Below are 69,213 nucleotides of genomic sequence, written 5' to 3'. Positions count from 1 at the left end.
AATGACACTTCCCTAGCCATACCCACCCATATCTCAGTGACTAACACATGCTCATACAAACTGATATTTGGCTTCTTTTTTGTCTCTCTCTCTCACACAAACACACAGACACACACACCTTTATACCTATATGTATGTATAGTTTCTATGTAAACTTATGTATGTATGTATTAGTATATGTTGTCATAGTTTGAGTACATACACTACCACACACACACACACACACACACACACACACACACACACACACTTCTACCTAAATGTATGTAGTTTGTATGCATATCTATAGTATATGTATAGTATATGTAAGTCATGCCAGTGATGTCAGTCATATCAGACATGCCAGTCCAGTCATGTCAGTCATATCAGTCATGTCAGTGATGCCAGTCATGTAAGTCATGTCATGCCAATCATTTCAGTCCAGTCATATCAGTCATTTCAGTCCAGTCATATCAGTCATTTCAGTCAAATCATCAAATCATTACAGTCATGCCAGTTATGTCAGTCATATCAGTCATGTTAATTTTGTTCGCCATGGCAGTGATGTCATTCCAGTCATGCCAGTCATGTCAGTCATGTAATGCCAGGCTTTGCAGACTACATTCATACTTTGAATACATGGGCAGTCATGTTAGGCATGCTAGGTGTGTAAAGAGTGAATTAACAAAGCATAGTCTCTGGCTCCCTCAATCTCTCTCTGTCGGTGATATACAGGCCCAATCATGTATAGACACATGCAGGCCTTCCTATATTGTTCACATAGATGCAGCCCTAGCCAGATGTGCTGTTTCTGTGTCTCCCTTTCTGACACATGCAGATGTCATTACACACTATCTGTAGAGCACACACTGGCCAAACCCAAACAGCTTCTTTTCACTTTTAGGTCTAAAGGACCTTTTGGGCTTCCTTTTGCTTATTGTGTGTGTGAACCCGCCTATCGCCGCTTGCGGCTATATTTATTTGATATAATTGTAATGAAAGTTATAATAAAACATCCATATTACACATTGGGAGAAGGAATCTATTTCTCTATTATAATAATTCCAGTGGTCCTTTCTGTAGAAATCGGGAGCATTCAAGGAGAGTTTGCGAAGCCTTGTGCGAACGTTTTCAAAAGTAAGATAAAGTTCCTTGGACGCCTGCACTGTCAGGGCTGGGTCCAGGACCATCCCTCCTGTCGCCACTGGAGGGAACCCACGAGCTAATACTCGTGGTAGTGTCAGGGGTGGGTCCAGGACCATTCCTCCTGTCGCCACTGGAGGGAACCCACAAGTTAATACTCGTGGTAGACGCAATCAGCGGTGAGGACCTGCAGCTGTGCCTTCCTCTATTTAACGGGCACGGTTGCAGTGCCTCACTGCTGAGGTGTTTGTTCCCTCTCGCTCTTGCAGCCAGCCTGTATCCTGGTTACCGAGCATTCGTTTGTCTTTCTCTCTCTACTGTTTTTTCGAGGTCTCTTCTCCTGCGCCCTTACAGGCCTTTCTCAAGTTTTCCCCCAAGCTGTTTTTTCTCTATTTTTTAGCTTTTGTTCTTCTGTTTGCTGCCAGCTCCAGTCCTGGCTTTTGTTTTATTTGGTTCGTTTGTGCTTCCTTTTGATCACGACACGTTGAGTGGTTTTCCTCCGTGTGCTTTTGTTTTCAGCCAGCTCCCTTCCCTGGCTTATATTTATTTTGTTCGTTTGTGCTCCCTTTTTGATCACAACACGTTGAGTGGTTTTTCTCTGTGTGCTTATGTTTTCATTCTAGTCCATTTCTCTGGCTTGTATTTTCTTTGTTCATTTGCACTCCCTTTTTGACAGTTTTTGTCTCCTCCGTTTTTGTTGTTTTCACTTACCTGGTCTTACGTCGAGGTCGTTCCGTATTCTTTTCTGTTTTCGTTTTCTGAGATATACTCAGCTTTCCTTTTCCGCGTTTCCCGCTTAGTAGCGGAGGCCTCAGTTTGTCATTCTTTCTTTTGGGTTTTGCCCCTGGGTTCATCTCGTACAAAAACCCCACGAGTCCCCTGTTCCCTGGGGGTTCGCGTGACATGCACCAACTCTGGTGATGCTTTGAGCATGTATGATATCTGTGGACAAATGGGTGAAAATGAACTTACCAAGCATACATAAGCAATCAATCAATCAAATTTTATTTATATAGCGCTTTTTACAACAGTTGTTGTCACAAAGCAGCTTTACAAGTGCCGAGTCCTAGCCCCCAGTGAGCAAGCCAAGGGCGACAGTGGCAAGGAAAAACTCACTAGTTTTTTGCATGAGGAAGAAACCTTGAGAGGAACCAAGATTCAAGGGGGGAACGCATCCTACTCTGCCCGACACTGGTCACCATTATACAATGTTCATATGGCTTATAATTTTAGCAGATGTTTTATATTATGTAGTAATAATAATAATCTTTATTTGTATAGCACCTTTCATACATACATGCAACTCAAAGTGCTTTACAAAATAAATAAAAAGAAACATTAAAAGGAAGCAGATAAGACAAAAAGAAAATTTTAAAAGAAATTAAAGATAAAAAGGAAACAAACAAAATAATGACAAATTATAAAATAATAATAATGTAATTAAATATTAAACATAAAATGTAACTAAATGAAATGGCATGAAGCAAAGTGATATGAAAGATTATGAAAAGAACAGCAAAAAAGCCCTACCCTCTGACGTGTTATCAGTTTTTTCTCGAGATCTTTCCTAAAGTCTTTTCAAGAGACTGTCAAACTCAAGCGTGTAGGTTAGCCTTCTGCGTCTTCCCTGTTTAGATTATTGCATGTAACAAAAAGGAAAATATTTTGAAAATATGACATGACTAAGTCATGTTCTTATTTATTTATGCACGGACCTTTTGTAAATGATCAATATACTAAAGAAATAATTTCACTGACTGGTGAAAAGTTTGTTGTAGGGGTTCGGGAGCGGACTTGGGGGGCCGTGGGGGGACCCCTGACTCGATAGCGCCCCCTGGTGACCCCAACACAAAGTTGGTCCTAGGGCTTCGGAACTTGGCTTGGGGGCCTATGGGGGTTCCCCAAGACACCCCATAGAAGGACAGCGCCCCCGACCCAAGTGTCCACTAGAGATGCTGAAATTGGACTAACGAGATGTATATTTAATATTTCGAAAGATTAGGACTTAGAATGCTAAGCTTGACATGACAAATCGTATTCTTGGAATTAAAGACCCTGGGACATACGTAGAGCTACTCCTTGTTCCCGCCTACTTTGGTGGGTGGGGCTGGAGTATGTAATTCCAGGGCCCTCAAGCAAGCCCCTTATGAAATGTCGTGACCCTAGCACATGGGAAAAGCTACTGTCTGTTCCTGCCCACTTTGGGGAGCAGAGCTGGAATGTGTCATTCCAGGGCCCTCCGACAACTCTCCTAGAACATAGCATGACCCTAGCACATAGAGAAAGCTACATGCTGTTTCATGTGTAATTGGATGTCTGGAGATGATTATCAAGTTTGAAGACAGTTGGAACATGGAAACATCAATTGAATGTCACTGGCCTTCCTGGCTATTTCTTTGGATGTGGATTTAAAAATCGGTCTCATTAGAGATTTGGATTTTTCTTTGGATGTGGATTTAAAAATTGGTCTCATTAGAGATTTGGATTTAATATTTGGAAAGATTAAGACTGGATGCTAACCAAGGAATAGACTTGGATACAACACTTTTAGTGATTTATATTTAATTTTTGGCAAACACTAAAATTCCGCTCTGCAAGTATTAACCTCTTCTGTCATGAATGTAACCACTGTGTAAAACATGGTACATGCTAATGAATAAAGAAACATCACACATTAAGCCTAGCAGAAATGCTACGGGAAATGAGAGCAGCACCCTCCCAAGAGGGGTGAATGCCGTCTCGCTTCAAAAGGCCAGGCCTGCCCTCAAAACTATATCTATATAATCTTATCTATATATCTATATAATCTATATATCTAATATTATCTATATAACCCACTTTGTTATCTGAGCACCATTTAGACATCCAGCGGTGTAGTGCCCATAACCTGCTGTAGGTTTCAGCGCCACGCCGAACTGGAATGGGACCAGAGCATATTATGGCGTCTGACATCGTCCCCGCTAACTCACACACCTCTTTAACATTATCCTTGGTGATCTCAGACTGTCTCAATCCCACATCATTGGTGCTGACGTGAATAACTATCTTAGAATATTTACGTTTAGCCAGCACCTTTAAATTAGCCCTGATGTCAGGCGCTCTAGCCCCCGGGATACACTTGACTATGGCCGCTGGTGTCTCTAAACTGGTCGCTCTATTCATGTGTCGAAGCTGTGAATCTTCTATCACCAGAGCTCTTTTAACAGGTTGCTCAGTCGGTGTATTACTGAGTGAGGCAAACCTGTTTGACATGGGAACCTGAGAGGAACGGTGCTCAGCCCTACGGTTATGCCGCCGAGACGTCACCCATTCGCCCCGCTGCGAGGGCTCTAATGCCGGAGCAGGGGGCTCGATACCTATGGCTGTGCTACCCAGGCCTGCTACGCTATCTATGCTAGCTGCTATGCTAGCTGCGCTAGCTGCTACAAACTCTCTAGGACTTTCTAAAGCCCAGATGCGCTCCTCTAAAAACTAAATCTTCTCCGTCATACTAATAATTAATCTACACTTCACATAAATAAAATTATCACTACTGACGGAAGAAGAGTAGCTATACATGCCACACTCATCATAAGCAACAAGCGACTCAGACATGATGAAATACGAAGATACTTGGCTTCGGTTAAGATGTCGAAGATGTTTCCAGTCGAAAAAGTCTTTCGATGGCTTGTGGAGGTTGTTGTAGTCGGAGTTAAAAATATATCCACAAAGTATTTGTAGATATATCAAATGTAAGCAAATTGATAGGGAAAAAGAAGGCAAAAACACTCCAGTAAGCAGCGTCGGCAGTAAGCAGCGTCACCTTTAGTCTGAGGTCTGATATAATGTCCCGTACCTCAGAGACGGTTTTAGTATAGATAGGTTCAGAAAAGCGTTTATAATACTTTATATTATTTAACTGCCTTTCTGCTTCCTTTATATAGGTAGATCTATCCATAATAAGTCACACTGCCCTTGTCAGCTGGTTTAATGACAAAGTTTTTGTTTCGACACAGCTGCATTAGTGCACGCTGCTCCTGTCTGTTCAAATTATGGGCCTTTGGTTGTTTCCAGGGGAACTTCCTCATGGCATAGTTGTCCGCTCTGATGATTTTTCTCACTGCATTAGGGACCTGGGATAACTTAGGGGTCCAGGTTGCTTTGTGTGTGAAGGGGAGAGCCACTGAGTCGGGCTGCGTCCTGAAATAGGTGGCCAACAACAATCTCCTGTGATACTGTTGCAGATCTAAGGTGAGTTGTTTTTTTCATATCCATTAAGCTGGGGCTTCTGGTGCATCGGAGGTTTGTGCAGGCTGCACGAGGCTTTCAAATATCCGATGCTTGCTGGCTTCTGTTGTTGTCAAATTCATTGCGTAGAATTTGTTGGCGGTGGCCGTATTATGGCACATGTTATGGCGCCACCATTTCCTTTTCCTTGGGGTCTAGGTCGTTTCTTGCCTGTGAAGGGAAATAAAATCAGACCACTGGGGGGGGGGGGGGGGGGGGACATAAATGTTAGTGACAAGTCAACTGTTCAAAAAATACTTACGTGGGTGGCAATAGAGCTCCTTAAATCAGTGAATTTCGGCTTTCCTGGGAGCTCCATTTGCTGCCACGCCTGTTGCAAGTATTCGTTGAGGTTTTTGCAGGTGTTTGGTGTCGAATTCGAAAATAAGAATTTTGAAATTTTGCCGCCAGGCAGCCCTTTTCTTAGTTTTATGTAAGACGTAAGCCATCCGTACTCCTCCCCAGTGAGGAGGAGCTGGGCCACTCCAAATGTCTCATTCGTTTTATGAGACTCAACCTGTTTAGAAAGACAAAAGGACAAAACACACAAGAGATTACACATTTTGCCATGTTGTATGTACTCTCTGCATTGTGCTTAGCTTTTAGCACCTCCTCCACCTGGAGGTTTTGATAAACTCCTGTTCGGTGGCCGTAAATGGACGATAAGTAAGCTGTAATGTATCCATAAAAGGAGCGTTGGAGCTTTATGGAGCTTTTGGTCTCCAGGGTCTCTGAGGTAACAAATAAAAACACAAGAATGAGACACATTGATGTAAAGTGCAGCAGAAAAAATTAAAGTGAGGTATGATGCAGGACTCACTCAATATTAAAGGTATCTGCTGCCTCGCTTTTTCTTGACACTTTAGCAGTGTCTCTTTGCTGATGGCACGCCCATCTTTACACTCCTTCACTCGGATCTCGTGGATCACTACCGACCGCTGCTGTTTTTTAATTATGCCCTTTATTTCCCTAGTTATGTTAACCAGGGAAACACGCTTAAGGCGGCAGGTGGGGGGTGGTGTATCCTTTATGTAGCCCATAAATTGGGCTACATTTTTGACGTAGTGTTCGTGTGCTAGGCACAACTTTTTCTTTCATCAAGCTTCTGACCCATCTGCAAAACATGAAAACATACATATGAATCACAGAACATCTAAACATTAAAACTAAATTTTAGAGTAAAGAATAGTCCCATACTCCCTAATCCTTGGAGCATTGTCCAGGAAGGTGAACTCGTGTAAGTGGCTTTGGCCCACAGCTATGTAAGCAATGAACCGCTTTATGCGGTATATTTTACTTTTCACGTTATTCTGGAGCCTATAGGAAGGGTCAGGCCCCTCCTGGTGATACTGGTAGCTCTCCAGAATTTCATCTGAAAGCATAAGATATGGAGAATTACTTATTTTCAATCAAAGGAAATATACTTAAAAAAAGCACAGCCAAAGCAAACCTGACTGCACTTACTGAGCTGAGGCACATGGTCGGGAAAGTTTTCTGTGTCAGCAGGCTGCACCTGCTCTGCCTGCATCTCCACCTCTGCGTCTGCATCTGCCTCCTGCTCTGCTGGTTTCTCCTAAGATTCAAATTGTAAGAAAAATACATTATACCTGTTGGACCAGAGCAGTCACATTCATTTTAACTGCTCTATGACAACTTACACATGGTTTGTTTTGGGCTGTCACCCTAACCCTTGTTTTTGTTTGTTTGACTGGCACTGCTTTCTTTTCTATGCTTCTGCGCATAACTTTCAGCTGGTGCCGTAGCAGCTGGAGCTCCTTCGTTGTAGCTGACAGCTCTTCAGTCAGTTTCTTTGTGTCCTTTTCTTGACACACAATGGACGCATTCTGCAACCTCTTCCTCATCCTCCATGGGGCATGGGGCGTCTTCCGCTGCAGCTCCGAGTGTCCTTTCCTCCTCCTCCTCCTCCTCCTCCTCCTCTTCCTCCTCCTCCTCCTCTTCCCTTGTATCTAAATCTGACCTAAGGGAAACTGAAGGGTTAGATGCCCTAAGTTCTGCCAGGCTTTGTAAAACCGACTTTCTCTTGAGCTCCTGCAGGTAAAGAGCCTTGAGGGTGCTTGACAGCTCAGTATGTGAGCTCAAGTGCCTGTCGAGTCGTGATGTGGTCTGCCCACATCCTGGAACGCAGCATTTGCCTTTCCTATTGTCGACTCTGCCTGAGACCAGTCTGAGCAGTAGGGAGCGCTCCGTGAGATTTATCACGTGATGAGTCACTCTCAGGTGCTGGCTCAGATTGCTGAAAACTTTAAAGCAAAGCGGACAGGCATTCATGGTGAAATATCTGAAAAAGAGAGGAAACATGAGTCAATAGACATACTCAAACAGAATAGACATAGACATACATACAATAGACATACAGAAACCACAAGCATGCCATCTGTTAACACCGCTAAGTTTCCAAGCAGCTTGTGGGCCCCCAAATGGGGAGGGCATACTCCAGCATGCTACTGGAGCTAGGTCATAGAAACCCCGAATAGGGCCTCCAGAGCCTGTGCCCCAACCACCCGTTGCCAGGTGATTGACACCAAGGGCCAAGGATGTCATGTGCATTACGCAACTCCCCGGTGGCCTTGGGTTGAGGACCAAGGCAGCGGATAGCTTCCATACGATTCTAAACGAATTTTCAGGAAGTTACCAAGCTTCTACTGCTTTGGCACTCCTGGGGTTGCGCACCAATGGCGGACTGCCACCTCACCTTTCACAAGATGATGTAGACAGCCAGGCTTCTACCACTGACACTCCCCCCGCCTGACTTAATAGTACTCTGAGGCTGCCAGGTCATTCAGAATAACGCATTTTCCATTAACGGTTTTTTAATTTACTTTTTAAGGCAATTGGATAGAGGAGATCAAGCAGATTACAATGCAAAAAACTACTCGTTTCTACGTGCTTCCGTTCCCGAGATGTAGGCGTTTAAAGGCCATTTTCCAAATATTCAATCCCATGAATCATCTGCGCATTAATCAATTCAATGATCCTGATTGGGTGTGGGACACAAGGTCAAACAGATTGCAAGTGGGATGCTTTGTACTTACCATTCCAATTGCAATCTATTTGGCTTAATTTGACACATTGGTTGCAAAAACTGCCATATGCCAACCTGTTGTGCTATTGACTTTCTAGTGTGACAGCACCACCTGATGGCCAGAAATAAAGGTAGTGTCTATTTCCATGTGTCAAATAAATTGGAATTGGGATGCCATTCAAATAGAAGTGGGATTTTTTGTACTTACCAATCCCACTTCCAATTTATTTGAATAGGATCCCACTTCCAATTTATTTTCATGTGTCAAATAAATTGGAATTGGGATGCCATTCACATAGATTGACTTCTAAGTATTTTATTTAAAATAAGTGACTGAAACACTTCAAAAACCATTTATTCATGTTCCCCATGTCTGGTTTATGCAAGCTAACTCCTAGAAGATTTATCAAAAGTAGAAACGTCTGAACTTGGCAACAAATAGCAGCGACAACTCTCAAGGTTTCTTCCTCATGCAAAAAACTAGGGAGTTTTTCCTTGCCACTGTCGCCTTTGGCTTGCTCACTGGGGGCTAGAACTCGGCACTTGTAAAGCTGCTTTGTGACAACAACTGTTGTAAAAAGCGCTATATAAATAAAATTTGATTTGATTTGACATGATAATGCTAACTTCCGCTAGCATCTATATGGGATTTCCCATATAACGTTAGCATCAAGCTAACTCATAGGCGATGCACATATTACAATAAAGCTTTGAATCTTTGAATCCTTTGCAAATTGTGTTGTATAACTTCTTAGCTAACAGCACAGTCAATAACAACATATAATGAGTAGTTTTAGCCTGCTGTTTAGATAAAAAAAATATATCAGTGTTTTGAAATGTCAGAACTTGGCAGCGAATAGCTACGCCATGGTAATGCTAACTTCCGCTAGCATCTATATGGGATTTCCCATATAACGTTAGCATCAAGCTAACTCATAGTTAGTTTCTCATGTAACATTACGCAGTTATCTAATTCCAAAGGGATCTCCCATATAACATTAGCATCAAGCTAATTGTTACAGAAGTGGTGAAGTGCAGAACCAGCAGATTAAATAACTCTTTTTCCCACTGCCATCAGACTCTCAAACTCTTTTTTTGCACTGTCATTTGCACTACACTATGGGCTACAGCAATATATTTATATTTATTACTAATGTATCCCATGTTGATGGAGGGAACAGTGGGGATGAGGAGGTGTTGGGTAGAAAGGAATAAGGAAGGACAAGTGGTCCCCAAATGTATGAACATTTGTGTTTAAACTTTAGGCCTACGACTACAGCGCAATAGCTTATTGGCTGCCAAACGCCAACGCTTCGAGCTATGGAGGAGGAGCGACTCAGACTTGTTGTTATATTTATATTTGTTGTTATATTTATTTTGATCGTTTGTGCTCCCTTTTTGATCACAACACGTTGAGTGGTTTTTCTCTGTGTGCTTATGTTTTCATTCTAGTCCATTTCTCTGGCTTGTATTTTCTTTGTTCATTTGCGCTCCCTTTTTGACAGTTTTTGTCTCCTCCGTTTTTGTTGTTTTCACTTACCTGGTCTTACGTCGAGGTCGTTCCGTATTCTTTTCTGTTTTCGTTTTCTGAGATATACTCAGCTTTCCTTTTCCGCGTTTCCCGCTTAGTAGCGGAGGCCTCAGTTTGTCATTCTTTCTTTTGGGTTTTGCCCCTGGGTTCATCTCGTACAAAAACCCCACGAGTCCCCTGTTCCCTGGGGGTTCGCGTGACATGCACCAACTCTGGTGATGCTTTGAGCATGTATGATATCTGTGGACAAATGGGTGAAAATGAACTTACCAAGCATACATAAGCAATCAATCAATCAAATTTTATTTATATAGCGCTTTTTACAACAGTTGTTGTCACAAAGCAGCTTTACAAGTGCCGAGTCCTAGCCCCCAGTGAGCAAGCCAAGGGCGACAGTGGCAAGGAAAAACTCACTAGTTTTTTGCATGAGGAAGAAACCTTGAGAGGAACCAAGATTCAAGGGGGGAACGCATCCTACTCTGCCCGACACTGGTCACCATTATACAATGTTCATATGGCTTATAATTTTAGCAGATGTTTTATATTATGTAGTAATAATAATAATCTTTATTTGTATAGCACCTTTCATACATACATGCAACTCAAAGTGCTTTACAAAATAAATAAAAAGAAACATTAAAAGGAAGCAGATAAGACAAAAAGAAAATTTTAAAAGAAATTAAAGATAAAAAGGAAACAAACAAAATAATGACAAATTATAAAATAATAATAATGTAATTAAATATTAAACATAAAATGTAACTAAATGAAATGGCATGAAGCAAAGTGATATGAAAGATTATGAAAAGAACAGCAAAAAAGCCCTACCCTCTGACGTGTTATCAGTTTTTTCTCGAGATCTTTCCTAAAGTCTTTTCAAGAGACTGTCAAACTCAAGCGTGTAGGTTAGCCTTCTGCGTCTTCCCTGTTTAGATTATTGCATGTAACAAAAAGGAAAATATTTTGAAAATATGACATGACTAAGTCATGTTCTTATTTATTTATGCACGGACCTTTTGTAAATGATCAATATACTAAAGAAATAATTTCACTGACTGGTGAAAAGTTTGTTGTAGGGGTTCGGGAGCGGACTTGGGGGGCCGTGGGGGGACCCCTGACTCGATAGCGCCCCCTGGTGACCCCAACACAAAGTTGGTCCTAGGGCTTCGGAACTTGGCTTGGGGGCCTATGGGGGTTCCCCAAGACACCCCATAGAAGGACAGCGCCCCCGACCCAAGTGTCCACTAGAGATGCTGAAATTGGACTAACGAGATGTATATTTAATATTTCGAAAGATTAGGACTTAGAATGCTAAGCTTGACATGACAAATCGTATTCTTGGAATTAAAGACCCTGGGACATACGTAGAGCTACTCCTTGTTCCCGCCTACTTTGGTGGGTGGGGCTGGAGTATGTAATTCCAGGGCCCTCAAGCAAGCCCCTTATGAAATGTCGTGACCCTAGCACATGGGAAAAGCTACTGTCTGTTCCTGCCCACTTTGGGGAGCAGAGCTGGAATGTGTCATTCCAGGGCCCTCCGACAACTCTCCTAGAACATAGCATGACCCTAGCACATAGAGAAAGCTACATGCTGTTTCATGTGTAATTGGATGTCTGGAGATGATTATCAAGTTTGAAGACAGTTGGAACATGGAAACATCAATTGAATGTCACTGGCCTTCCTGGCTATTTCTTTGGATGTGGATTTAAAAATCGGTCTCATTAGAGATTTGGATTTTTCTTTGGATGTGGATTTAAAAATTGGTCTCATTAGAGATTTGGATTTAATATTTGGAAAGATTAAGACTGGATGCTAACCAAGGAATAGACTTGGATACAACACTTTTAGTGATTTATATTTAATTTTTGGCAAACACTAAAATTCCGCTCTGCAAGTATTAACCTCTTCTGTCATGAATGTAACCACTGTGTAAAACATGGTACATGCTAATGAATAAAGAAACATCACACATTAAGCCTAGCAGAAATGCTACGGGAAATGAGAGCAGCACCCTCCCAAGAGGGGTGAATGCCGTCTCGCTTCAAAAGGCCAGGCCTGCCCTCAAAACTATATCTATATAATCTTATCTATATATCTATATAATCTATATATCTAATATTATCTATATAACCCACTTTGTTATCTGAGCACCATTTAGACATCCAGCGGTGTAGTGCCCATAACCTGCTGTAGGTTTCAGCGCCACGCCGAACTGGAATGGGACCAGAGCATATTATGGCGTCTGACATCGTCCCCGCTAACTCACACACCTCTTTAACATTATCCTTGGTGATCTCAGACTGTCTCAATCCCACATCATTGGTGCTGACGTGAATAACTATCTTAGAATATTTACGTTTAGCCAGCACCTTTAAATTAGCCCTGATGTCAGGCGCTCTAGCCCCCGGGATACACTTGACTATGGCCGCTGGTGTCTCTAAACTGGTCGCTCTATTCATGTGTCGAAGCTGTGAATCTTCTATCACCAGAGCTCTTTTAACAGGTTGCTCAGTCGGTGTATTACTGAGTGAGGCAAACCTGTTTGACATGGGAACCTGAGAGGAACGGTGCTCAGCCCTACGGTTATGCCGCCGAGACGTCACCCATTCGCCCCGCTGCGAGGGCTCTAATGCCGGAGCAGGGGGCTCGATACCTATGGCTGTGCTACCCAGGCCTGCTACGCTATCTATGCTAGCTGCTATGCTAGCTGCTATGCTAGCTGCGCTAGCTGCTACAAACTCTCTAGGACTTTCTAAAGCCCAGATGCGCTCCTCTAAAAACTAAATCTTCTCCGTCATACTAATAATTAATCTACACTTCACATAAATAAAATTATCACTACTGACGGAAGAAGAGTAGCTATACATGCCACACTCATCATAAGCAACAAGCGACTCAGACATGATGAAATACGAAGATACTTGGCTTCGGTTAAGATGTCGAAGATGTTTCCAGTCGAAAAAGTCTTTCGATGGCTTGTGGAGGTTGTTGTAGTCGGAGTTAAAAATATATCCACAAAGTATTTGTAGATATATCAAATGTAAGCAAATTGATAGGGAAAAAGAAGGCAAAAACACTCCAGTAAGCAGCGTCGGCAGTAAGCAGCGTCACCTTTAGTCTGAGGTCTGATATAATGTCCCGTACCTCAGAGACGGTTTTAGTATAGATAGGTTCAGAAAAGCGTTTATAATACTTTATATTATTTAACTGCCTTTCTGCTTCCTTTATATAGGTAGATCTATCCATAATAAGTCACACTGCCCTTGTCAGCTGGTTTAATGACAAAGTTTTTGTTTCGACACAGCTGCATTAGTGCACGCTGCTCCTGTCTGTTCAAATTATGGGCCTTTGGTTGTTTCCAGGGGAACTTCCTCATGGCATAGTTGTCCGCTCTGATGATTTTTCTCACTGCATTAGGGACCTGGGATAACTTAGGGGTCCAGGTTGCTTTGTGTGTGAAGGGGAGAGCCACTGAGTCGGGCTGCGTCCTGAAATAGGTGGCCAACAACAATCTCCTGTGATACTGTTGCAGATCTAAGGTGAGTTGTTTTTTTCATATCCATTAAGCTGGGGCTTCTGGTGCATCGGAGGTTTGTGCAGGCTGCACGAGGCTTTCAAATATCCGATGCTTGCTGGCTTCTGTTGTTGTCAAATTCATTGCGTAGAATTTGTTGGCGGTGGCCGTATTATGGCACATGTTATGGCGCCACCATTTCCTTTTCCTTGGGGTCTAGGTCGTTTCTTGCCTGTGAAGGGAAATAAAATCAGACCACTGGGGGGGGGGGGGGGGGGGGACATAAATGTTAGTGACAAGTCAACTGTTCAAAAAATACTTACGTGGGTGGCAATAGAGCTCCTTAAATCAGTGAATTTCGGCTTTCCTGGGAGCTCCATTTGCTGCCACGCCTGTTGCAAGTATTCGTTGAGGTTTTTGCAGGTGTTTGGTGTCGAATTCGAAAATAAGAATTTTGAAATTTTGCCGCCAGGCAGCCCTTTTCTTAGTTTTATGTAAGACGTAAGCCATCCGTACTCCTCCCCAGTGAGGAGGAGCTGGGCCACTCCAAATGTCTCTTTCGTTTTATGAGACTCAACCTGTTTAGAAAGACAAAAGGACAAAACACACAAGAGATTACACATTTTGCCATGTTGTATGTACTCTCTGCATTGTGCTTAGCTTTTAGCACCTCCTCCACCTGGAGGTTTTGATAAACTCCTGTTCGGTGGCCGTAAATGGACGATAAGTAAGCTGTAATGTATCCATAAAAGGAGCGTTGGAGCTTTATGGAGCTTTTGGTCTCCAGGGTCTCTGAGGTAACAAATAAAAACACAAGAATGAGACACATTGATGTAAAGTGCAGCAGAAAAAATTAAAGTGAGGTATGATGCAGGACTCACTCAATATTAAAGGTATCTGCTGCCTCGCTTTTTCTTGACACTTTAGCAGTGTCTCTTTGCTGATGGCACGCCCATCTTTACACTCCTTCACTCGGATCTCGTGGATCACTACCGACCGCTGCTGTTTTTTAATTATGCCCTTTATTTCCCTAGTTATGTTAACCAGGGAAACACGCTTAAGGCGGCAGGTGGGGGGTGGTGTATCCTTTATGTAGCCCATAAATTGGGCTACATTTTTGACGTAGTGTTCGTGTGCTAGGCACAACTTTTTCTTTCATCAAGCTTCTGACCCATCTGCAAAACATGAAAACATACATATGAATCACAGAACATCTAAACATTAAAACTAAATTTTAGAGTAAAGAATAGTCCCATACTCCCTAATCCTTGGAGCATTGTCCAGGAAGGTGAACTCGTGTAAGTGGCTTTGGCCCACAGCTATGTAAGCAATGAACCGCTTTATGCGGTATATTTTACTTTTCACGTTATTCTGGAGCCTATAGGAAGGGTCAGGCCCCTCCTGGTGATACTGGTAGCTCTCCAGAATTTCATCTGAAAGCATAAGATATGGAGAATTACTTATTTTCAATCAAAGGAAATATACTTAAAAAAAGCACAGCCAAAGCAAACCTGACTGCACTTACTGAGCTGAGGCACATGGTCGGGAAAGTTTTCTGTGTCAGCAGGCTGCACCTGCTCTGCCTGCATCTCCACCTCTGCGTCTGCATCTGCCTCCTGCTCTGCTGGTTTCTCCTAAGATTCAAATTGTAAGAAAAATACATTATACCTGTTGGACCAGAGCAGTCACATTCATTTTAACTGCTCTATGACAACTTACACATGGTTTGTTTTGGGCTGTCACCCTAACCCTTGTTTTTGTTTGTTTGACTGGCACTGCTTTCTTTTCTATGCTTCTGCGCATAACTTTCAGCTGGTGCCGTAGCAGCTGGAGCTCCTTCGTTGTAGCTGACAGCTCTTCAGTCAGTTTCTTTGTGTCCTTTTCTTGACACACAATGGACGCATTCTGCAACCTCTTCCTCATCCTCCATGGGGCATGGGGCGTCTTCCGCTGCAGCTCCGAGTGTCCTTTCCTCCTCCTCCTCCTCCTCCTCCTCCTCTTCCCTTGTATCTAAATCTGACCTAAGGGAAACTGAAGGGTTAGATGCCCTAAGTTCTGCCAGGCTTTGTAAAACCGACTTTCTCTTGAGCTCCTGCAGGTAAAGAGCCTTGAGGGTGCTTGACAGCTCAGTATGTGAGCTCAAGTGCCTGTCGAGTCGTGATGTGGTCTGCCCACATCCTGGAACGCAGCATTTGCCTTTCCTAATGTCGACTCTGCCTGAGACCAGTCTGAGCAGTAGGGAGCGCTCCGTGAGATTTATCACGTGATGAGTCACTCTCAGGTGCTGGCTCAGATTGCTGAAAACTTTAAAGCAAAGCGGACAGGCATTCATGGTGAAATATCTGAAAAAGAGAGGAAACATGAGTCAATAGACATACTCAAACAGAATAGACATAGACATACATACAATAGACATACAGAAACCACAAGCATGCCATCTGTTAACACCGCTAAGTTTCCAAGCAGCTTGTGGGCCCCCAAATGGGGAGGGCATACTCCAGCATGCTACTGGAGCTAGGTCATAGAAACCCCGAATAGGGCCTCCAGAGCCTGTGCCCCAACCACCCGTTGCCAGGTGATTGACACCAAGGGCCAAGGATGTCATGTGCATTACGCAACTCCCCGGTGGCCTTGGGTTGAGGACCAAGGCAGCGGATAGCTTCCATACGATTCTAAACGAATTTTCAGGAAGTTACCAAGCTTCTACTGCTTTGGCACTCCTGGGGTTGCGCACCAATGGCGGACTGCCACCTCACCTTTCACAAGATGATGTAGACAGCCAGGCTTCTACCACTGACACTCCCCCCGCCTGACTTAATAGTACTCTGAGGCTGCCAGGTCATTCAGAATAACGCATTTTCCATTAACGGTTTTTTAATTTACTTTTTAAGGCAATTGGATAGAGGAGATCAAGCAGATTACAATGCAAAAAACTACTCGTTTCTACGTGCTTCCGTTCCCGAGATGTAGGCGTTTAAAGGCCATTTTCCAAATATTCAATCCCATGAATCATCTGCGCATTAATCAATTCAATGATCCTGATTGGGTGTGGGACACAAGGTCAAACAGATTGCAAGTGGGATGCTTTGTACTTACCATTCCAATTGCAATCTATTTGGCTTAATTTGACACATTGGTTGCAAAAACTGCCATATGCCAACCTGTTGTGCTATTGACTTTCTAGTGTGACAGCACCACCTGATGGCCAGAAATAAAGGTAGTGTCTATTTCCATGTGTCAAATAAATTGGAATTGGGATGCCATTCAAATAGAAGTGGGATTTTTTGTACTTACCAATCCCACTTCCAATTTATTTGAATAGGATCCCACTTCCAATTTATTTTCATGTGTCAAATAAATTGGAATTGGGATGCCATTCACATAGATTGACTTCTAAGTATTTTATTTAAAATAAGTGACTGAAACACTTCAAAAACCATTTATTCATGTTCCCCATGTCTGGTTTATGCAAGCTAACTCCTAGAAGATTTATCAAAAGTAGAAACGTCTGAACTTGGCAACAAATAGCAGCGACAACTCTCAAGGTTTCTTCCTCATGCAAAAAACTAGGGAGTTTTTCCTTGCCACTGTCGCCTTTGGCTTGCTCACTGGGGGCTAGAACTCGGCACTTGTAAAGCTGCTTTGTGACAACAACTGTTGTAAAAAGCGCTATATAAATAAAATTTGATTTGATTTGACATGATAATGCTAACTTCCGCTAGCATCTATATGGGATTTCCCATATAACGTTAGCATCAAGCTAACTCATAGGCGATGCACATATTACAATAAAGCTTTGAATCTTTGAATCCTTTGCAAATTGTGTTGTATAACTTCTTAGCTAACAGCACAGTCAATAACAACATATAATGAGTAGTTTTAGCCTGTTGTTTAGATAAAAAAAATATATCAGTGTTTTGAAATGTCAGAACTTGGCAGCGAATAGCTACGCCATGGTAATGCTAACTTCCGCTAGCATCTATATGGGATTTCCCATATAACGTTAGCATCAAGCTAACTCATAGTTAGTTTCTCATGTAACATTACGCAGTTATCTAATTCCAAAGGGATCTCCCATATAACATTAGCATCAAGCTAATTGTTACAGAAGTGGTGAAGTGCAGAACCAGCAGATTAAATAACTCTTTTTCCCACTGCCATCAGACTCTCAAACTCTTTTTTTGCACTGTCATTTGCACTACACTATGGGCTACAGCAATATATTTATATTTATTACTAATGTATCCCATGTTGATGGAGGGAACAGTGGGGATGAGGAGGTGTTGGGTAGAAAGGAATAAGGAAGGACAAGTGGTCCCCAAATGTATGAACATTTGTGTTTAAACTTTAGGCCTACGACTACAGCGCAATAGCTTATTGGCTGCCAAACGCCAACGCTTCGAGCTATGGAGGAGGAGCGACTCAGACTTGTTGTTATATTTATATTTGTTGTTATATTTATTTTGATCGTTTGTGCTCCCTTTTTGATCACAACACGTTGAGTGGTTTTTCTCTGTGTGCTTATGTTTTCATTCTAGTCCATTTCTCTGGCTTGTATTTTCTTTGTTCATTTGCGCTCCCTTTTTGACAGTTTTTGTCTCCTCCGTTTTTGTTGTTTTCACTTACCTGGTCTTACGTCGAGGTCGTTCCGTATTCTTTTCTGTTTTCGTTTTCTGAGATATACTCAGCTTTCCTTTTCCGCGTTTCCCGCTTAGTAGCGGAGGCCTCAGTTTGTCATTCTTTCTTTTGGGTTTTGCCCCTGGGTTCATCTCGTACAAAAACCCCACGAGTCCCCTGTTCCCTGGGGGTTCGCGTGACATGCACCAACTCTGGTGATGCTTTGAGCATGTATGATATCTGTGGACAAATGGGTGAAAATGAACTTACCAAGCATACATAAGCAATCAATCAATCAAATTTTATTTATATAGCGCTTTTTACAACAGTTGTTGTCACAAAGCAGCTTTACAAGTGCCGAGTCCTAGCCCCCAGTGAGCAAGCCAAGGGCGACAGTGGCAAGGAAAAACTCACTAGTTTTTTGCATGAGGAAGAAACCTTGAGAGGAACCAAGATTCAAGGGGGGAACGCATCCTACTCTGCCCGACACTGGTCACCATTATACAATGTTCATATGGCTTATAATTTTAGCAGATGTTTTATATTATGTAGTAATAATAATAATCTTTATTTGTATAGCACCTTTCATACATACATGCAACTCAAAGTGCTTTACAAAATAAATAAAAAGAAACATTAAAAGGAAGCAGATAAGACAAAAAGAAAATTTTAAAAGAAATTAAAGATAAAAAGGAAACAAACAAAATAATGACAAATTATAAAAATGTAAATAGTTACATTTTATTTTAAACATAAAATGTAACTAAATGAAATGGCATGAAGCAAAGTGATATGAAAGATTATGAAAAGAACAGCAAAAAAGCCCTACCCTCTGACGTGTTATCAGTTTTTTCTCGAGATCTTTCCTAAAGTCTTTTCAAGAGACTGTCAAACTCAAGCGTGTAGGTTAGCCTTCTGCGTCTTCCCTGTTTAGATTATTGCATGTAACAAAAAGGAAAATATTTTGAAAATATGACATGACTAAGTCATGTTCTTATTTATTTATGCACGGACCTTTTGTAAATGATCAATATACTAAAGAAATAATTTCACTGACTGGTGAAAAGTTTGTTGTAGGGGTTCGGGAGCGGACTTGGGGGGCCGTGGGGGGACCCCTGACTCGATAGCGCCCCCTGGTGACCCCAACACAAAGTTGGTCCTAGGGCTTCGGAACTTGGCTTGGGGGCCTATGGGGGTTCCCCAAGACACCCCATAGAAGGACAGCGCCCCCGACCCAAGTGTCCACTAGAGATGCTGAAATTGGACTAACGAGATGTATATTTAATATTTCGAAAGATTAGGACTTAGAATGCTAAGCTTGACATGACAAATCGTATTCTTGGAATTAAAGACCCTGGGACATACGTAGAGCTACTCCTTGTTCCCGCCTACTTTGGTGGGTGGGGCTGGAGTATGTAATTCCAGGGCCCTCAAGCAAGCCCCTTATGAAATGTCGTGACCCTAGCACATGGGAAAAGCTACTGTCTGTTCCTGCCCACTTTGGGGAGCAGAGCTGGAATGTGTCATTCCAGGGCCCTCCGACAACTCTCCTAGAACATAGCATGACCCTAGCACATAGAGAAAGCTACATGCTGTTTCATGTGTAATTGGATGTCTGGAGATGATTATCAAGTTTGAAGACAGTTGGAACATGGAAACATCAATTGAATGTCACTGGCCTTCCTGGCTATTTCTTTGGATGTGGATTTAAAAATCGGTCTCATTAGAGATTTGGATTTTTCTTTGGATGTGGATTTAAAAATTGGTCTCATTAGAGATTTGGATTTAATATTTGGAAAGATTAAGACTGGATGCTAACCAAGGAATAGACTTGGATACAACACTTTTAGTGATTTATATTTAATTTTTGGCAAACACTAAAATTCCGCTCTGCAAGTATTAACCTCTTCTGTCATGAATGTAACCACTGTGTAAAACATGGTACATGCTAATGAATAAAGAAACATCACACATTAAGCCTAGCAGAAATGCTACGGGAAATGAGAGCAGCACCCTCCCAAGAGGGGTGAATGCCGTCTCGCTTCAAAAGGCCAGGCCTGCCCTCAAAACTATATCTATATAATCTTATCTATATATCTATATAATCTATATATCTAATATTATCTATATAACCCACTTTGTTATCTGAGCACCATTTAGACATCCAGCGGTGTAGTGCCCATAACCTGCTGTAGGTTTCAGCGCCACGCCGAACTGGAATGGGACCAGAGCATATTATGGCGTCTGACATCGTCCCCGCTAACTCACACTCCTCTTTAACATTATCCTTGGTGATCTCAGACTGTCTCAATCCCACATCATTGGTGCTGACGTGAATAACTATCTTAGAATATTTACGTTTAGCCAGCACCTTTAAATTAGCCCTGATGTCAGGCGCTCTAGCCCCCGGGATACACTTGACTATGGCCGCTGGTGTCTCTAAACTGGTCGCTCTATTCATGTGTCGAAGCTGTGAATCTCCTATCACCAGAGCTCTTTTAACAGGTTGCTCAGTCGGTGTATTACTGAGTGAGGCAAACCTGTTTGACATGGGAACCTGAGAGGAACGGTGCTCAGCCCTACGGTTATGCCGCCGAGACGTCACCCATTCGCCCCGCTGCGAGGGCTCTAATGCCGGAGCAGGGGGCTCGATACCTATGGCTGTGCTACCCAGGCCTGCTACGCTATCTATGCTAGCTGCTATGCTAGCTGCTATGCTAGCTGCGCTAGCTGCTACAAACTCTCTAGGACTTTCTAAAGCCCAGATGCGCTCCTCTAAAAACTAAATCTTCTCCGTCATACTAATAATTAATCTACACTTCACATAAATAAAATTATCACTACTGACGGAAGAAGAGTAGCTATACATGCCACACTCATCATAAGCAACAAGCGACTCAGACATGATGAAATACGAAGATACTTGGCTTCGGTTAAGATGTCGAAGATGTTTCCAGTCGAAAAAGTCTTTCGATGGCTTGTGGAGGTTGTTGTAGTCGGAGTTAAAAATATATCCACAAAGTATTTGTAGATATATCAAATGTAAGCAAATTGATAGGGAAAAAGAAGGCAAAAACACTCCAGTAAGCAGCGTCGGCAGTAAGCAGCGTCACCTTTAGTCTGAGGTCTGATATAATGTCCCGTACCTCAGAGACGGTTTTAGTATAGATAGGTTCAGAAAAGCGTTTATAATACTTTATATTATTTAACTGCCTTTCTGCTTCCTTTATATAGGTAGATCTATCCATAATAAGTCACACTGCCCTTGTCAGCTGGTTTAATGACAAAGTTTTTGTTTCGACACAGCTGCATTAGTGCACGCTGCTCCTGTCTGTTCAAATTATGGGCCTTTGGTTGTTTCCAGGGGAACTTCCTCATGGCATAGTTGTCCGCTCTGATGATTTTTCTCACTGCATTAGGGACCTGGGATAACTTAGGGGTCCAGGTTGCTTTGTGTGTGAAGGGGAGAGCCACTGAGTCGGGCTGCGTCCTGAAATAGGTGGCCAACAACAATCTCCTGTGATACTGTTGCAGATCTAAGGTGAGTTGTTTTTTTCATATCCATTAAGCTGGGGCTTCTGGTGCATCGGAGGTTTGTGCAGGCTGCACGAGGCTTTCAAATATCCGATGCTTGCTGGCTTCTGTTGTTGTCAAATTCATTGCGTAGAATTTGTTGGCGGTGGCCGTATTATGGCACATGTTATGGCGCCACCATTTCCTTTTCCTTGGGGTCTAGGTCGTTTCTTGCCTGTGAAGGGAAATAAAATCAGACCACTGGGGGGGGGGGGGGGGGGGGACATAAATGTTAGTGACAAGTCAACTGTTCAAAAAATACTTACGTGGGTGGCAATAGAGCTCCTTAAATCAGTGAATTTCGGCTTTCCTGGGAGCTCCATTTGCTGCCACGCCTGTTGCAAGTATTCGTTGAGGTTTTTGCAGGTGTTTGGTGTCGAATTCGAAAATAAGAATTTTGAAATTTTGCCGCCAGGCAGCCCTTTTCTTAGTTTTATGTAAGACGTAAGCCATCCGTACTCCTCCCCAGTGAGGAGGAGCTGGGCCACTCCAAATGTCTCATTCGTTTTATGAGACTCAACCTGTTTAGAAAGACAAAAGGACAAAACACACAAGAGATTACACATTTTGCCATGTTGTATGTACTCTCTGCATTGTGCTTAGCTTTTAGCACCTCCTCCACCTGGAGGTTTTGATAAACTCCTGTTCGGTGGCCGTAAATGGACGATAAGTAAGCTGTAATGTATCCATAAAAGGAGCGTTGGAGCTTTATGGAGCTTTTGGTCTCCAGGGTCTCTGAGGTAACAAATAAAAACACAAGAATGAGACACATTGATGTAAAGTGCAGCAGAAAAAATTAAAGTGAGGTATGATGCAGGACTCACTCAATATTAAAGGTATCTGCTGCCTCGCTTTTTCTTGACACTTTAGCAGTGTCTCTTTGCTGATGGCACGCCCATCTTTACACTCCTTCACTCGGATCTCGTGGATCACTACCGACCGCTGCTGTTTTTTAATTATGCCCTTTATTTCCCTAGTTATGTTAACCAGGGAAACACGCTTAAGGCGGCAGGTGGGGGGTGGTGTATCCTTTATGTAGCCCATAAATTGGGCTACATTTTTGACGTAGTGTTCGTGTGCTAGGCACAACTTTTTCTTTCATCAAGCTTCTGACCCATCTGCAAAACATGAAAACATACATATGAATCACAGAACATCTAAACATTAAAACTAAATTTTAGAGTAAAGAATAGTCCCATACTCCCTAATCCTTGGAGCATTGTCCAGGAAGGTGAACTCGTGTAAGTGGCTTTGGCCCACAGCTATGTAAGCAATGAACCGCTTTATGCGGTATATTTTACTTTTCACGTTATTCTGGAGCCTATAGGAAGGGTCAGGCCCCTCCTGGTGATACTGGTGATTTCAGAATTTCATCTGAAAGCATAAGATATGGAGAATTACTTATTTTCAATCAAAGGAAATATACTTAAAAAAAGCACAGCCAAAGCAAACCTGACTGCACTTACTGAGCTGAGGCACATGGTCGGGAAAGTTTTCTGTGTCAGCAGGCTGCACCTGCTCTGCCTGCATCTCCACCTCTGCGTCTGCATCTGCCTCCTGCTCTGCTGGTTTCTCCTAAGATTCAAATTGTAAGAAAAATACATTATACCTGTTGGACCAGAGCAGTCACATTCATTTTAACTGCTCTATGACAACTTACACATGGTTTGTTTTGGGCTGTCACCCTAACCCTTGTTTTTGTTTGTTTGACTGGCACTGCTTTCTTTTCTATGCTTCTGCGCATAACTTTCAGCTGGTGCCGTAGCAGCTGGAGCTCCTTCGTTGTAGCTGACAGCTCTTCAGTCAGTTTCTTTGTGTCCTTTTCTTGACACACAATGGACGCATTCTGCAACCTCTTCCTCATCCTCCATGGGGCATGGGGCGTCTTCCGCTGCAGCTCCGAGTGTCCTTTCCTCCTCCTCCTCCTCCTCCTCCTCCTCTTCCCTTGTATCTAAATCTGACCTAAGGGAAACTGAAGGGTTAGATGCCCTAAGTTCTGCCAGGCTTTGTAAAACCGACTTTCTCTTGAGCTCCTGCAGGTAAAGAGCCTTGAGGGTGCTTGACAGCTCAGTATGTGAGCTCAAGTGCCTGTCGAGTCGTGATGTGGTCTGCCCACATCCTGGAACGCAGCATTTGCCTTTCCTAATGTCGACTCTGCCTGAGACCAGTCTGAGCAGTAGGGAGCGCTCCGTGAGATTTATCACGTGATGAGTCACTCTCAGGTGCTGGCTCAGATTGCTGAAAACTTTAAAGCAAAGCGGACAGGCATTCATGGTGAAATATCTGAAAAAGAGAGGAAACATGAGTCAATAGACATACTCAAACAGAATAGACATAGACATACATACAATAGACATACAGAAACCACAAGCATGCCATCTGTTAACACCGCTAAGTTTCCAAGCAGCTTGTGGGCCCCCAAATGGGGAGGGCATACTCCAGCATGCTACTGGAGCTAGGTCATAGAAACCCCGAATAGGGCCTCCAGAGCCTGTGCCCCAACCACCCGTTGCCAGGTGATTGACACCAAGGGCCAAGGATGTCATGTGCATTACGCAACTCCCCGGTGGCCTTGGGTTGAGGACCAAGGCAGCGGATAGCTTCCATACGATTCTAAACGAATTTTCAGGAAGTTACCAAGCTTCTACTGCTTTGGCACTCCTGGGGTTGCGCACCAATGGCGGACTGCCACCTCACCTTTCACAAGATGATGTAGACAGCCAGGCTTCTACCACTGACACTCCCCCCGCCTGACTTAATAGTACTCTGAGGCTGCCAGGTCATTCAGAATAACGCATTTTCCATTAACGGTTTTTTAATTTACTTTTTAAGGCAATTGGATAGAGGAGATCAAGCAGATTACAATGCAAAAAACTACTCGTTTCTACGTGCTTCCGTTCCCGAGATGTAGGCGTTTAAAGGCCATTTTCCAAATATTCAATCCCATGAATCATCTGCGCATTAATCAATTCAATGATCCTGATTGGGTGTGGGACACAAGGTCAAACAGATTGCAAGTGGGATGCTTTGTACTTACCATTCCAATTGCAATCTATTTGGCTTAATTTGACACATTGGTTGCAAAAACTGCCATATGCCAACCTGTTGTGCTATTGACTTTCTAGTGTGACAGCACCACCTGATGGCCAGAAATAAAGGTAGTGTCTATTTCCATGTGTCAAATAAATTGGAATTGGGATGCCATTCAAATAGAAGTGGGATTTTTTGTACTTACCAATCCCACTTCCAATTTATTTGAATAGGATCCCACTTCCAATTTATTTTCATGTGTCAAATAAATTGGAATTGGGATGCCATTCACATAGATTGACTTCTAAGTATTTTATTTAAAATAAGTGACTGAAACACTTCAAAAACCATTTATTCATGTTCCCCATGTCTGGTTTATGCAAGCTAACTCCTAGAAGATTTATCAAAAGTAGAAACGTCTGAACTTGGCAACAAATAGCAGCGACAACTCTCAAGGTTTCTTCCTCATGCAAAAAACTAGGGAGTTTTTCCTTGCCACTGTCGCCTTTGGCTTGCTCACTGGGGGCTAGAACTCGGCACTTGTAAAGCTGCTTTGTGACAACAACTGTTGTAAAAAGCGCTATATAAATAAAATTTGATTTGATTTGACATGATAATGCTAACTTCCGCTAGCATCTATATGGGATTTCCCATATAACGTTAGCATCAAGCTAACTCATAGGCGATGCACATATTACAATAAAGCTTTGAATCTTTGAATCCTTTGCAAATTGTGTTGTATAACTTCTTAGCTAACAGCACAGTCAATAACAACATATAATGAGTAGTTTTAGCCTGTTGTTTAGATAAAAAAAATATATCAGTGTTTTGAAATGTCAGAACTTGGCAGCGAATAGCTACGCCATGGTAATGCTAACTTCCGCTAGCATCTATATGGGATTTCCCATATAACGTTAGCATCAAGCTAACTCATAGTTAGTTTCTCATGTAACATTACGCAGTTATCTAATTCCAAAGGGATCTCCCATATAACATTAGCATCAAGCTAATTGTTACAGAAGTGGTGAAGTGCAGAACCAGCAGATTAAATAACTCTTTTTCCCACTGCCATCAGACTCTCAAACTCTTTTTTTGCACTGTCATTTGCACTACACTATGGGCTACAGCAATATATTTATATTTATTACTAATGTATCCCATGTTGATGGAGGGAACAGTGGGGATGAGGAGGTGTTGGGTAGAAAGGAATAAGGAAGGACAAGTGGTCCCCAAATGTATGAACATTTGTGTTTAAACTTTAGGCCTACGACTACAGCGCAATAGCTTATTGGCTGCCAAACGCCAACGCTTCGAGCTATGGAGGAGGAGCGACTCAGACTTGTTGTTATATTTATATTTGTTGTTATATTTATTTTGATCGTTTGTGCTCCCTTTTTGATCACAACACGTTGAGTGGTTTTTCTCTGTGTGCTTATGTTTTCATTCTAGTCCATTTCTCTGGCTTGTATTTTCTTTGTTCATTTGCGCTCCCTTTTTGACAGTTTTTGTCTCCTCCGTTTTTGTTGTTTTCACTTACCTGGTCTTACGTCGAGGTCGTTCCGTATTCTTTTCTGTTTTCGTTTTCTGAGATATACTCAGCTTTCCTTTTCCGCGTTTCCCGCTTAGTAGCGGAGGCCTCAGTTTGTCATTCTTTCTTTTGGGTTTTGCCCCTGGGTTCATCTCGTACAAAAACCCCACGAGTCCCCTGTTCCCTGGGGGTTCGCGTGACATGCACCAACTCTGGTGATGCTTTGAGCATGTATGATATCTGTGGACAAATGGGTGAAAATGAACTTACCAAGCATACATAAGCAATCAATCAATCAAATTTTATTTATATAGCGCTTTTTACAACAGTTGTTGTCACAAAGCAGCTTTACAAGTGCCGAGTCCTAGCCCCCAGTGAGCAAGCCAAGGGCGACAGTGGCAAGGAAAAACTCACTAGTTTTTTGCATGAGGAAGAAACCTTGAGAGGAACCAAGATTCAAGGGGGGAACGCATCCTACTCTGCCCGACACTGGTCACCATTATACAATGTTCATATGGCTTATAATTTTAGCAGATGTTTTATATTATGTAGTAATAATAATAATCTTTATTTGTATAGCACCTTTCATACATACATGCAACTCAAAGTGCTTTACAAAATAAATAAAAAGAAACATTAAAAGGAAGCAGATAAGACAAAAAGAAAATTTTAAAAGAAATTAAAGATAAAAAGGAAACAAACAAAATAATGACAAATTATAAAAATGTAAATAGTTACATTTTATTTTAAACATAAAATGTAACTAAATGAAATGGCATGAAGCAAAGTGATATGAAAGATTATGAAAAGAACAGCAAAAAAGCCCTACCCTCTGACGTGTTATCAGTTTTTTCTCGAGATCTTTCCTAAAGTCTTTTCAAGAGACTGTCAAACTCAAGCGTGTAGGTTAGCCTTCTGCGTCTTCCCTGTTTAGATTATTGCATGTAACAAAAAGGAAAATATTTTGAAAATATGACATGACTAAGTCATGTTCTTATTTATTTATGCACGGACCTTTTGTAAATGATCAATATACTAAAGAAATAATTTCACTGACTGGTGAAAAGTTTGTTGTAGGGGTTCGGGAGCGGACTTGGGGGGCCGTGGGGGGACCCCTGACTCGATAGCGCCCCCTGGTGACCCCAACACAAAGTTGGTCCTAGGGCTTCGGAACTTGGCTTGGGGGCCTATGGGGGTTCCCCAAGACACCCCATAGAAGGACAGCGCCCCCGACCCAAGTGTCCACTAGAGATGCTGAAATTGGACTAACGAGATGTATATTTAATATTTCGAAAGATTAGGACTTAGAATGCTAAGCTTGACATGACAAATCGTATTCTTGGAATTAAAGACCCTGGGACATACGTAGAGCTACTCCTTGTTCCCGCCTACTTTGGTGGGTGGGGCTGGAGTATGTAATTCCAGGGCCCTCAAGCAAGCCCCTTATGAAATGTCGTGACCCTAGCACATGGGAAAAGCTACTGTCTGTTCCTGCCCACTTTGGGGAGCAGAGCTGGAATGTGTCATTCCAGGGCCCTCCGACAACTCTCCTAGAACATAGCATGACCCTAGCACATAGAGAAAGCTACATGCTGTTTCATGTGTAATTGGATGTCTGGAGATGATTATCAAGTTTGAAGACAGTTGGAACATGGAAACATCAATTGAATGTCACTGGCCTTCCTGGCTATTTCTTTGGATGTGGATTTAAAAATCGGTCTCATTAGAGATTTGGATTTTTCTTTGGATGTGGATTTAAAAATTGGTCTCATTAGAGATTTGGATTTAATATTTGGAAAGATTAAGACTGGATGCTAACCAAGGAATAGACTTGGATACAACACTTTTAGTGATTTATATTTAATTTTTGGCAAACACTAAAATTCCGCTCTGCAAGTATTAACCTCTTCTGTCATGAATGTAACCACTGTGTAAAACATGGTACATGCTAATGAATAAAGAAACATCACACATTAAGCCTAGCAGAAATGCTACGGGAAATGAGAGCAGCACCCTCCCAAGAGGGGTGAATGCCGTCTCGCTTCAAAAGGCCAGGCCTGCCCTCAAAACTATATCTATATAATCTTATCTATATATCTATATAATCTATATATCTAATATTATCTATATAACCCACTTTGTTATCTGAGCACCATTTAGACATCCAGCGGTGTAGTGCCCATAACCTGCTGTAGGTTTCAGCGCCACGCCGAACTGGAATGGGACCAGAGCATATTATGGCGTCTGACATCGTCCCCGCTAACTCACACACCTCTTTAACATTATCCTTGGTGATCTCAGACTGTCTCAATCCCACATCATTGGTGCTGACGTGAATAACTATCTTAGAATATTTACGTTTAGCCAGCACCTTTAAATTAGCCCTGATGTCAGGCGCTCTAGCCCCCGGGATACACTTGACTATGGCCGCTGGTGTCTCTAAACTGGTCGCTCTATTCATGTGTCGAAGCTGTGAATCTCCTATCACCAGAGCTCTTTTAACAGGTTGCTCAGTCGGTGTATTACTGAGTGAGGCAAACCTGTTTGACATGGGAACCTGAGAGGAACGGTGCTCAGCCCTACGGTTATGCCGCCGAGACGTCACCCATTCGCCCCGCTGCGAGGGCTCTAATGCCGGAGCAGGGGGCTCGATACCTATGGCTGTGCTACCCAGGCCTGCTACGCTATCTATGCTAGCTGCTATGCTAGCTGCTATGCTAGCTGCGCTAGCTGCTACAAACTCTCTAGGACTTTCTAAAGCCCAGATGCGCTCCTCTAAAAACTAAATCTTCTCCGTCATACTAATAATTAATCTACACTTCACATAAATAAAATTATCACTACTGACGGAAGAAGAGTAGCTATACATGCCACACTCATCATAAGCAACAAGCGACTCAGACATGATGAAATACGAAGATACTTGGCTTCGGTTAAGATGTCGAAGATGTTTCCAGTCGAAAAAGTCTTTCGATGGCTTGTGGAGGTTGTTGTAGTCGGAGTTAAAAATATATCCACAAAGTATTTGTAGATATATCAAATGTAAGCAAATTGATAGGGAAAAAGAAGGCAAAAACACTCCAGTAAGCAGCGTCGGCAGTAAGCAGCGTCACCTTTAGTCTGAGGTCTGATATAATGTCCCGTACCTCAGAGACGGTTTTAGTATAGATAGGTTCAGAAAAGCGTTTATAATACTTTATATTATTTAACTGCCTTTCTGCTTCCTTTATATAGGTAGATCTATCCATAATAAGTCACACTGCCCTTGTCAGCTGGTTTAATGACAAAGTTTTTGTTTCGACACAGCTGCATTAGTGCACGCTGCTCCTGTCTGTTCAAATTATGGGCCTTTGGTTGTTTCCAGGGGAACTTCCTCATGGCATAGTTGTCCGCTCTGATGATTTTTCTCACTGCATTAGGGACCTGGGATAACTTAGGGGTCCAGGTTGCTTTGTGTGTGAAGGGGAGAGCCACTGAGTCGGGCTGCGTCCTGAAATAGGTGGCCAACAACAATCTCCTGTGATACTGTTGCAGATCTAAGGTGAGTTGTTTTTTTCATATCCATTAAGCTGGGGCTTCTGGTGCATCGGAGGTTTGTGCAGGCTGCACGAGGCTTTCAAATATCCGATGCTTGCTGGCTTCTGTTGTTGTCAAATTCATTGCGTAGAATTTGTTGGCGGTGGCCGTATTATGGCACATGTTATGGCGCCACCATTTCCTTTTCCTTGGGGTCTAGGTCGTTTCTTGCCTGTGAAGGGAAATAAAATCAGACCACTGGGGGGGGGGGGGGGGGGGGCATAAATGTTAGTGACAAGTCAACTGTTCAAAAAATACTTACGTGGGTGGCAATAGAGCTCCTTAAATCAGTGAATTTCGGCTTTCCTGGGAGCTCCATTTGCTGCCACGCCTGTTGCAAGTATTCGTTGAGGTTTTTGCAGGTGTTTGGTGTCGAATTCGAAAATAAGAATTTTGAAATTTTGCCGCCAGGCAGCCCTTTTCTTAGTTTTATGTAAGACGTAAGCCATCCGTACTCCTCCCCAGTGAGGAGGAGCTGGGCCACTCCAAATGTCTCATTCGTTTTATGAGACTCAACCTGTTTAGAAAGACAAAAGGACAAAACACACAAGAGATTACACATTTTGCCATGTTGTATGTACTCTCTGCATTGTGCTTAGCTTTTAGCACCTCCTCCACCTGGAGGTTTTGATAAACTCCTGTTCGGTGGCCGTAAATGGACGATAAGTAAGCTGTAATGTATCCATAAAAGGAGCGTTGGAGCTTTATGGAGCTTTTGGTCTCCAGGGTCTCTGAGGTAACAAATAAAAACACAAGAATGAGACACATTGATGTAAAGTGCAGCAGAAAAAATTAAAGTGAGGTATGATGCAGGACTCACTCAATATTAAAGGTATCTGCTGCCTCGCTTTTTCTTGACACTTTAGCAGTGTCTCTTTGCTGATGGCACGCCCATCTTTACACTCCTTCACTCGGATCTCGTGGATCACTACCGACCGCTGCTGTTTTTTAATTATGCCCTTTATTTCCCTAGTTATGTTAACCAGGGAAACACGCTTAAGGCGGCAGGTGGGGGGTGGTGTATCCTTTATGTAGCCCATAAATTGGGCTACATTTTTGACGTAGTGTTCGTGTGCTAGGCACAACTTTTTCTTTCATCAAGCTTCTGACCCATCTGCAAAACATGAAAACATACATATGAATCACAGAACATCTAAACATTAAAACTAAATTTTAGAGTAAAGAATAGTCCCATACTCCCTAATCCTTGGAGCATTGTCCAGGAAGGTGAACTCGTGTAAGTGGCTTTGGCCCACAGCTATGTAAGCAATGAACCGCTTTATGCGGTATATTTTACTTTTCACGTTATTCTGGAGCCTATAGGAAGGGTCAGGCCCCTCCTGGTGATACTGGTAGCTCTCCAGAATTTCATCTGAAAGCATAAGATATGGAGAATTACTTATTTTCAATCAAAGGAAATATACTTAAAAAAAGCACAGCCAAAGCAAACCTGACTGCACTTACTGAGCTGAGGCACATGGTCGGGAAAGTTTTCTGTGTCAGCAGGCTGCACCTGCTCTGCCTGCATCTCCACCTCTGCGTCTGCATCTGCCTCCTGCTCTGCTGGTTTCTCCTAAGATTCAAATTGTAAGAAAAATACATTATACCTGTTGGACCAGAGCAGTCACATTCATTTTAACTGCTCTATGACAACTTACACATGGTTTGTTTTGGGCTGTCACCCTAACCCTTGTTTTTGTTTGTTTGACTGGCACTGCTTTCTTTTCTATGCTTCTGCGCATAACTTTCAGCTGGTGCCGTAGCAGCTGGAGCTCCTTCGTTGTAGCTGACAGCTCTTCAGTCAGTTTCTTTGTGTCCTTTTCTTGACACACAATGGACGCATTCTGCAACCTCTTCCTCATCCTCCATGGGGCATGGGGCGTCTTCCGCTGCAGCTCCGAGTGTCCTTTCCTCCTCCTCCTCCTCCTCCTCCTCCTCTTCCCTTGTATCTAAATCTGACCTAAGGGAAACTGAAGGGTTAGATGCCCTAAGTTCTGCCAGGCTTTGTAAAACCGACTTTCTCTTGAGCTCCTGCAGGTAAAGAGCCTTGAGGGTGCTTGACAGCTCAGTATGTGAGCTCAAGTGCCTGTCGAGTCGTGATGTGGTCTGCCCACATCCTGGAACGCAGCATTTGCCTTTCCTAATGTCGACTCTGCCTGAGACCAGTCTGAGCAGTAGGGAGCGCTCCGTGAGATTTATCACGTGATGAGTCACTCTCAGGTGCTGGCTCAGATTGCTGAAAACTTTAAAGCAAAGCGGACAGGCATTCATGGTGAAATATCTGAAAAAGAGAGGAAACATGAGTCAATAGACATACTCAAACAGAATAGACATAGACATACATACAATAGACATACAGAAACCACAAGCATGCCATCTGTTAACACCGCTAAGTTTCCAAGCAGCTTGTGGGCCCCCAAATGGGGAGGGCATACTCCAGCATGCTACTGGAGCTAGGTCATAGAAACCCCGAATAGGGCCTCCAGAGCCTGTGCCCCAACCACCCGTTGCCAGGTGATTGACACCAAGGGCCAAGGATGTCATGTGCATTACGCAACTCCCCGGTGGCCTTGGGTTGAGGACCAAGGCAGCGGATAGCTTCCATACGATTCTAAACGAATTTTCAGGAAGTTACCAAGCTTCTACTGCTTTGGCACTCCTGGGGTTGCGCACCAATGGCGGACTGCCACCTCACCTTTCACAAGATGATGTAGACAGCCAGGCTTCTACCACTGACACTCCCCCCGCCTGACTTAATAGTACTCTGAGGCTGCCAGGTCATTCAGAATAACGCATTTTCCATTAACGGTTTTTTAATTTACTTTTTAAGGCAATTGGATAGAGGAGATCAAGCAGATTACAATGCAAAAAACTACTCGTTTCTACGTGCTTCCGTTCCCGAGATGTAGGCGTTTAAAGGCCATTTTCCAAATATTCAATCCCATGAATCATCTGCGCATTAATCAATTCAATGATCCTGATTGGGTGTGGGACACAAGGTCAAACAGATTGCAAGTGGGATGCTTTGTACTTACCATTCCAATTGCAATCTATTTGGCTTAATTTGACACATTGGTTGCAAAAACTGCCATATGCCAACCTGTTGTGCTATTGACTTTCTAGTGTGACAGCACCACCTGATGGCCAGAAATAAAGGTAGTGTCTATTTCCATGTGTCAAATAAATTGGAATTGGGATGCCATTCAAATAGAAGTGGGATTTTTTGTACTTACCAATCCCACTTCCAATTTATTTGAATAGGATCCCACTTCCAATTTATTTTCATGTGTCAAATAAATTGGAATTGGGATGCCATTCACATAGATTGACTTCTAAGTATTTTATTTAAAATAAGTGACTGAAACACTTCAAAAACCATTTATTCATGTTCCCCATGTCTGGTTTATGCAAGCTAACTCCTAGAAGATTTATCAAAAGTAGAAACGTCTGAACTTGGCAACAAATAGCAGCGACAACTCTCAAGGTTTCTTCCTCATGCAAAAAACTAGGGAGTTTTTCCTTGCCACTGTCGCCTTTGGCTTGCTCACTGGGGGCTAGAACTCGGCACTTGTAAAGCTGCTTTGTGACAACAACTGTTGTAAAAAGCGCTATATAAATAAAATTTGATTTGATTTGACATGATAATGCTAACTTCCGCTAGCATCTATATGGGATTTCCCATATAACGTTAGCAACAAGCTAACTCATAGGCGATGCACATATTACAATAAAGCTTTGAATCTTTGAATCCTTTGCAAATTGTGTTGTATAACTTCTTAGCTAACAGCACAGTCAATAACAACATATAATGAGTAGTTTTAGCCTGTTGTTTAGATAAAAAAAATATATCAGTGTTTTGAAATGTCAGAACTTGGCAGCGAATAGCTACGCCATGGTAATGCTAACTTCCGCTAGCATCTATATGGGATTTCCCATATAACGTTAGCATCAAGCTAACTCATAGTTAGTTTCTCATGTAACATTACGCAGTTATCTAATTCCAAAGGGATCTCCCATATAACATTAGCATCAAGCTAATTGTTACAGAAGTGGTGAAGTGCAGAACCAGCAGATTAAATAACTCTTTTTCCCACTGCCATCAGACTCTCAAACTCTTTTTTTGCACTGTCATTTGCACTACACTATGGGCTACAGCAATATATTTATATTTATTACTAATGTATCCCATGTTGATGGAGGGAACAGTGGGGATGAGGAGGTGTTGGGTAGAAAGGAATAAGGAAGGACAAGTGGTCCCCAAATGTATGAACATTTGTGTTTAAACTTTAGGCCTACGACTACAGCGCAATAGCTTATTGGCTGCCAAACGCCAACGCTTCGAGCTATGGAGGAGGAGCGACTCAGACTTGTTGTTATATTTATATTTGTTGTTATATTTATTTTGATCGTTTGTGCTCCCTTTTTGATCACAACACGTTGAGTGGTTTTTCTCTGTGTGCTTATGTTTTCATTCTAGTCCATTTCTCTGGCTTGTATTTTCTTTGTTCATTTGCGCTCCCTTTTTGACAGTTTTTGTCTCCTCCGTTTTTGTTGTTTTCACTTACCTGGTCTTACGTCGAGGTCGTTCCGTATTCTTTTCTGTTTTCGTTTTCTGAGATATACTCAGCTTTCCTTTTCCGCGTTTCCCGCTTAGTAGCGGAGGCCTCAGTTTGTCATTCTTTCTTTTGGGTTTTGCCCCTGGGTTCATCTCGTACAAAAACCCCACGAGTCCCCTGTTCCCTGGGGGTTCGCGTGACATGCACCAACTCTGGTGATGCTTTGAGCATGTATGATATCTGTGGACAAATGGGTGAAAATGAACTTACCAAGCATACATAAGCAATCAATCAATCAAATTTTATTTATATAGCGCTTTTTACAACAGTTGTTGTCACAAAGCAGCTTTACAAGTGCCGAGTCCTAGCCCCCAGTGAGCAAGCCAAGGGCGACAGTGGCAAGGAAAAACTCACTAGTTTTTTGCATGAGGAAGAAACCTTGAGAGGAACCAAGATTCAAGGGGGGAACGCATCCTACTCTGCCCGACACTGGTCACCATTATACAATGTTCATATGGCTTATAATTTTAGCAGATGTTTTATATTATGTAGTAATAATAATAATCTTTATTTGTATAGCACCTTTCATACATACATGCAACTCAAAGTGCTTTACAAAATAAATAAAAAGAAACATTAAAAGGAAGTAGATAAGACAAAAAGAAAATTTTAAAAGAAATTAAAGATAAAAAGGAAACAAACAAAATAATGACAAATTATAAAATAATAATAATGTAATTAAATATTAAACATAAAATGTAACTAAATGAAATGGCATGAAGCAAAGTGATATGAAAGATTATGAAAAGAACAGCAAAAAAGCCCTACCCTCTGACGTGTTATCAGTTTTTTCTCGAGATCTTTCCTAAAGTCTTTTCAAGAGACTGTCAAACTCAAGCGTGTAGGTTAGCCTTCTGCGTCTTCCCTGTTTAGATTATTGCATGTAACAAAAAGGAAAATATTTTGAAAATATGACATGACTAAGTCATGTTCTTATTTATTTATGCACGGACCTTTTGTAAATGATCAATATACTAAAGAAATAATTTCACTGACTGGTGAAAAGTTTGTTGTAGGGGTTCGGGAGCGGACTTGGGGGGCCGTGGGGGGACCCCTGACTCGATAGCGCCCCCTGGTGACCCCAACACAAAGTTGGTCCTAGGGCTTCGGAACTTGGCTTGGGGGCCTATGGGGGTTCCCCAAGACACCCCATAGAAGGACAGCGCCCCCGACCCAAGTGTCCACTAGAGATGCTGAAATTGGACTAACGAGATGTATATTTAATATTTCGAAAGATTAGGACTTAGAATGCTAAGCTTGACATGACAAATCGTATTCTTGGAATTAAAGACCCTGGGACATACGTAGAGCTACTCCTTGTTCCCGCCTACTTTGGTGGGTGGGGCTGGAGTATGTAATTCCAGGGCCCTCAAGCAAGCCCCTTATGAAATGTCGTGACCCTAGCACATGGGAAAAGCTACTGTCTGTTCCTGCCCACTTTGGGGAGCAGAGCTGGAATGTGTCATTCCAGGGCCCTCCGACAACTCTCCTAGAACATAGCATGACCCTAGCACATAGAGAAAGCTACATGCTGTTTCATGTGTAATTGGATGTCTGGAGATGATTATCAAGTTTGAAGACAGTTGGAACATGGAAACATCAATTGAATGTCACTGGCCTTCCTGGCTATTTCTTTGGATGTGGATTTAAAAATCGGTCTCATTAGAGATTTGGATTTTTCTTTGGATGTGGATTTAAAAATTGGTCTCATTAGAGATTTGGATTTAATATTTGGAAAGATTAAGACTGGATGCTAACCAAGGAATAGACTTGGATACAACACTTTTAGTGATTTATATTTAATTTTTGGCAAACACTAAAATTCCGCTCTGCAAGTATTAACCTCTTCTGTCATGAATGTAACCACTGTGTAAAACATGGTACATGCTAATGAATAAAGAAACATCACACATTAAGCCTAGCAGAAATGCTACGGGAAATGAGAGCAGCACCCTCCCAAGAGGGGTGAATGCCGTCTCGCTTCAAAAGGCCAGGCCTGCCCTCAAAACTATATCTATATAATCTTATCTATATATCTATATAATCTATATATCTAATATTATCTATATAACCCACTTTGTTATCTGAGCACCATTTAGACATCCAGCGGTGTAGTGCCCATAACCTGCTGTAGGTTTCAGCGCCACGCCGAACTGGAATGGGACCAGAGCATATTATGGCGTCTGACATCGTCCCCGCTAACTCACACACCTCTTTAACATTATCCTTGGTGATCTCAGACTGTCTCAATCCCACATCATTGGTGCTGACGTGAATAACTATCTTAGAATATTTACGTTTAGCCAGCACCTTTAAATTAGCCCTGATGTCAGGCGCTCTAGCCCCCGGGATACACTTGACTATGGCCGCTGGTGTCTCTAAACTGGTCGCTCTATTCATGTGTCGAAGCTGTGAATCTCCTATCACCAGAGCTCTTTTAACAGGTTGCTCAGTCGGTGTATTACTGAGTGAGGCAAACCTGTTTGACATGGGAACCTGAGAGGAACGGTGCTCAGCCCTACGGTTATGCCGCCGAGACGTCACCCATTCGCCCCGCTGCGAGGGCTCTAATGCCGGAGCAGGGGGCTCGATACCTATGGCTGTGCTACCCAGGCCTGCTACGCTATCTATGCTAGCTGCTATGCTAGCTGCGCTAGCTGCTACAAACTCTCTAGGACTTTCTAAAGCCCAGATGCGCTCCTCTAAAAACTAAATCTTCTCCGTCATACTAATAATTAATCTACACTTCACATAAATAAAATTATCACTACTGACGGAAGAAGAGTAGCTATACATGCCACACTCATCATAAGCAACAAGCGACTCAGACATGATGAAATACGAAGATACTTGGCTTCGGTTAAGATGTCGAAGATGTTTCCAGTCGAAAAAGTCTTTCGATGGCTTGTGGAGGTTGTTGTAGTCGGAGTTAAAAATATATCCACAAAGTATTTGTAGATATATCAAATGTAAGCAAATTGATAGGGAAAAAGAAGGCAAAAACACTCCAGTAAGCAGCGTCGGCAGTAAGCAGCGTCACCTTTAGTCTGAGGTCTGATATAATGTCCCGTACCTCAGAGACGGTTTTAGTATAGATAGGTTCAGAAAAGCGTTTATAATACTTTATATTATTTAACTGCCTTTCTGCTTCCTTTATATAGGTAGATCTATCCATAATAAGTCACACTGCCCTTGTCAGCTGGTTTAATGACAAAGTTTTTGTTTCGACACAGCTGCATTAGTGCACGCTGCTCCTGTCTGTTCAAATTATGGGCCTTTGGTTGTTTCCAGGGGAACTTCCTCATGGCATAGTTGTCCGCTCTGATGATTTTTCTCACTGCATTAGGGACCTGGGATAACTTAGGGGTCCAGGTTGCTTTGTGTGTGAAGGGGAGAGCCACTGAGTCGGGCTGCGTCCTGAAATAGGTGGCCAACAACAATCTCCTGTGATACTGTTGCAGATCTAAGGTGAGTTGTTTTTTTCATATCCATTAAGCTGGGGCTTCTGGTGCATCGGAGGTTTGTGCAGGCTGCACGAGGCTTTCAAATATCCGATGCTTGCTGGCTTCTGTTGTTGTCAAATTCATTGCGTAGAATTTGTTGGCGGTGGCCGTATTATGGCACATGTTATGGCGCCACCATTTCCTTTTCCTTGGGGTCTAGGTCGTTTCTTGCCTGTGAAGGGAAATAAAATCAGACCACTGGGGGGGGGGGGGGGGGGGGGGACATAAATGTTAGTGACAAGTCAACTGTTCAAAAAATACTTACGTGGGTGGCAATAGAGCTCCTTAAATCAGTGAATTTCGGCTTTCCTGGGAGCTCCATTTGCTGCCACGCCTGTTGCAAGTATTCGTTGAGGTTTTTGCAGGTGTTTGGTGTCGAATTCGAAAATAAGAATTTTGAAATTTTGCCGCCAGGCAGCCCTTTTCTTAGTTTTATGTAAGACGTAAGCCATCCGTACTCCTCCCCAGTGAGGAGGAGCTGGGCCACTCCAAATGTCTCATTCGTTTTATGAGACTCAACCTGTTTAGAAAGACAAAAGGACAAAACACACAAGAGATTACACATTTTGCCATGTTGTATGTACTCTCTGCATTGTGCTTAGCTTTTAGCACCTCCTCCACCTGGAGGTTTTGATAAACTCCTGTTCGGTGGCCGTAAATGGACGATAAGTAAGCTGTAATGTATCCATAAAAGGAGCGTTGGAGCTTTATGGAGCTTTTGGTCTCCAGGGTCTCTGAGGTAACAAATAAAAACACAAGAATGAGACACATTGATGTAAAGTGCAGCAGAAAAAATTAAAGTGAGGTATGATGCAGGACTCACTCAATATTAAAGGTATCTGCTGCCTCGCTTTTTCTTGACACTTTAGCAGTGTCTCTTTGCTGATGGCACGCCCATCTTTACACTCCTTCACTCGGATCTCGTGGATCACTACCGACCGCTGCTGTTTTTTAATTATGCCCTTTATTTCCCTAGTTATGTTAACCAGGGAAACACGCTTAAGGCGGCAGGTGGGGGGTGGTGTATCCTTTATGTAGCCCATAAATTGGGCTACATTTTTGACGTAGTGTTCGTGTGCTAGGCACAACTTTTTCTTTCATCAAGCTTCTGACCCATCTGCAAAACATGAAAACATACATATGAATCACAGAACATCTAAACATTAAAACTAAATTTTAGAGTAAAGAATAGTCCCATACTCCCTAATCCTTGGAGCATTGTCCAGGAAGGTGAACTCGTGTAAGTGGCTTTGGCCCACAGCTATGTAAGCAATGAACCGCTTTATGCGGTATATTTTACTTTTCACGTTATTCTGGAGCCTATAGGAAGGGTCAGGCCCCTCCTGGTGATACTGGTAGCTCTCCAGAATTTCATCTGAAAGCATAAGATATGGAGAATTACTTATTTTCAATCAAAGGAAATATACTTAAAAAAAGCACAGCCAAAGCAAACCTGACTGCACTTACTGAGCTGAGGCACATGGTCGGGAAAGTTTTCTGTGTCAGCAGGCTGCACCTGCTCTGCCTGCATCTCCACCTCTGCGTCTGCATCTGCCTCCTGCTCTGCTGGTTTCTCCTAAGATTCAAATTGTAAGAAAAATACATTATACCTGTTGGACCAGAGCAGTCACATTCATTTTAACTGCTCTATGACAACTTACACATGGTTTGTTTTGGGCTGTCACCCTAACCCTTGTTTTTGTTTGTTTGACTGGCACTGCTTTCTTTTCTATGCTTCTGCGCATAACTTTCAGCTGGTGCCGTAGCAGCTGGAGCTCCTTCGTTGTAGCTGACAGCTCTTCAGTCAGTTTCTTTGTGTCCTTTTCTTGACACACAATGGACGCATTCTGCAACCTCTTCCTCATCCTCCATGGGGCATGGGGCGTCTTCCGCTGCAGCTCCGAGTGTCCTTTCCTCCTCCTCCTCCTCCTCCTCCTCCTCTTCCTCCTCCTCCTCCTCTTCCCTTGTATCTAAATCTGACCTAAGGGAAACTGAAGGGTTAGATGCCCTAAGTTCTGCCAGGCTTTGTAAAACCGACTTTCTCTTGAGCTCCTGCAGGTAAAGAGCCTTGAGGGTGCTTGACAGCTCAGTATGTGAGCTCAAGTGCCTGTCGAGTCGTGATGTGGTCTGCCCACATCCTGGAACGCAGCATTTGCCTTTCCTATTGTCGACTCTGCCTGAGACCAGTCTGAGCAGTAGGGAGCGCTCCGTGAGATTTATCACGTGATGAGTCACTCTCAGGTGCTGGCTCAGATTGCTGAAAACTTTAAAGCAAAGCGGACAGGCATTCATGGTGAAATATCTGAAAAAGAGAGGAAACATGAGTCAATAGACATACTCAAACAGAATAGACATAGACATACATACAATAGACATACAGAAACCACAAGCATGCCATCTGTTAACACCGCTAAGTTTCCAAGCAGCTTGTGGGCCCCCAAATGGGGAGGGCATACTCCAGCATGCTACTGGAGCTAGGTCATAGAAACCCCGAATAGGGCCTCCAGAGCCTGTGCCCCAACCACCCGTTGCCAGGTGATTGACACCAAGGGCCAAGGATGTCATGTGCATTACGCAACTCCCCGGTGGCCTTGGGTTGAGGACCAAGGCAGCGGATAGCTTCCATACGATTCTAAACGAATTTTCAGGAAGTTACCAAGCTTCTACTGCTTTGGCACTCCTGGGGTTGCGCACCAATGGCGGACTGCCACCTCACCTTTCACAAGATGATGTAGACAGCCAGGCTTCTACCACTGACACTCCCCCCGCCTGACTTAATAGTACTCTGAGGCTGCCAGGTCATTCAGAATAACGCATTTTCCATTAACGGTTTTTTAATTTACTTTTTAAGGCAATTGGATAGAGGAGATCAAGCAGATTACAATGCAAAAAACTACTCGTTTCTACGTGCTTCCGTTCCCGAGATGTAGGCGTTTAAAGGCCATTTTCCAAATATTCAATCCCATGAATCATCTGCGCATTAATCAATTCAATGATCCTGATTGGGTGTGGGACACAAGGTCAAACAGATTGCAAGTGGGATGCTTTGTACTTACCATTCCAATTGCAATCTATTTGGCTTAATTTGACACATTGGTTGCAAAAACTGCCATATGCCAACCTGTTGTGCTATTGACTTTCTAGTGTGACAGCACCACCTGATGGCCAGAAATAAAGGTAGTGTCTATTTCCATGTGTCAAATAAATTGGAATTGGGATGCCATTCAAATAGAAGTGGGATTTTTTGTACTTACCAATCCCACTTCCAATTTATTTGAATAGGATCCCACTTCCAATTTATTTTCATGTGTCAAATAAATTGGAATTGGGATGCCATTCACATAGATTGACTTCTAAGTATTTTATTTAAAATAAGTGACTGAAACACTTCAAAAACCATTTATTCATGTTCCCCATGTCTGGTTTATGCAAGCTAACTCCTAGAAGATTTATCAAAAGTAGAAACGTCTGAACTTGGCAACAAATAGCAGCGACAACTCTCAAGGTTTCTTCCTCATGCAAAAAACTAGGGAGTTTTTCCTTGCCACTGTCGCCTTTGGCTTGCTCACTGGGGGCTAGAACTCGGCACTTGTAAAGCTGCTTTGTGACAACAACTGTTGTAAAAAGCGCTATATAAATAAAATTTGATTTGATTTGACATGATAATGCTAACTTCCGCTAGCATCTATATGGGATTTCCCATATAACGTTAGCATCAAGCTAACTCATAGGCGATGCACATATTACAATAAAGCTTTGAATCTTTGAATCCTTTGCAAATTGTGTTGTATAACTTCTTAGCTAACAGCACAGTCAATAACAACATATAATGAGTAGTTTTAGCCTGCTGTTTAGATAAAAAAAATATATCAGTGTTTTGAAATGTCAGAACTTGGCAGCGAATAGCTACGCCATGGTAATGCTAACTTCCGCTAGCATCTATATGGGATTTCCCATATAACGTTAGCATCAAGCTAACTCATAGTTAGTTTCTCATGTAACATTACGCAGTTATCTAATTCCAAAGGGATCTCCCATATAACATTAGCATCAAGCTAATTGTTACAGAAGTGGTGAAGTGCAGAACCAGCAGATTAAATAACTCTTTTTCCCACTGCCATCAGACTCTCAAACTCTTTTTTTGCACTGTCATTTGCACTACACTATGGGCTACAGCAATATATTTATATTTATTACTAATGTATCCCATGTTGATGGAGGGAACAGTGGGGATGAGGAGGTGTTGGGTAGAAAGGAATAAGGAAGGACAAGTGGTCCCCAAATGTATGAACATTTGTGTTTAAACTTTAGGCCTACGACTACAGCGCAATAGCTTATTGGCTGCCAAACGCCAACGCTTCGAGCTATGGAGGAGGAGCGACTCAGACTTGTTGTTATATTTATATTTGTTGTTATATTTATTTTGATCGTTTGTGCTCCCTTTTTGATCACAACACGTTGAGTGGTTTTTCTCTGTGTGCTTATGTTTTCATTCTAGTCCATTTCTCTGGCTTGTATTTTCTTTGTTCATTTGCGCTCCCTTTTTGACAGTTTTTGTCTCCTCCGTTTTTGTTGTTTTCACTTACCTGGTCTTACGTCGAGGTCGTTCCGTATTCTTTTCTGTTTTCGTTTTCTGAGATATACTCAGCTTTCCTTTTCCGCGTTTCCCGCTTAGTAGCGGAGGCCTCAGTTTGTCATTCTTTCTTTTGGGTTTTGCCCCTGGGTTCATCTCGTACAAAAACCCCACGAGTCCCCTGTTCCCTGGGGGTTCGCGTGACATGCACCAACTCTGGTGATGCTTTGAGCATGTATGATATCTGTGGACAAATGGGTGAAAATGAACTTACCAAGCATACATAAGCAATCAATCAATCAAATTTTATTTATATAGCGCTTTTTACAACAGTTGTTGTCACAAAGCAGCTTTACAAGTGCCGAGTCCTAGCCCCCAGTGAGCAAGCCAAGGGCGACAGTGGCAAGGAAAAACTCACTAGTTTTTTGCATGAGGAAGAAACCTTGAGAGGAACCAAGATTCAAGGGGGGAACGCATCCTACTCTGCCCGACACTGGTCACCATTATACAATGTTCATATGGCTTATAATTTTAGCAGATGTTTTATATTATGTAGTAATAATAATAATCTTTATTTGTATAGCACCTTTCATACATACATGCAACTCAAAGTGCTTTACAAAATAAATAAAAAGAAACATTAAAAGGAAGCAGATAAGACAAAAAGAAAATTTTAAAAGAAATTAAAGATAAAAAGGAAACAAACAAAATAATGACAAATTATAAAATAATAATAATGTAATTAAATATTAAACATAAAATGTAACTAAATGAAATGGCATGAAGCAAAGTGATATGAAAGATTATGAAAAGAACAGCAAAAAAGCCCTACCCTCTGACGTGTTATCAGTTTTTTCTCGAGATCTTTCCTAAAGTCTTTTCAAGAGACTGTCAAACTCAAGCGTGTAGGTTAGCCTTCTGCGTCTTCCCTGTTTAGATTATTGCATGTAACAAAAAGGAAAATATTTTGAAAATATGACATGACTAAGTCATGTTCTTATTTATTTATGCACGGACCTTTTGTAAATGATCAATATACTAAAGAAATAATTTCACTGACTGGTGAAAAGTTTGTTGTAGGGGTTCGGGAGCGGACTTGGGGGGCCGTGGGGGGACCCCTGACTCGATAGCGCCCCCTGGTGACCCCAACACAAAGTTGGTCCTAGGGCTTCGGAACTTGGCTTGGGGGCCTATGGGGGTTCCCCAAGACACCCCATAGAAGGACAGCGCCCCCGACCCAAGTGTCCACTAGAGATGCTGAAATTGGACTAACGAGATGTATATTTAATATTTCGAAAGATTAGGACTTAGAATGCTAAGCTTGACATGACAAATCGTATTCTTGGAATTAAAGACCCTGGGACATACGTAGAGCTACTCCTTGTTCCCGCCTACTTTGGTGGGTGGGGCTGGAGTATGTAATTCCAGGGCCCTCAAGCAAGCCCCTTATGAAATGTCGTGACCCTAGCACATGGGAAAAGCTACTGTCTGTTCCTGCCCACTTTGGGGAGCAGAGCTGGAATGTGTCATTCCAGGGCCCTCCGACAACTCTCCTAGAACATAGCATGACCCTAGCACATAGAGAAAGCTACATGCTGTTTCATGTGTAATTGGATGTCTGGAGATGATTATCAAGTTTGAAGACAGTTGGAACATGGAAACATCAATTGAATGTCACTGGCCTTCCTGGCTATTTCTTTGGATGTGGATTTAAAAATCGGTCTCATTAGAGATTTGGATTTTTCTTTGGATGTGGATTTAAAAATTGGTCTCATTAGAGATTTGGATTTAATATTTGGAAAGATTAAGACTGGATGCTAACCAAGGAATAGACTTGGATACAACACTTTTAGTGATTTATATTTAATTTTTGGCAAACACTAAAATTCCGCTCTGCAAGTATTAACCTCTTCTGTCATGAATGTAACCACTGTGTAAAACATGGTACATGCTAATGAATAAAGAAACATCACACATTAAGCCTAGCAGAAATGCTACGGGAAATGAGAGCAGCACCCTCCCAAGAGGGGTGAATGCCGTCTCGCTTCAAAAGGCCAGGCCTGCCCTCAAAACTATATCTATATAATCTTATCTATATATCTATATAATCTATATATCTAATATTATCTATATAACCCACTTTGTTATCTGAGCACCATTTAGACATCCAGCGGTGTAGTGCCCATAACCTGCTGTAGGTTTCAGCGCCACGCCGAACTGGAATGGGACCAGAGCATATTATGGCGTCTGACATCGTCCCCGCTAACTCACACTCCTCTTTAACATTATCCTTGGTGATCTCAGACTGTCTCAATCCCACATCATTGGTGCTGACGTGAATAACTATCTTAGAATATTTACGTTTAGCCAGCACCTTTAAATTAGCCCTGATGTCAGGCGCTCTAGCCCCCGGGATACACTTGACTATGGCCGCTGGTGTCTCTAAACTGGTCGCTCTATTCATGTGTCGAAGCTGTGAATCTCCTATCACCAGAGCTCTTTTAACAGGTTGCTCAGTCGGTGTATTACTGAGTGAGGCAAACCTGTTTGACATGGGAACCTGAGAGGAACGGTGCTCAGCCCTACGGTTATGCCGCCGAGACGTCACCCATTCGCCCCGCTGCGAGGGCTCTAATGCCGGAGCAGGGGGCTCGATACCTATGGCTGTGCTACCCAGGCCTGCTACGCTATCTATGCTAGCTGCTATGCTAGCTGCTATGCTAGCTGCGCTAGCTGCTACAAACTCTCTAGGACTTTCTAAAGCCCAGATGCGCTCCTCTAAAAACTAAATCTTCTCCGTCATACTAATAATTAATCTACACTTCACATAAATAAAATTATCACTACTGACGGAAGAAGAGTAGCTATACATGCCACACTCATCATAAGCAACAAGCGACTCAGACATGATGAAATACGAAGATACTTGGCTTCGGTTAAGATGTCGAAGATGTTTCCAGTCGAAAAAGTCTTTCGATGGCTTGTGGAGGTTGTTGTAGTCGGAGTTAAAAATATATCCACAAAGTATTTGTAGATATATCAAATGTAAGCAAATTGATAGGGAAAAAGAAGGCAAAAACACTCCAGTAAGCAGCGTCGGCAGTAAGCAGCGTCACCTTTAGTCTGAGGTCTGATATAATGTCCCGTACCTCAGAGACGGTTTTAGTATAGATAGGTTCAGAAAAGCGTTTATAATACTTTATATTATTTAACTGCCTTTCTGCTTCCTTTATATAGGTAGATCTATCCATAATAAGTCACACTGCCCTTGTCAGCTGGTTTAATGACAAAGTTTTTGTTTCGACACAGCTGCATTAGTGCACGCTGCTCCTGTCTGTTCAAATTATGGGCCTTTGGTTGTTTCCAGGGGAACTTCCTCATGGCATAGTTGTCCGCTCTGATGATTTTTCTCACTGCATTAGGGACCTGGGATAACTTAGGGGTCCAGGTTGCTTTGTGTGTGAAGGGGAGAGCCACTGAGTCGGGCTGCGTCCTGAAATAGGTGGCCAACAACAATCTCCTGTGATACTGTTGCAGATCTAAGGTGAGTTGTTTTTTTCATATCCATTAAGCTGGGGCTTCTGGTGCATCGGAGGTTTGTGCAGGCTGCACGAGGCTTTCAAATATCCGATGCTTGCTGGCTTCTGTTGTTGTCAAATTCATTGCGTAGAATTTGTTGGCGGTGGCCGTATTATGGCACATGTTATGGCGCCACCATTTCCTTTTCCTTGGGGTCTAGGTCGTTTCTTGCCTGTGAAGGGAAATAAAATCAGACCACTGGGGGGGGGGGGGGGGGGACATAAATGTTAGTGACAAGTCAACTGTTCAAAAAATACTTACGTGGGTGGCAATAGAGCTCCTTAAATCAGTGAATTTCGGCTTTCCTGGGAGCTCCATTTGCTGCCACGCCTGTTGCAAGTATTCGTTGAGGTTTTTGCAGGTGTTTGGTGTCGAATTCGAAAATAAGAATTTTGAAATTTTGCCGCCAGGCAGCCCTTTTCTTAGTTTTATGTAAGACGTAAGCCATCCGTACTCCTCCCCAGTGAGGAGGAGCTGGGCCACTCCAAATGTCTCATTCGTTTTATGAGACTCAACCTGTTTAGAAAGACAAAAGGACAAAACACACAAGAGATTACACATTTTGCCATGTTGTATGTACTCTCTGCATTGTGCTTAGCTTTTAGCACCTCCTCCACCTGGAGGTTTTGATAAACTCCTGTTCGGTGGCCGTAAATGGACGATAAGTAAGCTGTAATGTATCCATAAAAGGAGCGTTGGAGCTTTATGGAGCTTTTGGTCTCCAGGGTCTCTGAGGTAACAAATAAAAACACAAGAATGAGACACATTGATGTAAAGTGCAGCAGAAAAAATTAAAGTGAGGTATGATGCAGGACTCACTCAATATTAAAGGTATCTGCTGCCTCGCTTTTTCTTGACACTTTAGCAGTGTCTCTTTGCTGATGGCACGCCCATCTTTACACTCCTTCACTCGGATCTCGTGGATCACTACCGACCGCTGCTGTTTTTTAATTATGCCCTTTATTTCCCTAGTTATGTTAACCAGGGAAACACGCTTAAGGCGGCAGGTGGGGGGTGGTGTATCCTTTATGTAGCCCATAAATTGGGCTACATTTTTGACGTAGTGTTCGTGTGCTAGGCACAACTTTTTCTTTCATCAAGCTTCTGACCCATCTGCAAAACATGAAAACATACATATGAATCACAGAACATCTAAACATTAAAACTAAATTTTAGAGTAAAGAATAGTCCCATACTCCCTAATCCTTGGAGCATTGTCCAGGAAGGTGAACTCGTGTAAGTGGCTTTGGCCCACAGCTATGTAAGCAATGAACCGCTTTATGCGGTATATTTTACTTTTCACGTTATTCTGGAGCCTATAGGAAGGGTCAGGCCCCTCCTGGTGATACTGGTAGCTCTCCAGAATTTCATCTGAAAGCATAAGATATGGAGAATTACTTATTTTCAATCAAAGGAAATATACTTAAAAAAAGCACAGCCAAAGCAAACCTGACTGCACTTACTGAGCTGAGGCACATGGTCGGGAAAGTTTTCTGTGTCAGCAGGCTGCACCTGCTCTGCCTGCATCTCCACCTCTGCGTCTGCATCTGCCTCCTGCTCTGCTGGTTTCTCCTAAGATTCAAATTGTAAGAAAAATACATTATACCTGTTGGACCAGAGCAGTCACATTCATTTTAACTGCTCTATGACAACTTACACATGGTTTGTTTTGGGCTGTCACCCTAACCCTTGTTTTTGTTTGTTTGACTGGCACTGCTTTCTTTTCTATGCTTCTGCGCATAACTTTCAGCTGGTGCCGTAGCAGCTGGAGCTCCTTCGTTGTAGCTGACAGCTCTTCAGTCAGTTTCTTTGTGTCCTTTTCTTGACACACAATGGACGCATTCTGCAACCTCTTCCTCATCCTCCATGGGGCATGGGGCGTCTTCCGCTGCAGCTCCGAGTGTCCTTTCCTCCTCCTCCTCCTCCTCCTCCTCCTCCTCTTCCCTTGTATCTAAATCTGACCTAAGGGAAACTGAAGGGTTAGATGCCCTAAGTTCTGCCAGGCTTTGTAAAACCGACTTTCTCTTGAGCTCCTGCAGGTAAAGAGCCTTGAGGGTGCTTGACAGCTCAGTATGTGAGCTCAAGTGCCTGTCGAGTCGTGATGTGGTCTGCCCACATCCTGGAACGCAGCATTTGCCTTTCCTAATGTCGACTCTGCCTGAGACCAGTCTGAGCAGTAGGGAGCGCTCCGTGAGATTTATCACGTGATGAGTCACTCTCAGGTGCTGGCTCAGATTGCTGAAAACTTTAAAGCAAAGCGGACAGGCATTCATGGTGAAATATCTGAAAAAGAGAGGAAACATGAGTCAATAGACATACTCAAACAGAATAGACATAGACATACATACAATAGACATACAGAAACCACAAGCATGCCATCTGTTAACACCGCTAAGTTTCCAAGCAGCTTGTGGGCCCCCAAATGGGGAGGGCATACTCCAGCATGCTACTGGAGCTAGGTCATAGAAACCCCGAATAGGGCCTCCAGAGCCTGTGCCCCAACCACCCGTTGCCAGGTGATTGACACCAAGGGCCAAGGATGTCATGTGCATTACGCAACTCCCCGGTGGCCTTGGGTTGAGGACCAAGGCAGCGGATAGCTTCCATACGATTCTAAACGAATTTTCAGGAAGTTACCAAGCTTCTACTGCTTTGGCACTCCTGGGGTTGCGCACCAATGGCGGACTGCCACCTCACCTTTCACAAGATGATGTAGACAGCCAGGCTTCTACCACTGACACTCCCCCCGCCTGACTTAATAGTACTCTGAGGCTGCCAGGTCATTCAGAATAACGCATTTTCCATTAACGGTTTTTTAATTTACTTTTTAAGGCAATTGGATAGAGGAGATCAAGCAGATTACAATGCAAAAAACTACTCGTTTCTACGTGCTTCCGTTCCCGAGATGTAGGCGTTTAAAGGCCATTTTCCAAATATTCAATCCCATGAATCATCTGCGCATTAATCAATTCAATGATCCTGATTGGGTGTGGGACACAAGGTCAAACAGATTGCAAGTGGGATGCTTTGTACTTACCATTCCAATTGCAATCTATTTGGCTTAATTTGACACATTGGTTGCAAAAACTGCCATATGCCAACCTGTTGTGCTATTGACTTTCTAGTGTGACAGCACCACCTGATGGCCAGAAATAAAGGTAGTGTCTATTTCCATGTGTCAAATAAATTGGAATTGGGATGCCATTCAAATAGAAGTGGGATTTTTTGTACTTACCAATCCCACTTCCAATTTATTTGAATAGGATCCCACTTCCAATTTATTTTCATGTGTCAAATAAATTGGAATTGGGATGCCATTCACATAGATTGACTTCTAAGTATTTTATTTAAAATAAGTGACTGAAACACTTCAAAAACCATTTATTCATGTTCCCCATGTCTGGTTTATGCAAGCTAACTCCTAGAAGATTTATCAAAAGTAGAAACGTCTGAACTTGGCAACAAATAGCAGCGACAACTCTCAAGGTTTCTTCCTCATGCAAAAAACTAGGGAGTTTTTCCTTGCCACTGTCGCCTTTGGCTTGCTCACTGGGGGCTAGAACTCGGCACTTGTAAAGCTGCTTTGTGACAACAACTGTTGTAAAAAGCGCTATATAAATAAAATTTGATTTGATTTGACATGATAATGCTAACTTCCGCTAGCATCTATATGGGATTTCCCATATAACGTTAGCATCAAGCTAACTCATAGGCGATGCACATATTACAATAAAGCTTTGAATCTTTGAATCCTTTGCAAATTGTGTTGTATAACTTCTTAGCTAACAGCACAGTCAATAACAACATATAATGAGTAGTTTTAGCCTGCTGTTTAGATAAAAAAAATATATCAGTGTTTTGAAATGTCAGAACTTGGCAGCGAATAGCTACGCCATGGTAATGCTAACTTCCGCTAGCATCTATATGGGATTTCCCATATAACGTTAGCATCAAGCTAACTCATAGTTAGTTTCTCATGTAACATTACGCAGTTATCTAATTCCAAAGGGATCTCCCATATAACATTAGCATCAAGCTAATTGTTACAGAAGTGGTGAAGTGCAGAACCAGCAGATTAAATAACTCTTTTTCCCACTGCCATCAGACTCTCAAACTCTTTTTTTGCACTGTCATTTGCACTACACTATGGGCTACAGCAATATATTTATATTTATTACTAATGTATCCCATGTTGATGGAGGGAACAGTGGGGATGAGGAGGTGTTGGGTAGAAAGGAATAAGGAAGGACAAGTGGTCCCCAAATGTATGAACATTTGTGTTTAAACTTTAGGCCTACGACTACAGCGCAATAGCTTATTGGCTGCCAAACGCCAACGCTTCGAGCTATGGAGGAGGAGCGACTCAGACTTGTTGTTATATTTATATTTGTTGTTATATTTATTTTGATCGTTTGTGCTCCCTTTTTGATCACAACACGTTGAGTGGTTTTTCTCTGTGTGCTTATGTTTTCATTCTAGTCCATTTCTCTGGCTTGTATTTTCTTTGTTCATTTGCGCTCCCTTTTTGACAGTTTTTGTCTCCTCCGTTTTTGTTGTTTTCACTTACCTGGTCTTACGTCGAGGTCGTTCCGTATTCTTTTCTGTTTTCGTTTTCTGAGATATACTCAGCTTTCCTTTTCCGCGTTTCCCGCTTAGTAGCGGAGGCCTCAGTTTGTCATTCTTTCTTTTGGGTTTTGCCCCTGGGTTCATCTCGTACAAAAACCCCACGAGTCCCCTGTTCCCTGGGGGTTCGCGTGACATGCACCAACTCTGGTGATGCTTTGAGCATGTATGATATCTGTGGACAAATGGGTGAAAATGAACTTACCAAGCATACATAAGCAATCAATCAATCAAATTTTATTTATATAGCGCTTTTTACAACAGTTGTTGTCACAAAGCAGCTTTACAAGTGCCGAGTCCTAGCCCCCAGTGAGCAAGCCAAGGGCGACAGTGGCAAGGAAAAACTCACTAGTTTTTTGCATGAGGAAGAAACCTTGAGAGGAACCAAGATTCAAGGGGGGAACGCATCCTACTCTGCCCGACACTGGTCACCATTATACAATGTTCATATGGCTTATAATTTTAGCAGATGTTTTATATTATGTAGTAATAATAATAATCTTTATTTGTATAGCACCTTTCATACATACATGCAACTCAAAGTGCTTTACAAAATAAATAAAAAGAAACATTAAAAGGAAGCAGATAAGACAAAAAGAAAATTTTAAAAGAAATTAAAGATAAAAAGGAAACAAACAAAATAATGACAAATTATAAAATAATAATAATGTAATTAAATATTAAACATAAAATGTAACTAAATGAAATTGCATGAAGCAAAGTGATATGAAAGATTATGAAAAGAACAGCAAAAAAGCCCTACCCTCTGACGTGTTATCAGTTTTTTCTCGAGATCTTTCCTAAAGTCTTTTCAAGAGACTGTCAAACTCAAGCGTGTAGGTTAGCCTTCTGCGTCTTCCCTGTTTAGATTATTGCATGTAACAAAAAGGAAAATATTTTGAAAATATGACATGACTAAGTCATGTTCTTATTTATTTATGCACGGACCTTTTGTAAATGATCAATATACTAAAGAAATAATTTCACTGACTGGTGAAAAGTTTGTTGTAGGGGTTCGGGAGCGGACTTGGGGGGCCGTGGGGGGACCCCTGACTCGATAGCGCCCCCTGGTGACCCCAACACAAAGTTGGTCCTAGGGCTTCGGAACTTGGCTTGGGGGCCTATGGGGGTTCCCCAAGACACCCCATAGAAGGACAGCGCCCCCGACCCAAGTGTCCACTAGAGATGCTGAAATTGGACTAACGAGATGTATATTTAATATTTCGAAAGATTAGGACTTAGAATGCTAAGCTTGACATGACAAATCGTATTCTTGGAATTAAAGACCCTGGGACATACGTAGAGCTACTCCTTGTTCCCGCCTACTTTGGTGGGTGGGGCTGGAGTATGTAATTCCAGGGCCCTCAAGCAAGCCCCTTATGAAATGTCGTGACCCTAGCACATGGGAAAAGCTACTGTCTGTTCCTGCCCACTTTGGGGAGCAGAGCTGGAATGTGTCATTCCAGGGCCCTCCGACAACTCTCCTAGAACATAGCATGACCCTAGCACATAGAGAAAGCTACATGCTGTTTCATGTGTAATTGGATGTCTGGAGATGATTATCAAGTTTGAAGACAGTTGGAACATGGAAACATCAATTGAATGTCACTGGCCTTCCTGGCTATTTCTTTGGATGTGGATTTAAAAATCGGTCTCATTAGAGATTTGGATTTTTCTTTGGATGTGGATTTAAAAATTGGTCTCATTAGAGATTTGGATTTAATATTTGGAAAGATTAAGACTGGATGCTAACCAAGGAATAGACTTGGATACAACACTTTTAGTGATTTATATTTAATTTTTGGCAAACACTAAAATTCCGCTCTGCAAGTATTAACCTCTTCTGTCATGAATGTAACCACTGTGTAAAACATGGTACATGCTAATGAATAAAGAAACATCACACATTAAGCCTAGCAGAAATGCTACGGGAAATGAGAGCAGCACCCTCCCAAGAGGGGTGAATGCCGTCTCGCTTCAAAAGGCCAGGCCTGCCCTCAAAACTATATCTATATAATCTTATCTATATATCTATATAATCTATATATCTAATATTATCTATATAACCCACTTTGTTATCTGAGCACCATTTAGACATCCAGCGGTGTAGTGCCCATAACCTGCTGTAGGTTTCAGCGCCACGCCGAACTGGAATGGGACCAGAGCATATTATGGCGTCTGACATCGTCCCCGCTAACTCACACACCTCTTTAACATTATCCTTGGTGATCTCAGACTGTCTCAATCCCACATCATTGGTGCTGACGTGAATAACTATCTTAGAATATTTACGTTTAGCCAGCACCTTTAAATTAGCCCTGATGTCAGGCGCTCTAGCCCCCGGGATACACTTGACTATGGCCGCTGGTGTCTCTAAACTGGTCGCTCTATTCATGTGTCGAAGCTGTGAATCTTCTATCACCAGAGCTCTTTTAACAGGTTGCTCAGTCGGTGTATTACTGAGTGAGGCAAACCTGTTTGACATGGGAACCTGAGAGGAACGGTGCTCAGCCCTACGGTTATGCCGCCGAGACGTCACCCATTCGCCCCGCTGCGAGGGCTCTAATGCCGGAGCAGGGGGCTCGATACCTATGGCTGTGCTACCCAGGCCTGCTACGCTATCTATGCTAGCTGCTATGCTAGCTGCTATGCTAGCTGCGCTAGCTGCTACAAACTCTCTAGGACTTTCTAAAGCCCAGATGCGCTCCTCTAAAAACTAAATCTTCTCCGTCATACTAATAATTAATCTACACTTCACATAAATAAAATTATCACTACTGACGGAAGAAGAGTAGCTATACATGCCACACTCATCATAAGCAACAAGCGACTCAGACATGATGAAATACGAAGATACTTGGCTTCGGTTAAGATGTCGAAGATGTTTCCAGTCGAAAAAGTCTTTCGATGGCTTGTGGAGGTTGTTGTAGTCGGAGTTAAAAATATATCCACAAAGTATTTGTAGATATATCAAATGTAAGCAAATTGATAGGGAAAAAGAAGGCAAAAACACTCCAGTAAGCAGCGTCGGCAGTAAGCAGCGTCACCTTTAGTCTGAGGTCTGATATAATGTCCCGTACCTCAGAGACGGTTTTAGTATAGATAGGTTCAGAAAAGCGTTTATAATACTTTATATTATTTAACTGCCTTTCTGCTTCCTTTATATAGGTAGATCTATCCATAATAAGTCACACTGCCCTTGTCAGCTGGTTTAATGACAAAGTTTTTGTTTCGACACAGCTGCATTAGTGCACGCTGCTCCTGTCTGTTCAAATTATGGGCCTTTGGTTGTTTCCAGGGGAACTTCCTCATGGCATAGTTGTCCGCTCTGATGATTTTTCTCACTGCATTAGGGACCTGGGATAACTTAGGGGTCCAGGTTGCTTTGTGTGTGAAGGGGAGAGCCACTGAGTCGGGCTGCGTCCTGAAATAGGTGGCCAACAACAATCTCCTGTGATACTGTTGCAGATCTAAGGTGAGTTGTTTTTTTCATATCCATTAAGCTGGGGCTTCTGGTGCATCGGAGGTTTGTGCAGGCTGCACGAGGCTTTCAAATATCCGATGCTTGCTGGCTTCTGTTGTTGTCAAATTCATTGCGTAGAATTTGTTGGCGGTGGCCGTATTATGGCACATGTTATGGCGCCACCATTTCCTTTTCCTTGGGGTCTAGGTCGTTTCTTGCCTGTGAAGGGAAATAAAATCAGACCACTGGGGGGGGGGGGGGGGGGACATAAATGTTAGTGACAAGTCAACTGTTCAAAAAATACTTACGTGGGTGGCAATAGAGCTCCTTAAATCAGTGAATTTCGGCTTTCCTGGGAGCTCCATTTGCTGCCACGCCTGTTGCAAGTATTCGTTGAGGTTTTTGCAGGTGTTTGGTGTCGAATTCGAAAATAAGAATTTTGAAATTTTGCCGCCAGGCAGCCCTTTTCTTAGTTTTATGTAAGACGTAAGCCATCCGTACTCCTCCCCAGTGAGGAGGAGCTGGGCCACTCCAAATGTCTCATTCGTTTTATGAGACTCAACCTGTTTAGAAAGACAAAAGGACAAAACACACAAGAGATTACACATTTTGCCATGTTGTATGTACTCTCTGCATTGTGCTTAGCTTTTAGCACCTCCTCCACCTGGAGGTTTTGATAAACTCCTGTTTGGTGGCCGTAAATGGACGATAAGTAAGCTGTAATGTATCCATAAAAGGAGCGTTGGAGCTTTATGGAGCTTTTGGTCTCCAGGGTCTCTGAGGTAACAAATAAAAACACAAGAATGAGACACATTGATGTAAAGTGCAGCAGAAAAAATTAAAGTGAGGTATGATGCAGGACTCACTCAATATTAAAGGTATCTGCTGCCTCGCTTTTTCTTGACACTTTAGCAGTGTCTCTTTGCTGATGGCACGCCCATCTTTACACTCCTTCACTCGGATCTCGTGGATCACTACCGACCGCTGCTGTTTTTTAATTATGCCCTTTATTTCCCTAGTTATGTTAACCAGGGAAACACGCTTAAGGCGGCAGGTGGGGGGTGGTGTATCCTTTATGTAGCCCATAAATTGGGCTACATTTTTGACGTAGTGTTCGTGTGCTAGGCACAACTTTTTCTTTCATCAAGCTTCTGACCCATCTGCAAAACATGAAAACATACATATGAATCACAGAACATCTAAACATTAAAACTAAATTTTAGAGTAAAGAATAGTCCCATACTCCCTAATCCTTGGAGCATTGTCCAGGAAGGTGAACTCGTGTAAGTGGCTTTGGCCCACAGCTATGTAAGCAATGAACCGCTTTATGCGGTATATTTTACTTTTCACGTTATTCTGGAGCCTATAGGAAGGGTCAGGCCCCTCCTGGTGATACTGGTAGCTCTCCAGAATTTCATCTGAAAGCATAAGATATGGAGAATTACTTATTTTCAATCAAAGGAAATATACTTAAAAAAAGCACAGCCAAAGCAAACCTGACTGCACTTACTGAGCTGAGGCACATGGTCGGGAAAGTTTTCTGTGTCAGCAGGCTGCACCTGCTCTGCCTGCATCTCCACCTCTGCGTCTGCATCTGCCTCCTGCTCTGCTGGTTTCTCCTAAGATTCAAATTGTAAGAAAAATACATTATACCTGTTGGACCAGAGCAGTCACATTCATTTTAACTGCTCTATGACAACTTACACATGGTTTGTTTTGGGCTGTCACCCTAACCCTTGTTTTTGTTTGTTTGACTGGCACTGCTTTCTTTTCTATGCTTCTGCGCATAACTTTCAGCTGGTGCCGTAGCAGCTGGAGCTCCTTCGTTGTAGCTGACAGCTCTTCAGTCAGTTTCTTTGTGTCCTTTTCTTGACACACAATGGACGCATTCTGCAACCTCTTCCTCATCCTCCATGGGGCATGGGGCGTCTTCCGCTGCAGCTCCGAGTGTCCTTTCCTCCTCCTCCTCCTCCTCCTCCTCCTCCTCTTCCCTTGTATCTAAATCTGACCTAAGGGAAACTGAAGGGTTAGATGCCCTAAGTTCTGCCAGGCTTTGTAAAACCGACTTTCTCTTGAGCTCCTGCAGGTAAAGAGCCTTGAGGGTGCTTGACAGCTCAGTATGTGAGCTCAAGTGCCTGTCGAGTCGTGATGTGGTCTGCCCACATCCTGGAACGCAGCATTTGCCTTTCCTAATGTCGACTCTGCCTGAGACCAGTCTGAGCAGTAGGGAGCGCTCCGTGAGATTTATCACGTGATGAGTCACTCTCAGGTGCTGGCTCAGATTGCTGAAAACTTTAAAGCAAAGCGGACAGGCATTCATGGTGAAATATCTGAAAAAGAGAGGAAACATGAGTCAATAGACATACTCAAACAGAATAGACATAGACATACATACAATAGACATACAGAAACCACAAGCATGCCATCTGTTAACACCGCTAAGTTTCCAAGCAGCTTGTGGGCCCCCAAATGGGGAGGGCATACTCCAGCATGCTACTGGAGCTAGGTCATAGAAACCCCGAATAGGGCCTCCAGAGCCTGTGCCCCAACCACCCGTTGCCAGGTGATTGACACCAAGGGCCAAGGATGTCATGTGCATTACGCAACTCCCCGGTGGCCTTGGGTTGAGGACCAAGGCAGCGGATAGCTTCCATACGATTCTAAACGAATTTTCAGGAAGTTACCAAGCTTCTACTGCTTTGGCACTCCTGGGGTTGCGCACCAATGGCGGACTGCCACCTCACCTTTCACAAGATGATGTAGACAGCCAGGCTTCTACCACTGACACTCCCCCCGCCTGACTTAATAGTACTCTGAGGCTGCCAGGTCATTCAGAATAACGCATTTTCCATTAACGGTTTTTTAATTTACTTTTTAAGGCAATTGGATAGAGGAGATCAAGCAGATTACAATGCAAAAAACTACTCGTTTCTACGTGCTTCCGTTCCCGAGATGTAGGCGTTTAAAGGCCATTTTCCAAATATTCAATCCCATGAATCATCTGCGCATTAATCAATTCAATGATCCTGATTGGGTGTGGGACACAAGGTCAAACAGATTGCAAGTGGGATGCTTTGTACTTACCATTCCAATTGCAATCTATTTGGCTTAATTTGACACATTGGTTGCAAAAACTGCCATATGCCAACCTGTTGTGCTATTGACTTTCTAGTGTGACAGCACCACCTGATGGCCAGAAATAAAGGTAGTGTCTATTTCCATGTGTCAAATAAATTGGAATTGGGATGCCATTCAAATAGAAGTGGGATTTTTTGTACTTACCAATCCCACTTCCAATTTATTTGAATAGGATCCCACTTCCAATTTATTTTCATGTGTCAAATAAATTGGAATTGGGATGCCATTCACATAGATTGACTTCTAAGTATTTTATTTAAAATAAGTGACTGAAACACTTCAAAAACCATTTATTCATGTTCCCCATGTCTGGTTTATGCAAGCTAACTCCTAGAAGATTTATCAAAAGTAGAAACGTCTGAACTTGGCAACAAATAGCAGCGACAACTCTCAAGGTTTCTTCCTCATGCAAAAAACTAGGGAGTTTTTCCTTGCCACTGTCGCCTTTGGCTTGCTCACTGGGGGCTAGAACTCGGCACTTGTAAAGCTGCTTTGTGACAACAACTGTTGTAAAAAGCGCTATATAAATAAAATTTGATTTGATTTGACATGATAATGCTAACTTCCGCTAGCATCTATATGGGATTTCCCATATAACGTTAGCATCAAGCTAACTCATAGGCGATGCACATATTACAATAAAGCTTTGAATCTTTGAATCCTTTGCAAATTGTGTTGTATAACTTCTTAGCTAACAGCACAGTCAATAACAACATATAATGAGTAGTTTTAGCCTGCTGTTTAGATAAAAAAAATATATCAGTGTTTTGAAATGTCAGAACTTGGCAGCGAATAGCTACGCCATGGTAATGCTAACTTCCGCTAGCATCTATATGGGATTTCCCATATAACGTTAGCATCAAGCTAACTCATAGTTAGTTTCTCATGTAACATTACGCAGTTATCTAATTCCAAAGGGATCTCCCATATAACATTAGCATCAAGCTAATTGTTACAGAAGTGGTGAAGTGCAGAACCAGCAGATTAAATAACTCTTTTTCCCACTGCCATCAGACTCTCAAACTCTTTTTTTGCACTGTCATTTGCACTACACTATGGGCTACAGCAATATATTTATATTTATTACTAATGTATCCCATGTTGATGGAGGGAACAGTGGGGATGAGGAGGTGTTGGGTAGAAAGGAATAAGGAAGGACAAGTGGTCCCCAAATGTATGAACATTTGTGTTTAAACTTTAGGCCTACGACTACAGCGCAATAGCTTATTGGCTGCCAAACGCCAACGCTTCGAGCTATGGAGGAGGAGCGACTCAGACTTGTTGTTATATTTATATTTGTTGTTATATTTATTTTGATCGTTTGTGCTCCCTTTTTGATCACAACACGTTGAGTGGTTTTTCTCTGTGTGCTTATGTTTTCATTCTAGTCCATTTCTCTGGCTTGTATTTTCTTTGTTCATTTGCGCTCCCTTTTTGACAGTTTTTGTCTCCTCCGTTTTTGTTGTTTTCACTTACCTGGTCTTACGTCGAGGTCGTTCCGTATTCTTTTCTGTTTTCGTTTTCTGAGATATACTCAGCTTTCCTTTTCCGCGTTTCCCGCTTAGTAGCGGAGGCCTCAGTTTGTCATTCTTTCTTTTGGTTTTTGCCCCTGGGTTCATCTCGTACAAAAACCCCACGAGTCCCCTGTTCCCTGGGGGTTCGCGTGACATGCACCAACTCTGGTGATGCTTTGAGCATGTATGATATCTGTGGACAAATGGGTGAAAATGAACTTACCAAGCATACATAAGCAATCAATCAATCAAATTTTATTTATATAGCGCTTTTTACAACAGTTGTTGTCACAAAGCAGCTTTACAAGTGCCGAGTCCTAGCCCCCAGTGAGCAAGCCAAGGGCGACAGTGGCAAGGAAAAACTCACTAGTTTTTTGCATGAGGAAGAAACCTTGAGAGGAACCAAGATTCAAGGGGGGAACGCATCCTACTCTGCCCGACACTGGTCACCATTATACAATGTTCATATGGCTTATAATTTTAGCAGATGTTTTATATTATGTAGTAATAATAATAATCTTTATTTGTATAGCACCTTTCATACATACATGCAACTCAAAGTGCTTTACAAAATAAATAAAAAGAAACATTAAAAGGAAGCAGATAAGACAAAAAGAAAATTTTAAAAGAAATTAAAGATAAAAAGGAAACAAACAAAATAATGACAAATTATAAAATAATAATAATGTAATTAAATATTAAACATAAAATGTAACTAAATGAAATGGCATGAAGCAAAGTGATATGAAAGATTATGAAAAGAACAGCAAAAAAGCCCTACCCTCTGACGTGTTATCAGTTTTTTCTCGAGATCTTTCCTAAAGTCTTTTCAAGAGACTGTCAAACTCAAGCGTGTAGGTTAGCCTTCTGCGTCTTCCCTGTTTAGATTATTGCATGTAACAAAAAGGAAAATATTTTGAAAATATGACATGACTAAGTCATGTTCTTATTTATTTATGCACGGACCTTTTGTAAATGATCAATATACTAAAGAAATAATTTCACTGACTGGTGAAAAGTTTGTTGTAGGGGTTCGGGAGCGGACTTGGGGGGCCGTGGGGGGACCCCTGACTCGATAGCGCCCCCTGGTGACCCCAACACAAAGTTGGTCCTAGGGCTTCGGAACTTGGCTTGGGGGCCTATGGGGGTTCCCCAAGACACCCCATAGAAGGACAGCGCCCCCGACCCAAGTGTCCACTAGAGATGCTGAAATTGGACTAACGAGATGTATATTTAATATTTCGAAAGATTAGGACTTAGAATGCTAAGCTTGACATGACAAATCGTATTCTTGGAATTAAAGACCCTGGGACATACGTAGAGCTACTCCTTGTTCCCGCCTACTTTGGTGGGTGGGGCTGGAGTATGTAATTCCAGGGCCCTCAAGCAAGCCCCTTATGAAATGTCGTGACCCTAGCACATGGGAAAAGCTACTGTCTGTTCCTGCCCACTTTGGGGAGCAGAGCTGGAATGTGTCATTCCAGGGCCCTCCGACAACTCTCCTAGAACATAGCATGACCCTAGCACATAGAGAAAGCTACATGCTGTTTCATGTGTAATTGGATGTCTGGAGATGATTATCAAGTTTGAAGACAGTTGGAACATGGAAACATCAATTGAATGTCACTGGCCTTCCTGGCTATTTCTTTGGATGTGGATTTAAAAATCGGTCTCATTAGAGATTTGGATTTTTCTTTGGATGTGGATTTAAAAATTGGTCTCATTAGAGATTTGGATTTAATATTTGGAAAGATTAAGACTGGATGCTAACCAAGGAATAGACTTGGATACAACACTTTTAGTGATTTATATTTAATTTTTGGCAAACACTAAAATTCCGCTCTGCAAGTATTAACCTCTTCTGTCATGAATGTAACCACTGTGTAAAACATGGTACATGCTAATGAATAAAGAAACATCACACATTAAGCCTAGCAGAAATGCTACGGGAAATGAGAGCAGCACCCTCCCAAGAGGGGTGAATGCCGTCTCGCTTCAAAAGGCCAGGCCTGCCCTCAAAACTATATCTATATAATCTTATCTATATATCTATATAATCTATATATCTAATATTATCTATATAACCCACTTTGTTATCTGAGCACCATTTAGACATCCAGCGGTGTAGTGCCCATAACCTGCTGTAGGTTTCAGCGCCACGCCGAACTGGAATGGGACCAGAGCATATTATGGCGTCTGACATCGTCCCCGCTAACTCACACACCTCTTTAACATTATCCTTGGTGATCTCAGACTGTCTCAATCCCACATCATTGGTGCTGACGTGAATAACTATCTTAGAATATTTACGTTTAGCCAGCACCTTTAAATTAGCCCTGATGTCAGGCGCTCTAGCCCCCGGGATACACTTGACTATGGCCGCTGGTGTCTCTAAACTGGTCGCTCTATTCATGTGTCGAAGCTGTGAATCTCCTATCACCAGAGCTCTTTTAACAGGTTGCTCAGTCGGTGTATTACTGAGTGAGGCAAACCTGTTTGACATGGGAACCTGAGAGGAACGGTGCTCAGCCCTACGGTTATGCCGCCGAGACGTCACCCATTCGCCCCGCTGCGAGGGCTCTAATGCCGGAGCAGGGGGCTCGATACCTATGGCTGTGCTACCCAGGCCTGCTACGCTATCTATGCTAGCTGCTATGCTAGCTGCGCTAGCTGCTACAAACTCTCTAGGACTTTCTAAAGCCCAGATGCGCTCCTCTAAAAACTAAATCTTCTCCGTCATACTAATAATTAATCTACACTTCACATAAATAAAATTATCACTACTGACGGAAGAAGAGTAGCTATACATGCCACACTCATCATAAGCAACAAGCGACTCAGACATGATGAAATACGAAGATACTTGGCTTCGGTTAAGATGTCGAAGATGTTTCCAGTCGAAAAAGTCTTTCGATGGCTTGTGGAGGTTGTTGTAGTCGGAGTTAAAAATATATCCACAAAGTATTTGTAGATATATCAAATGTAAGCAAATTGATAGGGAAAAAGAAGGCAAAAACACTCCAGTAAGCAGCGTCGGCAGTAAGCAGCGTCACCTTTAGTCTGAGGTCTGATATAATGTCCCGTACCTCAGAGACGGTTTTAGTATAGATAGGTTCAGAAAAGCGTTTATAATACTTTATATTATTTAACTGCCTTTCTGCTTCCTTTATATAGGTAGATCTATCCATAATAAGTCACACTGCCCTTGTCAGCTGGTTTAATGACAAAGTTTTTGTTTCGACACAGCTGCATTAGTGCACGCTGCTCCTGTCTGTTCAAATTATGGGCCTTTGGTTGTTTCCAGGGGAACTTCCTCATGGCATAGTTGTCCGCTCTGATGATTTTTCTCACTGCATTAGGGACCTGGGATAACTTAGGGGTCCAGGTTGCTTTGTGTGTGAAGGGGAGAGCCACTGAGTCGGGCTGCGTCCTGAAATAGGTGGCCAACAACAATCTCCTGTGATACTGTTGCAGATCTAAGGTGAGTTGTTTTTTTCATATCCATTAAGCTGGGGCTTCTGGTGCATCGGAGGTTTGTGCAGGCTGCACGAGGCTTTCAAATATCCGATGCTTGCTGGCTTCTGTTGTTGTCAAATTCATTGCGTAGAATTTGTTGGCGGTGGCCGTATTATGGCACATGTTATGGCGCCACCATTTCCTTTTCCTTGGGGTCTAGGTCGTTTCTTGCCTGTGAAGGGAAATAAAATCAGACCACTGGGGGGGGGGGGGGGGGGACATAAATGTTAGTGACAAGTCAACTGTTCAAAAAATACTTACGTGGGTGGCAATAGAGCTCCTTAAATCAGTGAATTTCGGCTTTCCTGGGAGCTCCATTTGCTGCCACGCCTGTTGCAAGTATTCGTTGAGGTTTTTGCAGGTGTTTGGTGTCGAATTCGAAAATAAGAATTTTGAAATTTTGCCGCCAGGCAGCCCTTTTCTTAGTTTTATGTAAGACGTAAGCCATCCGTACTCCTCCCCAGTGAGGAGGAGCTGGGCCACTCCAAATGTCTCATTCGTTTTATGAGACTCAACCTGTTTAGAAAGACAAAAGGACAAAACACACAAGAGATTACACATTTTGCCATGTTGTATGTACTCTCTGCATTGTGCTTAGCTTTTAGCACCTCCTCCACCTGGAGGTTTTGATAAACTCCTGTTCGGTGGCCGTAAATGGACGATAAGTAAGCTGTAATGTATCCATAAAAGGAGCGTTGGAGCTTTATGGAGCTTTTGGTCTCCAGGGTCTCTGAGGTAACAAATAAAAACACAAGAATGAGACACATTGATGTAAAGTGCAGCAGAAAAAATTAAAGTGAGGTATGATGCAGGACTCACTCAATATTAAAGGTATCTGCTGCCTCGCTTTTTCTTGACACTTTAGCAGTGTCTCTTTGCTGATGGCACGCCCATCTTTACACTCCTTCACTCGGATCTCGTGGATCACTACCGACCGCTGCTGTTTTTTAATTATGCCCTTTATTTCCCTAGTTATGTTAACCAGGGAAACACGCTTAAGGCGGCAGGTGGGGGGTGGTGTATCCTTTATGTAGCCCATAAATTGGGCTACATTTTTGACGTAGTGTTCGTGTGCTAGGCACAACTTTTTCTTTCATCAAGCTTCTGACCCATCTGCAAAACATGAAAACATACATATGAATCACAGAACATCTAAACATTAAAACTAAATTTTAGAGTAAAGAATAGTCCCATACTCCCTAATCCTTGGAGCATTGTCCAGGAAGGTGAACTCGTGTAAGTGGCTTTGGCCCACAGCTATGTAAGCAATGAACCGCTTTATGCGGTATATTTTACTTTTCACGTTATTCTGGAGCCTATAGGAAGGGTCAGGCCCCTCCTGGTGATACTGGTAGCTCTCCAGAATTTCATCTGAAAGCATAAGATATGGAGAATTACTTATTTTCAATCAAAGGAAATATACTTAAAAAAAGCACAGCCAAAGCAAACCTGACTGCACTTACTGAGCTGAGGCACATGGTCGGGAAAGTTTTCTGTGTCAGCAGGCTGCACCTGCTCTGCCTGCATCTCCACCTCTGCGTCTGCATCTGCCTCCTGCTCTGCTGGTTTCTCCTAAGATTCAAATTGTAAGAAAAATACATTATACCTGTTGGACCAGAGCAGTCACATTCATTTTAACTGCTCTATGACAACTTACACATGGTTTGTTTTGGGCTGTCACCCTAACCCTTGTTTTTGTTTGTTTGACTGGCACTGCTTTCTTTTCTATGCTTCTGCGCATAACTTTCAGCTGGTGCCGTAGCAGCTGGAGCTCCTTCGTTGTAGCTGACAGCTCTTCAGTCAGTTTCTTTGTGTCCTTTTCTTGACACACAATGGACGCATTCTGCAACCTCTTCCTCATCCTCCATGGGGCATGGGGCGTCTTCCGCTGCAGCTCCGAGTGTCCTTTCCTCCTCCTCCTCCTCCTCCTCCTCCTCCTCTTCCCTTGTATCTAAATCTGACCTAAGGGAAACTGAAGGGTTAGATGCCCTAAGTTCTGCCAGGCTTTGTAAAACCGACTTTCTCTTGAGCTCCTGCAGGTAAAGAGCCTTGAGGGTGCTTGACAGCTCAGTATGTGAGCTCAAGTGCCTGTCGAGTCGTGATGTGGTCTGCCCACATCCTGGAACGCAGCATTTGCCTTTCCTAATGTCGACTCTGCCTGAGACCAGTCTGAGCAGTAGGGAGCGCTCCGTGAGATTTATCACGTGATGAGTCACTCTCAGGTGCTGGCTCAGATTGCTGAAAACTTTAAAGCAAAGCGGACAGGCATTCATGGTGAAATATCTGAAAAAGAGAGGAAACATGAGTCAATAGACATACTCAAACAGAATAGACATAGACATACATACAATAGACATACAGAAACCACAAGCATGCCATCTGTTAACACCGCTAAGTTTCCAAGCAGCTTGTGGGCCCCCAAATGGGGAGGGCATACTCCAGCATGCTACTGGAGCTAGGTCATAGAAACCCCGAATAGGGCCTCCAGAGCCTGTGCCCCAACCACCCGTTGCCAGGTGATTGACACCAAGGGCCAAGGATGTCATGTGCATTACGCAACTCCCCGGTGGCCTTGGGTTGAGGACCAAGGCAGCGGATAGCTTCCATACGATTCTAAACGAATTTTCAGGAAGTTACCAAGCTTCTACTGCTTTGGCACTCCTGGGGTTGCGCACCAATGGCGGACTGCCACCTCACCTTTCACAAGATGATGTAGACAGCCAGGCTTCTACCACTGACACTCCCCCCGCCTGACTTAATAGTACTCTGAGGCTGCCAGGTCATTCAGAATAACGCATTTTCCATTAACGGTTTTTTAATTTACTTTTTAAGGCAATTGGATAGAGGAGATCAAGCAGATTACAATGCAAAAAACTACTCGTTTCTACGTGCTTCCGTTCCCGAGATGTAGGCGTTTAAAGGCCATTTTCCAAATATTCAATCCCATGAATCATCTGCGCATTAATCAATTCAATGATCCTGATTGGGTGTGGGACACAAGGTCAAACAGATTGCAAGTGGGATGCTTTGTACTTACCATTCCAATTGCAATCTATTTGGCTTAATTTGACACATTGGTTGCAAAAACTGCCATATGCCAACCTGTTGTGCTATTGACTTTCTAGTGTGACAGCACCACCTGATGGCCAGAAATAAAGGTAGTGTCTATTTCCATGTGTCAAATAAATTGGAATTGGGATGCCATTCAAATAGAAGTGGGATTTTTTGTACTTACCAATCCCACTTCCAATTTATTTGAATAGGATCCCACTTCCAATTTATTTTCATGTGTCAAATAAATTGGAATTGGGATGCCATTCACATAGATTGACTTCTAAGTATTTTATTTAAAATAAGTGACTGAAACACTTCAAAAACCATTTATTCATGTTCCCCATGTCTGGTTTATGCAAGCTAACTCCTAGAAGATTTATCAAAAGTAGAAACGTCTGAACTTGGCAACAAATAGCAGCGACAACTCTCAAGGTTTCTTCCTCATGCAAAAAACTAGGGAGTTTTTCCTTGCCACTGTCGCCTTTGGCTTGCTCACTGGGGGCTAGAACTCGGCACTTGTAAAGCTGCTTTGTGACAACAACTGTTGTAAAAAGCGCTATATAAATAAAATTTGATTTGATTTGACATGATAATGCTAACTTCCGCTAGCATCTATATGGGATTTCCCATATAACGTTAGCATCAAGCTAACTCATAGGCGATGCACATATTACAATAAAGCTTTGAATCTTTGAATCCTTTGCAAATTGTGTTGTATAACTTCTTAGCTAACAGCACAGTCAATAACAACATATAATGAGTAGTTTTAGCCTGCTGTTTAGATAAAAAAAATATATCAGTGTTTTGAAATGTCAGAACTTGGCAGCGAATAGCTACGCCATGGTAATGCTAACTTCCGCTAGCATCTATATGGGATTTCCCATATAACGTTAGCATCAAGCTAACTCATAGTTAGTTTCTCATGTAACATTACGCAGTTATCTAATTCCAAAGGGATCTCCCATATAACATTAGCATCAAGCTAATTGTTACAGAAGTGGTGAAGTGCAGAACCAGCAGATTAAATAACTCTTTTTCCCACTGCCATCAGACTCTCAAACTCTTTTTTTGCACTGTCATTTGCACTACACTATGGGCTACAGCAATATATTTATATTTATTACTAATGTATCCCATGTTGATGGAGGGAACAGTGGGGATGAGGAGGTGTTGGGTAGAAAGGAATAAGGAAGGACAAGTGGTCCCCAAATGTATGAACATTTGTGTTTAAACTTTAGGCCTACGACTACAGCGCAATAGCTTATTGGCTGCCAAACGCCAACGCTTCGAGCTATGGAGGAGGAGCGACTCAGACTTGTTGTTATATTTATATTTGTTGTTATATTTATTTTGATCGTTTGTGCTCCCTTTTTGATCACAACACGTTGAGTGGTTTTTCTCTGTGTGCTTATGTTTTCATTCTAGTCCATTTCTCTGGCTTGTATTTTCTTTGTTCATTTGCGCTCCCTTTTTGACAGTTTTTGTCTCCTCCGTTTTTGTTGTTTTCACTTACCTGGTCTTACGTCGAGGTCGTTCCGTATTCTTTTCTGTTTTCGTTTTCTGAGATATACTCAGCTTTCCTTTTCCGCGTTTCCCGCTTAGTAGCGGAGGCCTCAGTTTGTCATTCTTTCTTTTGGGTTTTGCCCCTGGGTTCATCTCGTACAAAAACCCCACGAGTCCCCTGTTCCCTGGGGGTTCGCGTGACATGCACCAACTCTGGTGATGCTTTGAGCATGTATGATATCTGTGGACAAATGGGTGAAAATGAACTTACCAAGCATACATAAGCAATCAATCAATCAAATTTTATTTATATAGCGCTTTTTACAACAGTTGTTGTCACAAAGCAGCTTTACAAGTGCCGAGTCCTAGCCCCCAGTGAGCAAGCCAAGGGCGACAGTGGCAAGGAAAAACTCACTAGTTTTTTGCATGAGGAAGAAACCTTGAGAGGAACCAAGATTCAAGGGGGGAACGCATCCTACTCTGCCCGACACTGGTCACCATTATACAATGTTCATATGGCTTATAATTTTAGCAGATGTTTTATATTATGTAGTAATAATAATAATCTTTATTTGTATAGCACCTTTCATACATACATGCAACTCAAAGTGCTTTACAAAATAAATAAAAAGAAACATTAAAAGGAAGCAGATAAGACAAAAAGAAAATTTTAAAAGAAATTAAAGATAAAAAGGAAACAAACAAAATAATGACAAATTATAAAATAATAATAATGTAATTAAATATTAAACATAAAATGTAACTAAATGAAATGGCATGAAGCAAAGTGATATGAAAGATTATGAAAAGAACAGCAAAAAAGCCCTACCCTCTGACGTGTTATCAGTTTTTTCTCGAGATCTTTCCTAAAGTCTTTTCAAGAGACTGTCAAACTCAAGCGTGTAGGTTAGCCTTCTGCGTCTTCCCTGTTTAGATTATTGCATGTAACAAAAAGGAAAATATTTTGAAAATATGACATGACTAAGTCATGTTCTTATTTATTTATGCACGGACCTTTTGTAAATGATCAATATACTAAAGAAATAATTTCACTGACTGGTGAAAAGTTTGTTGTAGGGGTTCGGGAGCGGACTTGGGGGGCCGTGGGGGGACCCCTGACTCGATAGCGCCCCCTGGTGACCCCAACACAAAGTTGGTCCTAGGGCTTCGGAACTTGGCTTGGGGGCCTATGGGGGTTCCCCAAGACACCCCATAGAAGGACAGCGCCCCCGACCCAAGTGTCCACTAGAGATGCTGAAATTGGACTAACGAGATGTATATTTAATATTTCGAAAGATTAGGACTTAGAATGCTAAGCTTGACATGACAAATCGTATTCTTGGAATTAAAGACCCTGGGACATACGTAGAGCTACTCCTTGTTCCCGCCTACTTTGGTGGGTGGGGCTGGAGTATGTAATTCCAGGGCCCTCAAGCAAGCCCCTTATGAAATGTCGTGACCCTAGCACATGGGAAAAGCTACTGTCTGTTCCTGCCCACTTTGGGGAGCAGAGCTGGAATGTGTCATTCCAGGGCCCTCCGACAACTCTCCTAGAACATAGCATGACCCTAGCACATAGAGAAAGCTACATGCTGTTTCATGTGTAATTGGATGTCTGGAGATGATTATCAAGTTTGAAGACAGTTGGAACATGGAAACATCAATTGAATGTCACTGGCCTTCCTGGCTATTTCTTTGGATGTGGATTTAAAAATCGGTCTCATTAGAGATTTGGATTTTTCTTTGGATGTGGATTTAAAAATTGGTCTCATTAGAGATTTGGATTTAATATTTGGAAAGATTAAGACTGGATGCTAACCAAGGAATAGACTTGGATACAACACTTTTAGTGATTTATATTTAATTTTTGGCAAACACTAAAATTCCGCTCTGCAAGTATTAACCTCTTCTGTCATGAATGTAACCACTGTGTAAAACATGGTACATGCTAATGAATAAAGAAACATCACACATTAAGCCTAGCAGAAATGCTACGGGAAATGAGAGCAGCACCCTCCCAAGAGGGGTGAATGCCGTCTCGCTTCAAAAGGCCAGGCCTGCCCTCAAAACTATATCTATATAATCTTATCTATATATCTATATAATCTATATATCTAATATTATCTATATAACCCACTTTGTTATCTGAGCACCATTTAGACATCCAGCGGTGTAGTGCCCATAACCTGCTGTAGGTTTCAGCGCCACGCCGAACTGGAATGGGACCAGAGCATATTATGGCGTCTGACATCGTCCCCGCTAACTCACACACCTCTTTAACATTATCCTTGGTGATCTCAGACTGTCTCAATCCCACATCATTGGTGCTG

The 69,213-nt window shown here is 42.5% G+C and overlaps 6 protein-coding genes and 1 long non-coding RNA gene across 9 annotated transcripts; all 7 read right to left on the bottom strand.

Moving 5' to 3' along the window:
- Positions 1-14,122: 14,122 nt before the first annotated feature.
- On the bottom strand, positions 14,123-15,439 carry LOC143516316 (uncharacterized). Of its 2 annotated transcripts, XR_013131651.1 has the most exons (5): positions 15,197-15,439; positions 15,003-15,111; positions 14,736-14,910; positions 14,359-14,652; positions 14,123-14,269 (listed from the first exon to the last, which is right to left on the bottom strand). XR_013131651.1 is itself a non-coding variant. In XM_077007874.1 (4 exons), the coding sequence occupies exons 1-4, from the start codon at positions 15,398-15,400 to the stop codon at positions 14,535-14,537; spliced, it is 606 nt and encodes a 201-aa protein (XP_076863989.1). In that variant the 5' UTR covers positions 15,401-15,439; the 3' UTR covers positions 14,123-14,534. The 2 variants fall into 2 exon arrangements, 1 of the variants encoding a protein (XP_076863989.1); XM_077007874.1 differs by having other exon boundaries at positions 14,123-14,652.
- Positions 15,440-20,247: 4,808 nt separating this feature from the next.
- On the bottom strand, positions 20,248-23,005 carry LOC143516315 (uncharacterized). Its single transcript, XR_013131650.1, has 4 exons — positions 22,869-23,005; positions 22,492-22,785; positions 21,934-22,402; positions 20,248-21,842 (listed from the first exon to the last, which is right to left on the bottom strand). It is a non-coding gene; the product is annotated as an uncharacterized LOC143516315 (long non-coding RNA).
- A 5,333-nt stretch (positions 23,006-28,338) lies between these two features.
- Positions 28,339-31,702, bottom strand: LOC143516314 (uncharacterized). Its single transcript, XM_077007872.1, has 6 exons — positions 31,460-31,702; positions 31,266-31,374; positions 30,999-31,173; positions 30,622-30,915; positions 30,064-30,532; positions 28,339-29,973 (listed from the first exon to the last, which is right to left on the bottom strand). Exons 1-4 carry the CDS (start codon positions 31,661-31,663, stop codon positions 30,798-30,800), a joined length of 606 nt encoding a protein of 201 aa, XP_076863987.1. The 5' UTR covers positions 31,664-31,702; the 3' UTR covers positions 28,339-29,973; positions 30,064-30,532; positions 30,622-30,797.
- A 5,356-nt stretch (positions 31,703-37,058) lies between these two features.
- Positions 37,059-39,824, bottom strand: LOC143516313 (uncharacterized). Its single transcript, XM_077007871.1, has 6 exons — positions 39,582-39,824; positions 39,388-39,496; positions 39,121-39,295; positions 38,744-39,037; positions 38,186-38,654; positions 37,059-38,092 (listed from the first exon to the last, which is right to left on the bottom strand). The coding sequence occupies exons 1-4, from the start codon at positions 39,783-39,785 to the stop codon at positions 38,920-38,922; spliced, it is 606 nt and encodes a 201-aa protein (XP_076863986.1). The 5' UTR covers positions 39,786-39,824; the 3' UTR covers positions 37,059-38,092; positions 38,186-38,654; positions 38,744-38,919.
- A 4,825-nt stretch (positions 39,825-44,649) lies between these two features.
- LOC143516312 (uncharacterized) lies at positions 44,650-47,972 on the bottom strand. Its single transcript, XM_077007870.1, has 6 exons — positions 47,730-47,972; positions 47,536-47,644; positions 47,269-47,443; positions 46,892-47,185; positions 46,334-46,802; positions 44,650-46,244 (listed from the first exon to the last, which is right to left on the bottom strand). The coding sequence occupies exons 1-4, from the start codon at positions 47,931-47,933 to the stop codon at positions 47,068-47,070; spliced, it is 606 nt and encodes a 201-aa protein (XP_076863985.1). The 5' UTR covers positions 47,934-47,972; the 3' UTR covers positions 44,650-46,244; positions 46,334-46,802; positions 46,892-47,067.
- A 6,892-nt stretch (positions 47,973-54,864) lies between these two features.
- LOC143516311 (uncharacterized) lies at positions 54,865-56,105 on the bottom strand. 2 transcript variants are annotated; one of them, XR_013131649.1, is made up of 5 exons: positions 55,863-56,105; positions 55,669-55,777; positions 55,402-55,576; positions 55,025-55,318; positions 54,865-54,935 (listed from the first exon to the last, which is right to left on the bottom strand). XR_013131649.1 is itself a non-coding variant. In XM_077007869.1 (4 exons), exons 1-4 carry the CDS (start codon positions 56,064-56,066, stop codon positions 55,201-55,203), a joined length of 606 nt encoding a protein of 201 aa, XP_076863984.1. In that variant the 5' UTR covers positions 56,067-56,105; the 3' UTR covers positions 54,904-55,200. The 2 variants fall into 2 exon arrangements, 1 of the variants encoding a protein (XP_076863984.1); XM_077007869.1 differs by having other exon boundaries at positions 54,904-55,318.
- Positions 56,106-61,464: 5,359 nt separating this feature from the next.
- LOC143516310 (uncharacterized) lies at positions 61,465-64,226 on the bottom strand. The gene is made up of 6 exons (XM_077007868.1): positions 63,984-64,226; positions 63,790-63,898; positions 63,523-63,697; positions 63,146-63,439; positions 62,588-63,056; positions 61,465-62,498 (listed from the first exon to the last, which is right to left on the bottom strand). Exons 1-4 carry the CDS (start codon positions 64,185-64,187, stop codon positions 63,322-63,324), a joined length of 606 nt encoding a protein of 201 aa, XP_076863983.1. The 5' UTR covers positions 64,188-64,226; the 3' UTR covers positions 61,465-62,498; positions 62,588-63,056; positions 63,146-63,321.
- Between the last annotated feature and the right edge of the window lie 4,987 nt (positions 64,227-69,213).

This window comes from Brachyhypopomus gauderio, chromosome 6, assembly GCF_052324685.1.
Source record: "Brachyhypopomus gauderio isolate BG-103 chromosome 6, BGAUD_0.2, whole genome shotgun sequence".
Lineage (NCBI taxonomy): Eukaryota > Metazoa > Chordata > Actinopteri > Gymnotiformes > Hypopomidae > Brachyhypopomus > Brachyhypopomus gauderio.
This window is presented reverse-complemented; position numbering and strand designations above follow the sequence as displayed.

Bases quoted from the DNA above. Each gene is read 5' to 3' on its own strand.
- LOC143516311 (XM_077007869.1), bottom strand. From the start codon at position 56,066: ATGAGGAAGAGGTTGCAGAATGCGTCCATTGTGTGTCAAGAAAAGGAC. The intron at 55,778-55,862 runs GTAAGTTGTCAT...TTTGAATCTTAG, and splicing joins CAGCCCAAAACAAACCATGT to GAGAAACCAGCAGAGCAGGA. The intron at 55,577-55,668 runs GTAAGTGCAGTC...TTATGCTTTCAG, and splicing joins CGACCATGTGCCTCAGCTCA to ATGAAATTCTGGAGAGCTAC.
- LOC143516310 (XM_077007868.1), bottom strand. From the start codon at position 64,187: ATGAGGAAGAGGTTGCAGAATGCGTCCATTGTGTGTCAAGAAAAGGAC. The intron at 63,899-63,983 runs GTAAGTTGTCAT...TTTGAATCTTAG, and splicing joins CAGCCCAAAACAAACCATGT to GAGAAACCAGCAGAGCAGGA. The intron at 63,440-63,522 runs GTATGGGACTAT...CATGTTTTGCAG, and splicing joins AATGCTCCAAGGATTAGGGA to ATGGGTCAGAAGCTTGATGA.
- LOC143516314 (XM_077007872.1), bottom strand. From the start codon at position 31,663: ATGAGGAAGAGGTTGCAGAATGCGTCCATTGTGTGTCAAGAAAAGGAC. The intron at 31,375-31,459 runs GTAAGTTGTCAT...TTTGAATCTTAG, and splicing joins CAGCCCAAAACAAACCATGT to GAGAAACCAGCAGAGCAGGA. The intron at 31,174-31,265 runs GTAAGTGCAGTC...TTATGCTTTCAG, and splicing joins CGACCATGTGCCTCAGCTCA to ATGAAATTCTGGAGAGCTAC.
- LOC143516312 (XM_077007870.1), bottom strand. From the start codon at position 47,933: ATGAGGAAGAGGTTGCAGAATGCGTCCATTGTGTGTCAAGAAAAGGAC. The intron at 47,645-47,729 runs GTAAGTTGTCAT...TTTGAATCTTAG, and splicing joins CAGCCCAAAACAAACCATGT to GAGAAACCAGCAGAGCAGGA. The intron at 47,444-47,535 runs GTAAGTGCAGTC...TTATGCTTTCAG, and splicing joins CGACCATGTGCCTCAGCTCA to ATGAAATTCTGGAGAGCTAC.
- LOC143516313 (XM_077007871.1), bottom strand. From the start codon at position 39,785: ATGAGGAAGAGGTTGCAGAATGCGTCCATTGTGTGTCAAGAAAAGGAC. The intron at 39,296-39,387 runs GTAAGTGCAGTC...TTATGCTTTCAG, and splicing joins CGACCATGTGCCTCAGCTCA to ATGAAATTCTGGAGAGCTAC. The intron at 39,038-39,120 runs GTATGGGACTAT...CATGTTTTGCAG, and splicing joins AATGCTCCAAGGATTAGGGA to ATGGGTCAGAAGCTTGATGA.
- LOC143516316 (XM_077007874.1), bottom strand. From the start codon at position 15,400: ATGAGGAAGAGGTTGCAGAATGCGTCCATTGTGTGTCAAGAAAAGGAC. The intron at 15,112-15,196 runs GTAAGTTGTCAT...TTTGAATCTTAG, and splicing joins CAGCCCAAAACAAACCATGT to GAGAAACCAGCAGAGCAGGA. The intron at 14,911-15,002 runs GTAAGTGCAGTC...TTATGCTTTCAG, and splicing joins CGACCATGTGCCTCAGCTCA to ATGAAATTCTGGAGAGCTAC.